Source organism: Fistularia commersonii, chromosome 15 (assembly GCF_037954325.1).
Source record: "Fistularia commersonii isolate RoL2024-O1a breed Wild chromosome 15, RoL_Fcom_v1.0, whole genome shotgun sequence".
Lineage (NCBI taxonomy): Eukaryota > Metazoa > Chordata > Actinopteri > Syngnathiformes > Fistulariidae > Fistularia > Fistularia commersonii.
Window position 1 is genome coordinate 17,890,672 of NC_141298.1, and position 67,400 is coordinate 17,958,071.

At 49.9% G+C, this 67,400-nt stretch overlaps 8 protein-coding genes and 1 long non-coding RNA gene across 14 annotated transcripts in view; all 9 read right to left on the reverse strand.

Annotated features, from left to right (window-relative positions):
• dscama (Down syndrome cell adhesion molecule a) overlaps positions 1–142 on the reverse strand; it is a 70,352-nt gene extending 70,210 nt beyond the window's left edge. For all 3 annotated transcript variants that reach the window (XM_086160747.1, XM_086160748.1, XM_086160746.1), the window contains exon 1: positions 1–142. This exon is cut by the window's left edge and continues 861 nt beyond it. The gene's annotated coding sequence lies outside the window, so the exon portion shown is untranslated.
• Positions 143–13,186: 13,044 nt separating this feature from the next.
• On the reverse strand, positions 13,187–18,063 carry tmprss2 (transmembrane serine protease 2). 2 transcript variants are annotated; one of them, XM_086160184.1, is made up of 15 exons: positions 17,924–18,063; positions 17,776–17,832; positions 17,621–17,668; positions 17,303–17,483; positions 16,693–16,785; positions 16,511–16,627; positions 16,294–16,423; positions 15,967–16,083; positions 15,854–15,894; positions 15,073–15,241; positions 14,804–14,976; positions 14,638–14,733; positions 13,818–13,960; positions 13,595–13,747; positions 13,187–13,452 (listed from the first exon to the last, which is right to left on the reverse strand). In XM_086160184.1, the coding sequence occupies exons 3-15, from the start codon at positions 17,633–17,635 to the stop codon at positions 13,444–13,446; spliced, it is 1,437 nt and encodes a 478-aa protein (XP_086016310.1). In that variant the 5' UTR covers positions 17,636–17,668; positions 17,776–17,832; positions 17,924–18,063; the 3' UTR covers positions 13,187–13,443. The 2 variants fall into 2 exon arrangements, with proteins under 2 accessions (XP_086016310.1, XP_086016311.1); XM_086160185.1 differs by having other exon boundaries at positions 17,776–18,012.
• A 704-nt stretch (positions 18,064–18,767) lies between these two features.
• acat1 (acetyl-CoA acetyltransferase 1) lies at positions 18,768–23,400 on the reverse strand. 2 transcript variants are annotated; one of them, XM_086160187.1, is made up of 13 exons: positions 23,265–23,400; positions 22,768–22,815; positions 22,574–22,691; positions 22,375–22,470; positions 21,665–21,765; positions 21,310–21,453; positions 20,446–20,596; positions 20,266–20,361; positions 20,077–20,190; positions 19,682–19,746; positions 19,429–19,586; positions 18,976–19,143; positions 18,768–18,899 (listed from the first exon to the last, which is right to left on the reverse strand). In XM_086160187.1, the coding sequence occupies exons 1-12, from the start codon at positions 23,313–23,315 to the stop codon at positions 19,023–19,025; spliced, it is 1,263 nt and encodes a 420-aa protein (XP_086016313.1). In that variant the 5' UTR covers positions 23,316–23,400; the 3' UTR covers positions 18,768–18,899; positions 18,976–19,022. The 2 variants fall into 2 exon arrangements, with proteins under 2 accessions (XP_086016313.1, XP_086016312.1); XM_086160186.1 differs by having other exon boundaries at positions 18,768–19,143.
• Positions 23,401–25,823: 2,423 nt separating this feature from the next.
• Positions 25,824–27,620, reverse strand: LOC147226708 (uncharacterized). The gene is made up of 4 exons (XR_015107206.1): positions 27,590–27,620; positions 27,308–27,354; positions 26,540–26,587; positions 25,824–26,366 (listed from the first exon to the last, which is right to left on the reverse strand). It is a non-coding gene; the product is annotated as an uncharacterized LOC147226708 (long non-coding RNA).
• A 1,295-nt stretch (positions 27,621–28,915) lies between these two features.
• Positions 28,916–32,507, reverse strand: LOC147226709 (collagenase 3-like). Its single transcript, XM_086160752.1, has 10 exons — positions 32,393–32,507; positions 32,071–32,315; positions 31,840–31,988; positions 31,610–31,738; positions 30,598–30,759; positions 30,400–30,529; positions 30,192–30,325; positions 29,950–30,109; positions 29,767–29,870; positions 28,916–29,321 (listed from the first exon to the last, which is right to left on the reverse strand). Exons 1-10 carry the CDS (start codon positions 32,489–32,491, stop codon positions 29,212–29,214), a joined length of 1,422 nt encoding a protein of 473 aa, XP_086016878.1. The 5' UTR covers positions 32,492–32,507; the 3' UTR covers positions 28,916–29,211.
• A 3,313-nt stretch (positions 32,508–35,820) lies between these two features.
• Positions 35,821–38,229, reverse strand: mmp13a.1 (matrix metallopeptidase 13a, tandem duplicate 1). Its single transcript, XM_086160751.1, has 10 exons — positions 38,107–38,229; positions 37,782–38,029; positions 37,565–37,713; positions 37,353–37,481; positions 37,088–37,249; positions 36,878–37,007; positions 36,653–36,786; positions 36,411–36,570; positions 36,240–36,343; positions 35,821–36,153 (listed from the first exon to the last, which is right to left on the reverse strand). Exons 1-10 carry the CDS (start codon positions 38,203–38,205, stop codon positions 36,044–36,046), a joined length of 1,425 nt encoding a protein of 474 aa, XP_086016877.1. The 5' UTR covers positions 38,206–38,229; the 3' UTR covers positions 35,821–36,043.
• Positions 38,230–39,836: 1,607 nt separating this feature from the next.
• On the reverse strand, positions 39,837–46,144 carry LOC147226711 (collagenase 3). Its single transcript, XM_086160405.1, has 10 exons — positions 45,993–46,144; positions 45,497–45,645; positions 45,284–45,409; positions 43,145–43,306; positions 42,374–42,503; positions 42,071–42,207; positions 41,804–41,963; positions 41,336–41,436; positions 39,930–40,051; positions 39,837–39,851 (listed from the first exon to the last, which is right to left on the reverse strand). Exons 1-10 carry the CDS (start codon positions 46,139–46,141, stop codon positions 39,837–39,839), a joined length of 1,251 nt encoding a protein of 416 aa, XP_086016531.1. The 5' UTR covers positions 46,142–46,144.
• Positions 46,145–52,813: 6,669 nt separating this feature from the next.
• Positions 52,814–62,560, reverse strand: acer3 (alkaline ceramidase 3). The gene is made up of 11 exons (XM_086160768.1): positions 62,268–62,560; positions 60,054–60,164; positions 59,873–59,925; positions 58,780–58,832; positions 58,462–58,543; positions 58,347–58,382; positions 55,990–56,048; positions 55,798–55,899; positions 54,962–55,066; positions 54,846–54,891; positions 52,814–54,761 (listed from the first exon to the last, which is right to left on the reverse strand). Exons 1-11 carry the CDS (start codon positions 62,368–62,370, stop codon positions 54,708–54,710), a joined length of 804 nt encoding a protein of 267 aa, XP_086016894.1. The 5' UTR covers positions 62,371–62,560; the 3' UTR covers positions 52,814–54,707.
• A 3,106-nt stretch (positions 62,561–65,666) lies between these two features.
• Positions 65,667–67,400, reverse strand: part of serpinh1a (serpin peptidase inhibitor, clade H (heat shock protein 47), member 1a) — a 3,168-nt gene continuing 1,434 nt past the window's right edge. For both annotated transcript variants that reach the window (XM_086160952.1, XM_086160953.1), the window contains exons 2-5: positions 67,183–67,400; positions 67,007–67,105; positions 66,547–66,779; positions 65,667–66,467 (exon numbers count right to left, since the gene is read on the reverse strand). The exon at positions 67,183–67,400 is cut by the window's right edge and continues 381 nt beyond it. In XM_086160952.1, the coding sequence (XP_086017078.1) occupies positions 66,165–66,467; positions 66,547–66,779; positions 67,007–67,105; positions 67,183–67,400 (853 nt within the window). In that variant the 3' untranslated portion in view covers positions 65,667–66,164. The remainder of the gene's footprint in view (positions 66,468–66,546; positions 66,780–67,006; positions 67,106–67,182) is intronic.

Here is a 67,400-nt window from a genome sequence, read left to right on the forward strand (position 1 = left end):
CACACCGGATCCCTGCGCGCTCCGTGGGATCAGCCCCTCGCCGCCTTCTCCGCAGCCGCGTCCTCCCTCTCCATTGCCTTAAAGGTGCAGGGGTGGGGGGGGCGTGGGGCGTGGGGCGTGGGGTTAGTGGGAGGAGGGGCCGAGCCTCTGAAGGAGCTTTAAAAAAAAAAAGAAAGAAAAAAAAGAAAGGCTCGTCTTTTGTTCCAGGCGCATCAAGGTGGAGGACCAGGACCTTCTGTGGAGGAGGAGCGGCATCTTCGTGGACATCTAAGGGCTGCATCGTGGGGGGGGGGGGGGTGGACTGACCTTGACAAATATGCAGTATGCACACACACACACACACACACACATCTGAACACATCTGATGAAGACAGTGACCCCCCCCTTTGCACAGGAATAAAACCCCAGTGAGACTTCAAACCACTTCCTGTTGCTAGCATGTGGCTAACATGCTAAGATCTTCTTTAATATCTAATTGATTGATTTTTTTTTTTTTTTTTTTTTTTTTTTAAACATCCGTCCAATAACAATCAGGAGCACCCGGTCTAAAGCAGGCGTCCAGAAGACGGGACTGAAGGTTATTCATTCATTAAAGAGATGACATCCGTGCACGGGCGCAGGAGTTCCGGGGGTCAGAGGTCAAGGACGCAGATCATCCGTATCAACCCACGCTCAGGTCACCCCGTCTTCACCTTCACGTGTTCACGTGTTCTCTCGGTGTCTTGCTCAAGGACGCTTCGGCACGGAGTCACGGCGCCGCTAGGATGGTTGCCATGGTGACAGACACCGCCGTGACTTTAACCCCGGCACGTTTAACCCCGCAAGCACCACGCGTGAACACGTGCGCACGCTCCAGGTTCTGGGGCTACGCGCAAACCCCCAATTCCAGGCGACGAGGGGTGTTGAACCCGAGCGATGGCCGACCGTCCACTGGGCGCTGCGGCGCCGTGTTGTGCTCGCCGCCGCCGCCTCCTCCTCCTCCCTCCGGCGCCGCTCTGCCGCCCCACGACCTTCTCAAACAAATTATTATTAGAAACTCCACGACATATTTTGCTCCACTTCCTGGCAGCCACCTACTTCTGCAGCCTGGAAATATGAGGCAGCGTTCATTACCGCCTCCCACCTGGACCTGGAGGGGCGCGAGCTGCGACTCTTCCACCCCGACCTCCAGAACGTTGCTTCCTGCCTCTACGTGGACGTCTGGCGAGAGGACTACGTCTGCAGAAGCTGAGAAGCTGGGAAGCTGTGAGGAGGTACCATGTGAGGACACAGCTCTGGTTCCTCCAGAAGGTCACTTCTCGCACACCTATTAGATTCATGTCCTCTTCCCTCCATCCATACATCCATAAACCTCCTCTCAGATCTTCCCCCGGACCTCCTCGCCTGGCACCTCCAACCTCAGCGTCCTTCAACGCAGATCTTCTCCATCCCTCCCTGGCCCGTGCGTCTTCTCCATTGCTTTGGACTGTTGATCCTCAGGACTAAGATTCCTCCACCTTTTTCATCTCCACCTCCTGTAGCTTCACCGTTCCTCTTGGGTTCCTCTCATCCGCACACAGGTATTCTGTCTTCATTCCTCTCCTTTCCAGATCATACGTCCACCTCGCCAGATGTTCCTCCAGCCGCTCCAGCGTCATCCGCAAACACGGAGGTCCGAGTCCAACCTCACCGTCACCCCGTCCATCGGATCTAGTATCTCGCGACCGCCTGGAGAAGGAACATCTGAATATCGGACCTTCGGGATATCAAATCCATGGCGGCAGTGAGTATGAGAAGGTCCGAGGCGGTGGTCCTTCCACCGGTCAGGAAAGCTGCCACGGTTACTCCAAAACCTCTCGGCGAACTCCAAAGTTCCCTCTCAGCCCTTCAGATAGTCTTTCCTTCACCTTGCTCGTCCACCAGGAACCCTGAAGATGCAAAGCATACATGGTTCGTGCCAGAAGGACTTGACAAGCAAACTTCTTGTAAGCGAGTAGGTTTGTGCGGCGCAGAGTCCCGAGCAGAAGGTCAGGCAGACGTCGGGAAACCGGCGCTCGTTACTAAACAGGAGCGAGGCCTATAAATACACCGCCGGCGCTCGTCCGCTCGCCGGGTCGCCGGGACGCCGCCGCTCTTTTCCACCGGCGCTGAGAAAAAGAGGCGAGATGGAAGGGATGCCAATTAATCTCGCCGCCACGTGACCAGGTTTCTCCTCTCAGACTGCCGGTTTAATTAAGCTGTTTACGTGTCGGCGCTGAACTGTTTACTCGACTTCTGCAGGTGTGGAGGAGCTCATTTACCGCGTAATGTATGTACACCAGCTTAACAAGGAGCCGGCGGCGGCGGCGGCGGCGGCGGCGGCGGCGGCAGGGTTGGAATTCCCCCCCCCCGAGGAACGCTTTTACGGCTCTCGGTAACAAAATATTCAGAAGTGCTTTGATTCCATTCAAACAACCCAATAAAATTCACATCTGATGAAGTCTTAAAGACGACCCATTAAGGCGCGTTCCCAATCTGTGGATCATCAGGCGGCTCCGGGTCGGACCCATGAATAATTCAAATCCCGTTATGAGGTAGAAATGAGGAAACAGTAGTTTAGCGTACGTCCCGAGATCCTCGTTTTATTAGATCATCTTCCGGCGTCTTCGCAACCGCACATAAATTCCGAAAGGAACGTGAGGCGTCCTCGCAACTCAGGTTTAACGAGTCGACGTCTTCTCCAGGATGTGGAGAAAAGGGAGGAAGCCCCAAATCACCGATTCACACTCCTTAGAACCACATCTACAGGACAGAAAATATTCCGATAAAGTTCTTTATCTTCTGTAATGCAATTAAAAAAAATGACTTTTTCATGATATTCTAATATTTTCAGATCGGATTTTTGAGTTTTCTTAATATGTGAGCCATAATCAGCAATATTAAAATAATAAAAGGCGTGCAATATTTCAGTTGATTTGTCATGAATCCAGAATGTTTGATGTTTTTCTTCATCACAGAAGATAAAGAACTTTATCGCAATATTCTGATTTTCGAGATCGATCTTCACTCAATCATCTGGCCATCTTCATTTGAAGGAAGTTGGTATTTTGTGAGCTTCCTTTCCAGGGAGTTCCACAGGGTTCTACTCTGGGTCTCCTGACTGTTCCTCACTGACAGGAGCTGGAGACTTTAGCATCAAGAGGAAGCAACAAATATTTGGATCAGAAGCTGTTCTTGTTGGCATCTTCGTGTTTGCTCCGCTTTGTCATTCCTACCAAACATGAAATCCCGCTCGCCAAGTCCTGTGGGGAGTCAGGATGAAGGTACCGGTTTAAGGTTCCCGCTAGAAACGGCCCTTCGTTCTTTTATTCTGCCCGATCTGGGAGGCGGAGGTGGTTCCATCCCACCTTCTGGTAGGTCTGGCTTGCAGGACTCCGCCAGGGAGCAGCTGGAGGAACATCTACATCTACGTATGACCTGGAGAGGAACGGGCTGAAGGTTTGCGAGACAGGAGACGGTTTTGAATGAGAGGAACCTAAAAGGAACGGTGGGGCTTCAGGGGCTGGAGATGAAGAAGGTGCAGGAGTTGAAGTGCTGAGGGCCAACAGTCCAAAGCGATGGAGAAGAAGTGGAGAAGGTGGGTTGAAACGGGTGGAGGAAAGTGATAGGAGAGTATCGGCGGTAATGAAAGGAAAGGTGGAGAAGACGGAGGTGAGAGCAGCCATGGGGTCTGGACAGGAGGTGGAGATGAAGATAGAGAGGTTCCTCTTAGGGAGTGAAGAGGAGACCATCAGGAGTCCGTCAAAGCACCGATGAACATGTCAGATGCCCTGGAGATAAAGATCTGGGTAGAAGGACGCTGAGCTCGGGTTCTTGTCGTTGAATTACGGAGACGGAATCTCCTGCGACGTGTTGTGAGATGTTCTCCTGCTGCAGCAGCAGTTACGGATCCTCCTCCTCTGGTTGACCCTGCAGTAGACCTTCATCAGGACCGTCCAGGAGCGTTGGAGCCGCGGTCCAAGGGCCGGATCAACGGATGGATCTGCTAAGGTGCTCCATCGAGGAACTCCACTCTCTCCACTCGCTATCTGATGAGGCGGCGTGACCGTGGAGACCGGCGAGGAGAAGAGGTTGTTTTTGTTTTCAGCCCGATCACCCAGGAGGCCTCCAGGTTCTCCACCTGCCCCTCGGGCTGCTCCTGCCAGGGGCAACAGCCAATCATCTGGCTCCATCTCACCCTCTCCTCTCACAACACCTCACTTCATTGTCCTCCAGCCATGAACCTCCTCTCTGGACCTCAGACGGACCTCCAACATCAGCATCCGTCTACCCAGATCTTCTCCATCCATGTCCAAACCATTTCAGTGACTAAAACATCTGAAACAACAGAACATCTAACATGTTCTGGACGTCCAGCTCGTCTGATCTCCCCTCCTCCAGTCATCTGAGGGTCTCCATGGGAGGAACCCCGGGCAGACATGGAGAACACGATGGAGAACATGGAGATGTGCCGTCCCTCTGATGGACTCTCTCCATCCTCCTCCCTCCCGAAGAGGAACCTTCACATCTTCACCCCTGCTTCCTCCTGTCTTCAAACCAGACAGCAGATCTTCTCCACCTGCCGTTTCCTTCTGTCTGACATTCTTTCCTTCCATCCTGCTTGTTCCACCTCCTCATCTTCTCCGCCGCTGAGCTGCCGCCTTTCCGTCCTTAAACTCCTGACGTTCCTCCAGGGTTCCTCTCATTCCCGCACCTCCGTCCATCTCCTCCTCTCCAGGTCAAACCACCACCTCCGCAGACGTTCCTCCGCCAGCATCGCGGGAACCCGCCGCCGAGCCGCTCCCATTGGCCGGCGGCGGCGAGCTCCCGCGGCGCCGGGGTTAGCGGGTTTGGCGAGGCGGCCTGTCAATCACAGCCTGCAAACATCTCCTCCGGTCCGTAACTGTCCAACACGGGGCGGCATGGTTGCTTAGCAACCACAGCACATGACTGACCTTATTGGTCATAAAAATGTATGAAGTCCTTTTACACACACACACACACACACACACACACACACACACACCACCCCCACACTGCCTTTCACTCTACCCTCCAACACACACACACTCCCGATGAACACATCGGAAATGCATTATTCTTGTGTGTGTGTGTGTGTGTGTGTGTGTGTGTGTGTGTGTGTGTGTGTGTGTGTGTGTGTGTGAGGGACCAGCAGGGAGGTAATGAATGGCTACACCTGACACATGCCATGGGCTGCATCAAGCAGCATGGCGGGGGCTGGAGGGCGCCATCCGGTCGCCGTGGGAACCGGCGAGGAGGCGGGATCAGCTCCGCCGAGACGTGCACATTATTCTGCGACGACGGGCTCGGACCCGGGTCGCGGCGTGATCCCGGGCCTCGGGTCGCTTCTCGCACATCTTGCTTCGCAGCGTCGTGATACGATACGCAGAATCGTTGTAACCACGACGACGAGGTGAGTAAAAGGGGCGGAGCTTCGGAAGGCTTCTGCAGGGGAATCCCACTTCTGTCCCTCCCATTTCATATATTAATGAGAACAAAAAGAAAATACATAATTGAGATACTAAGGGAAACAAACAGGAAGTAAACACACACATACACACACACACACACACACACACACACTCACACACTCACGCACACGTGTTTTCCCTCCTGGTGAAAGGGAAAAAAAAAAAAAAAAAGACAATTTCCCTGACTGATGTGCGAGCATTACCATTTATATTACAGCAATCAGTTGATTCCTCCGGGCTTATTTAACCTTTGACCCGCCGAACGTGCTCGGCCCGTCAGCAGGTGGAGGGAGCGACGCCCGCCGCTAAACGCCGCCATTATTTCACAGCTCATGTGAGGAGCCGTGGCAACCGAGGCCGATATGTGACGTCCGTCTGAGGGCGAGGCGGCGGCAGCGGCGGCCACCTCGGCGAGGGCAGCCATGTTGGATTGGGGCGTCAGGACGCGTGGGAGGTAACAAGAGATTCAGTGTGACGTGGTTGATCATTTCAGCTATGTGATAAATATAATGCTCCGAAAAATACATTTAAAAAACAACATGTAAGTGGGTGAAATCAAAGTGTTTACTTGGAAAGCAACACGGATTGATTTGGACTCGTTTTAAGGACGTGACGTCAACGTTGGACTTTTATTTGGAGTCCAGACCTCCAGGGGTTCAGTTCCATCCGACACTTTAGTGGGATTTTGTCAGAATATTTCATTCATTCACATCCAGGATGTGTTGTTTTATCGTTCAATTTCTTATGGGAGCGGTGCGTTTAAGTAATGTATATACACTGCTCAAAAACATAAAGGGAACACTTAAAAAAACACATCCTAGATCTAAATGAATGAAATATTCTTATGAAATACTTTGCTCTTTACACAGTTGAATGTGCTGACAACAAAATCACACCAAAATGATCAATGGAAATCAATCGTATCAACCCATGGAGGTCTGGATGAGGAATCACACTCCAAATTAAAGTGTAAAAACAAACTCCAGGCTGATCCAACTTTGATGTAATGTCCTTAAAACAAGTCCAAATGAATGTGTGTTGCTTCCTGAGTGGACACTATGATTTCACACAAGTGGGATTGACTTGGAGTTACATTGTGTTGTTCAAGTGTTCCCTTTATTTTTTTGAGCAGTATATTATTATTCATTCATCCGGTATCTACTCGCTTGTCCCGGGGACGCCGGAGCCTCTCGCAGCCGTGATTGGTGGAGATCAGGGGTTCCCCCTGGTCCGCCCTCTCATGCACACGTCTGTGGGAATCCAACCTTCTGGCCGTGTGCGGGAAAGGCTGAACCCCGACACGGACACGGATGCACGCTGAGGCGCCTCGCCATCCGTTTACTCAGCGGCGCAGGTCCGACGTGACCTTCTCGCCGGATGTCGGCGCTTCCGGTCTTCACCTCCGCCGGTCGGAGACTTGAGGCGCGCAGCGGAGGGGGCGGGGGGGTCGGGCGGCGCCGCTGATCGCGATCTCAGTTGACTGCGTCGCGGGGCGTCGCCCGGCGGGGGCTCCGGCGCCGGCGTCCGGGGGCCGCCGCGCAAGAAAAGCGCTTTACAGACGAGAGCATGTGTTCAGGTGGCCTCGGCTCCTCCGCCCTTCACCCCCCGATAATCCCGGCCCCTTCCTCCCCCCCGCGTCCGGCATATCACCAGGAAATGCCAACAGATGCCCGGTGTCTAAGACAGGCATTATGTGCTTAGAGGATGTCCTGGTAATTCTGTTTTGCTTGTTTTTTTGCCGCCGATTATCGCCACGCCGTCTACAGGAGGTGACAACTTGTAGCCATCTTGGCCCGCCGGGTCACCGGGACGCCAAGGAAAACACGGCGGCGGGTTAATACATGGGTCCACCATCTGGCTCTGCCACAAGAGCCTCGGCGGCCCAAAACGAGGGCGGCGTATTTTGTAACATGTTACTCATCAAGAATTCAAAACCGGAGGAGCGCGACTTCACCGGCGATGAGAAAACGTGTCAATCACGGGGACTCTGGGAGGAAGTGGCTCGTCGGGCCCCGAGGGGGCCACGCTGACCTAAATACAGAATTGTCAACAGCGCGGCGGCGGCGGCGGCGGGGAGATCACCGGGGAGACGGACATTTAACCGTGTAAAGACAACACGGACCAGAGTCCCGCGGCCGGGACAACCTCGGCTGCGCGGCCTCGGCGGAGGAGGCCTCGCGCCTCCCGCGTCACGTTATGAGATGATCTGGATTTTCATAACTAGCCGTCTTCGACGTAAATCTCTGTGTTTACATGTCAGAGGCTGCAGGCAGATGTTCATCCTCGGTGTTATTGAGGTGAGCGTTAAGCGCGGGGGGGCAGATTGACGAGATTAAAGTTGAAGCCTTCCAGTAAAGAGGATTTCTGGACGGTCGGCGAGGAACGGCGCCACCGTGTGGAGGCGGCGAGCGTTGCGGGTGTTCGCGGCGCAGGACGGGAGGCTGAACAATTCTGATCAATAATCCACCATCTGTGAGATCTTTACTTTCTGTTCTTCAATATAAACTGTCTTCCTCTTTGGGATGAACTCTCCAGAGGCCACAGCCAATCAGCTGCCTCCACCCAATCCTCAGCCAATCGGCTGCCTCCATCCAACCCACAGCCAATCAGCTGCCTCCACCCAATCCTCAGCCAATCGGCTGCCTCCATCCAACCCACAGCCAATCAGCTGCCTCCATCCAACCCACAGCCAATCAGCTGCCTCCATCCAATCCTCAGCCAATCGGCTGCCTCCATCCAATCCTCTGCCAATCAGCTGCCTCCATCCAATCCTCTGCCAATCAGCTGCCTCCATCCAAACCTCTTCATCCACACCTTCCCTCCCCCCAGGTCTTCCTCCAGACCTCCTCCAGCCTCAGCATCCTTCTCTCCAGATCTTCTCCGTCCCCCCTGTTCTATCTCCAGAACATCTACCGTGTGCTGGACGTCACTGGAATCTTGTCGTAACTCGAAATGAAGCTCCTGCATGTGTTTGGACCGTGAGGAACCCGGAGAACCCTGAGGAACCCCACGCAGACACGGGGAGAACATGGAGACTCCACACAGGAAGACGCTGTGGAAATCCATCCATGGACCTTCTGGATGTGATGTGGAGGCTCCAAGCTCTTCATGATGCTGCTTCCATGCATCTCAGAGGGCGTTTGAAGGACCTCTCCACCTCCAGGAGAACTCAAAGCGGCTTCATCCAGCAGATATTTCTAAAACATCCAGAAAATAAACAAAATCGCGGCTTTCCCGGTGTGACCTTTCGCTCGGCGGCGTGCGCGCACGGCTCGGCACCGGTTGACCTACAAAAAGCGTGGAGGAACGCTGACGTTCACGACGAGCGCTGGACCTCAACGTGTCGTGAAGACGCGTGACATCGACCTCACCAACACATAACTGCCCGGTAACAAGGGCTGCTTCCTGATTGGCTGCGGGAAAATGTTGCATTGATCATATTCTTTGTGCAAAAATGACACATGGTTTTGTGCACACACACACACTGACAGGATTACAGTAACACACACACACATCAGCTTTGTGTGTGCGCATCCAGTCAGAGGCTTAGAGGCACACACACACACACACACACACACACACACACACACACACGGAGGCACAGTGCTGGTGAGAACTCGGGCAGAATCGCACCGTTAAGCCTCTTCTTCGCTCAAACATCCTTCGGGAATGGAGTTTTTCCTCTTTTTTTTCCTCCCCCTTCCTCGCTCCTCCACCCCAGATTAGCACTTAGCCCCCGGTAACAGCGCTGTCACTTTGTTGTGACACGTCAGCCGCCATGTTTTTGTGCTCAACAGTTTCCTCTGCGCTAATTGGCTGAACGCGGTGCGTCTTTTTTAGCCGTTCAAAATGGAGCGCTTAGGAAGAGACGCACGCCGAGGATCAGGGCTGGATCGGTGTGTGTGTGTCCATGTGTGTGTGTGTGTGTGTGTGTCGGGGGGGGGGGGGGGGGGAGTTGTGTTCTTTTGCCATTACAACCGCTGGAAATAAAATTTAAGATGGACACGTGCACAGCGACCACATTCATTCATTCATTCATTCATTCTCTGGCCTGCTGGCCCTGCAGCTCCTGCTGTGATTGGCCGAGAGGTGGGGTTCTCCCTGGTCCAATCGCAGGGCTTCTTATAGAGACATCCAACCATTGACCCTCTCCTTCACACGTCCGGACCATGGAAGGTCTCCATGAACCTCCTGCATGTGTTTGGACTGCAGGAGGAACTTTGAGCGCCTTGAGGAACCCCATGCAGCCACGGAGTACATGGAGACTCCACCTTCTGTAGCCAATCAGCTGCCTCCATCCAACCCTCGTCTTTCACACCTTCCCGTCCTCCTCCCCTCCATCCATCCATGGATCTCCTCCTCCCTCAGCATCCTTCTACCCAGATCTTCTCCACCACCAGGGGGCGCTCTAACACCTGCTCTCTCCTTCTTCCGGCGACGTAAACATGAACACATCCGTCAGAAGCACGATGGGAACAACCGGGCCGAGACCCTCACCCTCCTCCATGGATGTATATACATATAAACACATATATGTGTATATATATCATACATACATATATATATTTTCAGTTGTAGACTGATACCACCAAGGAGCTCCACTGAACGCCACAGGAGGTCTTTCCTACCTGAGGCTATCAGACTTTTTAATTCCTCTTCCTTCAGCCGAAGGGAATCTTCAAATCTTTGTACTTAAGACCTTAAAACACTTGATAGCCTTAACCTTGACAATTTATATCTTATTGTATTTCTTATTCTCCCTCCTTCCTACTATTATCTATTATTGTTGTGTTTTTGCTTGAAACTCTGGAACAATAATTTCCTTCGGGATAAATAAAGTTGTTCTCATCTCATCTCATATATGTATATGTATATATAAACACATATATGTGTATATATATATATATCATACATACACATATACATATATGTATACACATAAATACGTATATATACACATACATACATACAAACATACATACATTTATATATGGAATTGGAGCTGCCAGGCAGGAGGTCTCCAGGAAGACCAAAGAGAAGATTTAAGGATGTAGTGAGAGAAGATATGAAGTTAGTTGGTGCGATAAGGAAAGGATACAGAGAAAAGTTTGATGGAGAAAGTTGACTCGCTGTGGCGACACCTGAAGGGAAAAGCCTAAAGAAGAAGAAGAATCTGTCACAGGGGTGCAGGACATGTATGACCGAGACAAAGTGATGATTGAGATGTTTTGGACATGAACAAAGGAGTGTTCATGTCCAAACCATGGTGAAGATCTGGGTAGAAGGTTGCTGAAGGTGAAGCTGCCAGGCATGAGGTCTGGAGGAAGACCAGAGAGAAGATTTATGGACGTAGTGAGAGAAGATATGAAGTTAGTTGGTGCGAGAGGAGGATCCAGAGAATAGGGTTAGATGGAGAAAGTTGACTCGCTGTGGCGACACCTGAAGGGAAAAGCCCAAAGGAGAAGTTATACTATATATGTGTGTATATATACACACACACACATTCATTAAAACATGAATCACATTCTTCAATTCACTCGCACACACACACACACACACACACACACACACACACAAACATTTGGTATCCACTTGTACACTTATCCCATGATTTCATTCCTTGCTATTCCGAAGCCTTTTACACTATCAGATTCATCCATTCACCTATTTATTCTCTCTCTTGCTCTCACACACACACACACACACACACACACACACACACACACACACACACACACAAAGCACTGAGCAGACGATCCATAGCATCTAGGGGTTGAGTCTTGCGCAGGGACACATCATCTTGCAGACGGGAGGAGCATCCAACCTTCTCACCGCTGGACCAGATGAAGGACGCTCGCGGCGCCACCAGAGGTTCTGCAAGCGGACGTCCTGATGACCACGCTGAGCTCCAGGGAGCAGCAGGTAGCACCTCCTCTGAGGACCACGCCGGTTTGAGTTGGAAGTTGAAGGAACCTGGCACACACACACACACACACAACCACACACACCAGGGTGGTCGGAACGGGCGGCTAATTGCGGCATCTGCTAGCCGGTGGAGGACGAGGACGGGCCGGCCCTCCGTGACGGGACCATAATTGGAACAAACAGGTAGCAGATGCAGGCGGCGGGAGGAGCATCTGCCAATTAGAGGAGCAGGAGAGGAGCCAGCAGCAGATACTCACTGCCAACATCTGCTGACACAAGATAGATAGTCATTCACTCGATGGTTCTGGGAAGCGGCGAGGCTGCCGGACGCCGTCCCAGCCATTCGCCTTCTCATCCACACGTCTGGACGACGGAGGAGCTCCACTGGACCTCCTGCACGCGAGGAACCCAGAGGAGCCCCACGCAAACATGGAGATGACAAATATCTCCTTGGTCCAGAGCTTTAGAAACGTCCTCTTTGGTTTGAAGGAACCGGAAGCATCCGGAGCTCCGGTCTGGTCTCCAGTCAGACCAGCGACATGTTTTCCTTCTGCTGCTCTGATGATCGTATGAAAACCATTGCGTCCAAAAAGACCTTCTGAAACGTTACCATGGCGAAGATCCAGATGGTCGGTGACCTCTCCGTGACCTCTCACACACGGTGACCCTCCACCCCCCAGAAGCATCCCATGCTTTTTTTAGCCAACTGCACCCCCTAGAGGGCATCTTTATAGTGCTCTGAAAAAAGAGTGTGTGTGTGAGCACAGTGTACAGGTGTGTGTGTGTGTGTGTGACTGCCAGATGACTGAATCTGGAGGTTGCCATGGAAATAAAAGCATTTCTTAGTCTTGAGATCCCTGTTCCTTGAAGGTCTTGCAACGTCCAACCAAGTCTCCAGGCGGTTGTGACGCCTCAGAGGGAACCTTCTCATCGAGGAGGATGAACTTCTAACCAGATGGAGAAGCTTGAAATGATCCAATGATGTTCGGAATTGATCTTGTATTTCAGCGTGTCCTACTCTTCTGTTGTGAACAGCTGTTATGAAACGAAGAACCCTGAGGAACCTCGTGCAGACACTGGGAGAACATGGGAGTCTCCACACAGGAAGACGCTCCTGTGGGAATCCAATCAAGCTCCTCCATCTGGATGGGAAGCTTCATCCACTCCAATCTACATGGCTGGAGGGGAGGAGGCCAGGAGGTGATGGCTGTGTGAGAGGAGGATGCAGAGGGTCAGATGGTGGCAGATGATTGGCTCTGTCCATGCCAGAGAAGCAGAAGAAGGCCAAGAGGATCACGTTTGCCACGTCGATCACAAAGTATTTTGGACCAAAAAAAGGGATTCGCAACAGACGACTCTCGACACACAACTTCTGGAGTTGCAACAGTGCGGGTTCATCACGCGAGCTTTTTTAAAAACGCCCGTCTTCTAGTTTTCCTCGGGGAAGTGACTTGGACGAGGATCTCCATCCACGATGGACGTAACCCTCCAGCTGAAGAAGCGGCGCTGTTCCATGTGGGATTCCTCCAGGAGAGCTCTGCGGCTCTGTGCTTTTCTACGCTGACGATACACCAATGAACGTTTCAGAATCGGAGCCAGCCGGAGCGACCGCCTCCAACCTGACTGACCTTCTCACAGCTCAGATCTTCCTTTCCAGCCCAGGAAAACGGATCACATGACTTCATGATATTTACCTGATATGGCCGAGATGTTCCGTGAACGCCATCGGCCATATTATCATTGTTTAACAGCACTCATTTAAAAATCCTGTGTTTTTTTTTGTGTGCAAAAACATAGAGTAATTTATTTAAACAAAATAAATAAGTGTATTTTGATGAGAGTGTTCCGGGTCAGTTGGTTCATTTTGTTCACCAGGAAAATACAAAAATAGAAATATTCCCCTTGTTGTTTTCAGATTTCAAAGTGCAAAGTGAGTGACAGGAGGGGGTGGATTGGGGGCGGAGCTTCCCTCGGATCGTCCGCTCCCCGACGGGTGTATGCCGGTCTACATTTCGCCAAAAAACCCGCATCAGTTAATCTGTAGAGAAAAAAAAAATGACACTGAAAGAGTCGCCAAAGCCTGACTCGTGGGTCGGACAACGCGATGATAAATCCCTCATAACGGCCGTGTTCTGTTTGAGCTCCCCGTATCCTAGTTTATCAGCGTCCAAGAACCGTACCTGCATCTGCTCCCGTATCCAGTCTCTGAAGTGGGCGACGTTGCCGTAAACTCCCGGCTTGTTCCTCCAGGCGCAGCCGATCCCCCAGCTGGTGTCCCCGATCAGCCACCACACGCCGGCCCTCCTGACCACCAGGGGCCCCCCGCTGTCCCCCTGCGGATCCCCGCCGGGTTAGCATCTCGCGTCGAACTCAGTGTTTAACGCGAGGACTCGGCGGCCTCACCTGGCACGAGTCCACGCCCCCCTGCAGTTTGCCGGCGCAGATCATGGACTCGGTGACCTGCGCGTTGAGCACCTGGGGTCGGTTGCAGGTTTCCCTGCTGTAGACGGTCACCTCGGCCTGGTTCAGCCTGTCGGGGGACGGACCTGAGGACGAGTCCACGGGGATTAATCCGCGCCCCGCGCCGAAAAAACACGCCTGTGTCGGCCAAACGGTAAGAACTCGAAGCGACTCGGGAGCTTTGCTTTGTGATCGGACGCCCGATCTGAGTGAGCGGCGAGCGTGGGACACCGACGCGGCCACCGCGGTCGGTGAAGTGGCGTTTAAAGCCACTAGCTTTCCCAGAGAAAACCATGGAAAAACACAAGCGAGGCGTGTGTGTTTTGGACTCGTCCATGAAGAGACGGCGGGATACGGTGACGGAGAGCGTCGTCTGTGAGGAGCGGACGGCGGGCAAGTGGACGGCTGAGGTGTTCAAAGCCTGTCGTGGACGATTTGATGGTTTCAAAAAGAGAAGCGGCTTCACTGCCTCCATAAATGGACTTTAGACATCAAGTGGAGCAAAGTTCCATTCAGCACAGCGACGTAGCATTCAGCGTATAGCCAGCCAGTTAAGGATAAAGCACTCGCTATTTATTATCTGTGATTTGTCATTTATAAAGTACATCGTCTTCATTTAAAAGCCCAAAACAAACCGGAGGCCGGAACAGATGAACAGCGTTCCAGTTGATGTTCGTGGGGAAATGTAATTCGACATATGAGCTACGAGCTCGGTCACGGAACCGACTCTCGCCGTCGACGCGCGCGACACGGATCGACTCACCGGACGAGCGCAGGGCTCCCCAGCCCGTGATCCAGGCCCGGTTCCCCTCGGAGATCTCCACGCCCACGTTGGGGAGACACACGGGTTTCACGGCGCCTGTGGGATTCAGAGTCAGACCGGGCGGTTTGCAGCCACGACCGCAATCCACCGGATCGGAGACACTTACTGGAGAACCTCAGCGGCCGGTCCAGCTTTAGGAGAGCGACGTCGTTGTCGTTGGTCTCGGGGTCGTACTGACGGTGCACGATGACCTTCAGGACTCCGTGACCGGCGTCGAAACTCATTTTAAGAAGGCTCACGTCCCCGGACCTCACCGTCCACTCTCTGGGATTGGACAATCTGCCGCGGGAGAGAAGAAACAAAAAACCAGGTCAGACTGGAGGAGAACTTCTCCGATACCTTCAGGAGGATGCGGAAGGCGCCGCGGCAGCTCACGTCTGGAAGCAGTGCGCAGCGGACAGGATCCAGAGCCGGTCGATGACGGAGCCGCCGCACACGTGCCGTCCCGTGACCTGGAGACTGACCTGCCACGGCCAAGCTTCGTTCACCGCCTCGTTCCCGCCCACGATGCGAGAGCGAGGCCCTCGGGAGCTTTCTCCGCAACCTGAGGGCGCGGACGGAGACGCCGTCACCACCCGTCACAGGCGGGGAAGATCACGCCGGTCCTCCGGGTGAGAAGATCCTCACCGGCCTCGACCGTCAGCAGCATGAACACGCCTTCAAACACGGACGCGCGGCCGTCAAAGCCGTCGCGCAAATATCGCCGGCCCCTTGGTTTGCGGATTCAAAACGGTTGTTTCCATAGCGACACGGCTAAACCGTCCAGATCCAATGAGATGTCGTGGATCATTTAAAAGAAATAAGAATTCACTCGTTCGGTCATTATCGGCGTCTGGAGGGAGGCGGGTCCGCTCTGGTTGGACGAGACGTGGGCTTCACACACATACAAGCGTTCACCCTCTCCATCGCGTGTTTGGACTGTGTGAGGAACACAGCATCTCCATGCATAAAGTAATCAGTGGGAATCCAAGCAGGGACCTTCTGGCTGCTGGATGGAGGTGCTGAACTCCGGCGCCACCGGCCGCGCCAATAAGGATGTTGAGGATTAGAAAAATAAAAATAACTTCCTGTTCCTGGACCTGTCGTAAGAGGGAGCTTCCTTCCGGCTCCGTCCGGCCGACAAGGATATTTAACCGATGCAACAACATGGACTCACCGATGCAGAGCAGCTGGACGGCTCCTCCTGGACAACTGTGGCTGCGAAGGAGAGAAATCAGATCTGATCAGAAGGGGGTTATTTGTGCAGCGCGGTCGCGGTCGGGTTCTCACCTGTGTGTCGGCTGGTAAAGGCTGGGCCGGACGTGCACGCCCCTGCGTTTCAGCTTCACGTAGCCCTCGGAGGCCAGATGGCCCGCGCTGGTCGCCTTGGAAGTTACGTAATCCTGCCTGGGAAGACGGTAAACCCGGCGCGGCGAGCACAGGTTTGCATGTCAGACAGGGAAATGAGCTTGCGTTCGGATTTCTTTGCAAACGAACAGACACCGAAGCCCCTCGCGTGCTGCGACTCGGGGCCAATATCGGCAGCAGTTTACTCAAAGATAGAAGCAGATGGGTTTAATATTCCCTTCGGATTGCGCGGACGTGTTAAACGAGCACCTTCTAAAGCCGATCTGCTCGCAAGCGTCTCTGCCGTAGTTGTCGTCCCATTCCTCGGCGCACACCGGCATCCAGGCGGCGCCGCTGGAGGAGTACCACTGCAGCACCGGCTCCGGCCCGTGGAGGCGAACTGTGAGGCGGAGGCGACAACAGCGGCTTTAACCGGAGGACGCGGCGGGTCAGCGGGTGCGAGGAGTGCCGGGGTTCCTCGTCTTACAGCATTGAGATTCATCCTGTCCGCCTGGACAGTCTTGGACGCCGTCACACCACTGGGTGGCGCTCAGACACGGCCCTCCGTCGCTGCAGGACCGTCCCAGCGCACACTGGTACGCCACTGGGGAACACAGGGGGGCTTTAGAGGCACAACAGGGTGAGGAGATACCACTTTGAGATACTTACAGAAGTACCAGAGCAGGAGGCTGAGCACCACCAGGACAAGGAGCAGGCAGACGGACGCGCAGAGAATATTTCTCCAGGGACACGACCTCCCCGCTGCACGGCAAAGGAGAACAGTCAAAGGACGACAGGATAATGGCTGCCCCCTCCGCCGGCCGCAGAGGGGGCGAGTCATCCCTCGGTATCGTCTGCAAGGAGGGCTTAACTATTAAAAACAGTAGTCACACTGTCTATGAAGCGCCGCTAGTCTTGCAAAACACTGAAACGACCAACCACCTGTGCACATGCGAGGGAGAAAAAATAAACGGAGACATCCGGGTGAGCCCGCGTTGTTTGAAGTTACTTATTCCTTTTCTTATTATGTTGTTGTTTTTCCTCCCGTTTGTTCTCGTCTCATTAGCGTGACAGGTGAGTCACCGCAAGGGGAATAAAAACAGACAGGTGTAATCGCTTCCCGTTGAAATGGGCGTTGCTCACACCAGATCTGGCTGCTTTCCGTGTTCCTGCTTTGGTGACGTTCCAATCTTCATGGAAGGAAGTTTTTTTTTCAAACTCTTTCTTCTCTGCGCTGTTGGAATTCTTCAGACAAAATGTGACTCAAATATTTACACACCACTCTTTTGTGCACGGCCCCGCTCCGGCCCGGGCGCCGTGGATCGGTGGGTGTCGACGGTTTCTGGCGCGGCGGCGGCGGCGACGACGTAGCTGGGGATTTGTGGCGGGAGGCGGGGGGCGTACGGAGGCGGACGCTCGTCGCGCTGGAAGCCCGGGTTATCGTACGTGGGGCCGGAAACCTGGAAGCCAAGGAGAAGACCGGGAAACCTCGCGGCGAGAGCGCGGGACTCAAGCAGAACCCGATTTACCTCCCAAGTGAGGGCTCGCCGTGAATGCCAGTGAGCACGAGTTCCTCCGAAAGGTCAACGGGACTCACCATAGCGCCGCTCATTCTGGTGCCGGTCAGTCGGGTCGGACTCGGAATCTGCGGGAAAAAAACATGAAATCATAATCCGGCTCAGAATAAGGAGAGATAGAAGAGCGTAGATACTGCTGGGCTTAAATATTTCTTCATACAGTTCTTCCCCCTACCTTTGAGGTCCCTCTTCACCCTCCTGCAGTCCTGATCCTGTGTGTCACTCCGCTGCGCTGTGTGAACAAAACCACCACAACCACGCCCACGCAAGGATTTACAGCACACTTGGAAAGTGACACAAGCAAACAGCCGGGCAGCCTTTACCTCCGACGCCGGCCGAGCGTTCGGGGTGGAAACGACGGGAGAGCCGCGAGTCCGTTCACCAAACACCAACTCTAACGCCGCCTCCACCTGGTATCACCTCCTGGACGAGCATCGGAAATGTGCTGGATTCCGGAAGATGAACGGGAGACAGCGAGACGCCCTGCTCAGACACCCTGCGCCTCCTGAGACGCTGTTTTCCCAGCAATCTGTAATAGCCTTGGTTAGCGAAAGGTTAAGCGGGTGTCAAGTGGTCACTGTTTGCCCACCGCGCCTGAAGCTAACACAGGGTAAAGCCAGCTCCGGTCCGTCCTCCGGCCCCGTTTAATCAGTAACATCTGAAAAAATGGCCTTAAAAGCACTGATTGCTCAAAGGACTTTTGGTCCAGGTTAATATTTAGCTCAGTGTTTGGCTGCGTCCACTCAGAGGGGAAGGAATGAACGACAGGTCCTTTCAGGGACTTCAGAACATCATGTCTTCCTGCCAAACCCGCCACATTTGACCGATGCCAGATTTGTAACTCGGACAACCGCGGTCGACCGTTATCCAAGTGTGTCGTTGTTGGTAAGGACGGGGGAACGAGACCCGCTTGAACGGCACGGAAGACAACGCCACAAAACACATCACTTTATCGGCCTTGAATTTTTATATCTGAAACTAAAAACACAAGGGCAGCGTGCAAAGACCCGGGAAGTCATGAATCACGCGTGATCCGCTTTCGCGCACGTCAGGTTAGCAAACGGTGACATCTAGTGGTGAATTAAATCTGTCAGCAGAGAAGACGGCTGCGGTCAAACTTTGTAGGTCAAAATCCTCGAGAAGCACAAAGGACTATTAACACAATACTGCTTTCATAGAAACTATTTATTCAACCATTTCAATTCGGTTAAATATTATCGGGGACTAAATGAGTCAGGGGAGTGTTTTAGACTGCAGGAGTGGAAGTCGGGCTCCTATATTGCACTCTGAGTAAGGCCTCTGTCAGGGGAGAAGTAACAGATGATGCTTGAAAAGGAAAAACCAAGATAACCGCCGGAGGCCGGCCGGCCCTCACCGCTGACGGCCAGGAGGCGGAGGTGAGAAAGGGTCCTTCAGGGGGCTCTACAGCTTCTGGATGAGGATGGAAGAGGCTCCACCGCCGCCGTTGCAGATCCCCGCCAGGCCGAACTGGCCCGGCTGCAGGTTGTGCACCATGTGACCCACGATCCGAGCGCCGGACATCCTGACGGGAAAAGATTTCACGTCCGGGCGGTGAGACATAAATCGCAAGAAAAAGACGGAAAAAGGCAAAATAAAAGGCCCCCGAGTCCTCAAAAATATTGACTGTTAAACAGCCATGTTTGTCGATTCTTTCTCATATTCAAATGTACACATTTATAAGGGCATATAAGAGAAAGGAAATGATTAGAGCTGTTTAAAACGAGGACTAATCTGCTAATTAAGGGCCTTCCTCTTTCTCTTCTTCTGGAAATGAAAAATAAAATCCGCCTGGATGTCTTCCGCTCACCCGATGGGATGTCCCAGAGACACGGCTCCGCCGTTCACGTTCACTTTTGCAGGGTCGATGTCCAACATCTTGATGTTTGCCAGCGCGACCACGCTGAAGGCTTCGTTGATCTCCCACATGGAAATGTCGTCCTTCTTCAGCCCGGCGGCGTCCAGCACCTGACACCGGCACCAGAGTTCAGACATCCTCGCAAGGGGGACGGCGAGGCGGCGGCAACAAGATCGTCATTTTGGCGGAATTCAGACAAACTGACCTTCGGCACGGCGAACGCAGGGGCGATGGGAAAGTCAATGGGTGCAACCGCAGCATCGGCAAAGGCTGAGGTCAACAAAATAAAATATTTGGACATCAACCCGGGTCCCTTGAAAGCCGGCCGGCTCATGATGTTTCATGTCAAATCTGAATTTAATGGGATGCTGGCAAACTTGAAATAAGCACGGGGTCTTTTCGAGCCCAAAACGCCGAGCAAATGTGCGTAACAGATGAATGTGCAGCGAATTGAAAATAAGACATTTTAGCTTCCAGAAGGCTTTATACGCCAATAAAGTGTGTTGTGAGAAGAGGAAGCATTATTTCCATTGGATTTCTTTCTTTTTCCCATTAGATTAAGATGGCAGAACGGAAGTTCCTCCTTGCTGAGAGACTTACAGACGATCCTGGCCAGCGGGGTGACGTTCAGCCTGGCCGCCGCATCCGCTGTCATGAGGACCAGAGCGGCAGCCCCGTCGTTCAGCGTGCTGGCATTGGCTGCCGTCACCGTGCCTGAGGAGCAAACGTCATTTGTCGACGGGAGGGAGGATGAAAATGGTGGTGGGGCGCCGCCGACGGCGTCTTTACCGTTCTCCTTCTGGAACACAGCCTTCAGTTTAGGGACTTTGCTGAAGTCCACCCGTCTCCATTCCTCGTCCTCGGACACGACCACGTCCGGTTTCCCTGCAGACAAAAAGAAAAAAACGGCTTTAGCCATGAAAAGACAGCTGAGCGAGAGAAAGGAATACGTCCGTCCTCTCCCCGCACCTCTCTGGGGAATGCTAACGGGTACGATCTCCTTGGCCAGCACGCCAGACTCGTACGCCGCCTTGCTGCGGGTGTAGGAGCCGATGGCGTAGGCGTCCTGCTCCTCCCGGCCGATGGCGCTGTTCTTGGCAGTGTTCTCTGCACAGTTGCCCTGTTTGACAGAGGACGGGCGCATCAAATAGCGTGCCTTACAGACACTTGAGCGCATCTGAATGTAAGCCGCACCGGCTAAAACTAAACAAAAACTATATGTGCTCATGTCTATCAGCTCCAGGTATCCACATTATAACATGACTTATTGGCAAAGAAACATTTTTTAACTTTTAATTAAACACATACCAGTTACATATAAACTACAGACTGGAATTTTTTTTCCAAACAGGGAGAAGTCGATCCATTTTCTTTGTCTGATGGCTATCTTAGTCTTCCTCCTGCGCACTAAAACCGATAAAGCCGTTAAATTGAACGGCCTCAGAATTTCACGCTCATTTCATCGGTCCAATGTGATGAGGCTACATGTTTTGGCGGCGTGAAGCTCATTAGGCCAAAAAAAAACAAAAAAATCCATAAATTATCCACATGGTTGTTTAAGCCATGTTGTTCAAAGCGTGTGAAAAAGTAGCGGCTTATGGTCTGCAAATGACCGTATTAAAAATATACACAGGTGTTGGAAAAACTGGTACGGTGGCAACTGGAAAATTCGCCCACCTGTAGGTATATAAGAGATTCGGGACGCTCTGTTTCAGAAGGGCGACACACAGACGAGCTCACACTAGTGAGGCTCACTGAGTCCTTAAGCATTTTATCACTCCTTTGCACGCTTTAAAAAACGCGGGTCTGGACGCGAGCAGAGCCGACAGTTACCATGTGGAACTTGTTATAAACATCGGTGAGCCCGTCCTTGACAATGAGGTCTTCCATCCTCACTCCTCCGTAGGCGGGGGTTTCTCTGGTCATCACATACGGGACGTTGGACATGCTCTCCATGCCTCCTGCGACCATCACGTCCTAAGAGGAGAAGAAGCGCATCCCACAGAGGGAAAACAACAATCTGTGCTGAGCGGGAAGAAGCTTGGGATGTACATTGTTGGTTAAAATAAAGCTTTCACTTTTCAAAAAAGGATCCAACTTGGGGACTTAAATAATACAATCCATCACAAATGATATGAAAGAGAGTGTGTGCATATCTCCACCGCCAGTGTGAAGGAGAGCTCCTGACCTGGTGGCCACACATCAGACTCTGGGCGGCCATCATGATGGACTTCATTCCAGAGGCACAGACTTTGTTGATGGTGGTGGCCGGAGTGCCCAGACTCAAACCTGCAGGAGTGAAGTCACAAGGGACTCTTGTGTTTCTACATTTGGGTTGCATGAACACAGTACTACACAGTACTACACAGTACTACTCAGTACTACACAGTACTACACAGTACTACGTATTAAATCGTGGAAGTATCAACACATGTTCGACGATCAGGTGCAATGAGCGCGTACGGCCACAAACAACGAGCTGCTGCATATTTTCTATCTAGACGAAAAAATATCTATATTAACTCCATATTCTATGTATTTATATTAAAGTAATATATTTTTCCTTCACTTATAATGACCTTTCTTGAGTTTGTCTGCCCAATAGAGGGTCTCAGGCCTGGAAAGTGTTGCAGTGCAGACTCGACACCCGTGTAACTCCTGCTATCGTCAAATGTATAAAGTTTGTGTCTTGTCTGGTTGAGGATGCTTCAAACTCTTATAAAGATTGAGACTTTATGATTGTGATTTAGACATTTAAACGTCCGTGTAAATCCATCATTCCGGTCCTGTCATCAAACCTGCAGTTGCGCATTACTTTCAAACATTTTTCAGTTTATGATATCGTGTGCTTCTCTGCATTGTTTAACCAGTAGTTGACAACCATCTCCATGGACCGACCTGCTCCGAGCAAGGCTTGTCTTGTCGGGGCCTGTCCTTCGCCTGCTTGAAGGACATTCCCCATGTAGACCTCCTTCACCTCTTCGGGGGGAATCCCTAAATAAACAAAACGTCTGAGGATGTAAATCAGCCAACTTCCAGCCAGAAAACAGAGCTGACGGACCTCGCCTGCGTTCCACAGGGTCTGGTCCGGACCCACCTGCCTTGTCGATGGCTCCCTTTATGGCAACGGAGCCCAGTTTGGTGGCCGGGACTGCAGCCAGGCTCCCCCTGAAGGAGCCCATGGGGGTGCGGACCGCGCTGACCACCACCACCTCCTGCAAGCACAGGGCTCAGATGCGGTTATGGTCCAGGCTGAGGGCATCGGGTGGAGCTTGGCGTTATTGCACTTACATTGAGGGAAGGGCGAGATGAGTAGCTTCTGGAGACGTACTTTTGAGCCTGGAACGGCAGGATGGTGGTTTTTAGTATTCATAAAACATGCAAGTTGTGCCAGAAATAATAAAAAGAGGTGACACGTTAGATTCGAGGTCACGATCACAGCTGCTGTTCGGGTCCAGTGCAGAACACTAAACAGGGACTTGATAGTTCCAGTGAATTAATATCCCCGGGATACAGTAACATTGAGTGCCCGTTAGCATCACGCAGTGTGCTTGCACGGCTAAGAGCGTGGGGAGGACCGACCCGGAGCGGTGGGGCGGCTTCACCGCGCAGCCACGGCCACCTGACGGCGTCACCAGGTGAGTTCCACGGCGTCAAGGACGCTGCAGACACGGGGAGGTTAAGCTAGGCTGCCGCCGGACGTTTACTCCGCGGGCGGAGGAAGGACGCACCGCAGCGGGGCGGGCAAAGTCACAAAGTGAAGCCTTTGCACACACGAAATGTCTTACCAGGTGTTTACATATGTGAGAACGCATGGTTAAAAGTCCGCCGGATGACATTTTGGACGCGGAGACAAATCTGGGACTCGATCACTTGGAAACAATTCAACAACAGCCATGCGGCGGAGGGATACGTAAGCCGGCCAATCACAGCGAGAGGCGTGTCCTCACGTGATTGTTTGACATGCATTCTGGGAATTGTAGTTCTAACGGCAACTCGCATACGCGCAATATAGCGATATACCGTATGCGAATTTGTAGATGAGTGGGCGGATAAAAACAAACAAGAAGGACGCCTCCCTTCCTGTTGTCTCGTTGAGTTCAGTGTGCCACATCCTACTACTTTCAATTCCTGAAATCGCATCAATGGCGACATGATTTTCTTCATTAGGGTTTTTGTCGGCTGGCTAACAGGCTTAGAGCCGCACTAGTGCCACCGTGTGGCACTAGTGCGAACTAGTCACACCCTTCTTCATTCAAATTGTTTTAAAACATTCCCGTTTTCTTATTTACCTCCTTTTTATCTTTTCTTGGACATTTTATTATTGTGTGCCTTGAAAATAAATAGTTCCGTTATTGTTACTTTTTTGTCTGTCGGTGTAGTGTCCTTGCGCGGTTTGTCAAAAACACTGACCTGCCACCGGGTCAAACCTTAACCAAAAAACTGAAGACGAATGTTGCCGTAGAATGTACCTTTACTTGAACACTTCTTCACTTGTGCTGTGCATGCAGTGACAAAATGAAAAACAATACATTCAATCATCCATCCATCCATCCATCCATCCATCCATCCATCCTCCCCCGCTGAGTCGGGTGGCGGGTGCAGCAGGCCTCCCTCTCCCCCGCCACATGGTCCAGCTCCTCTGGGGGGACCACAGGATCCCAGCCTGGAGACTCAGTCTCTCCAGCGTGTCCTGGGTCTTCCCTGCGGTCTCCTCCCAGATGAACATGTCTGGAGCGCCTCCCCGTCCAGCAGGCGTCCTGACCAGATGCCCGAGCCACCTGGTGTGGCTCCTCTCTCCTCCGAGCTCCTCCTGGATGACCAAACTTCTCACCTTATCTCTAAGGGAGAGTCCGGCCACCCTGCGGAGGAAACTCATTCCGGCCGCTTGTATCCACAGTCACTACCCGCAGCTCGTGACCATTGGTGAGGGCAGGAATGTAGTTCCACCTTCGCCTTCTGGTTCAGCTCCCTCTTCAGCACGACAGACCAGTAGAGTCCACATGGCTGCAGACGCCGCACCAATCCACCCGTCCATCTTCCCCTCACTCATGAACAAGACCCCGAGATACTTGAACTCCTCCACTCCGGGTCAGGAAAGGGGTCCTGTACTCCACCCGTTTCCTGTTGAGCAGCAGTGATGATCATGGCCTGATGAAGCCACATCAGGCACACCTGCGACACAAAAGTAACACAGCTTTACTTTATTAAATCGCATTTCTCAATGGTGTCTTCCATTAATGAATTTAAAAACAGTGTTGTCTCGATGATGCTTTTAAGTGAATGACAACACATTAATCCAAAGCAGGGAAAGTATCTGGCACTCTTCTCCGCAAGTGACCAAAGAGCTGACCACATCTCCACAAAAATCACACCTTAGCCGTCAATCACGTTAATCACACCATTCATGAAGTCCCGCCGCTTCCTGGGAACGATCATCTCCCAGGACCTCAGATGAAAGCTCACAACAAAACACAACAGTTTAATTAGTTTAACTTGCCAAAGACGATGACGGTGCACTTCTACACCTCAACCATCGAGTCCATCCTCACCTCCTCCATCACCAACCGGTACGCTGCCGCCAACAGAGACAAGGGCGGACAGTAGCGTACCATCCGCTCTGGAGAGAGGGTGACTGGCTGGAATCTATCCTCTCACAGGACCTGGACACCTCCAGACCCGCAGGCAGATCCTGGGTGAGAGGGCTCGCCCAGGACATCAACTTTTCCAGCCTCTTGCCTCTGGCAGGAGCTTGAGGGGATCCAACATCCATCAGGACCCAACATCCCGCCACAAAAACAGCTTCTTCCCATCGACAGCCCACCTCCTAAATAATGCCCCGTCCCCCAGTGACACTGTAGCGACCCCTCTAATGCACTACATTTGCACAACCAAACACGATCGCCCCGATCTCAATTTTATTTTTCACTTATTTGATGCCTGTTACATGTTGTCTGTTGAGCACCATCAACCCAAGCAAATTCCTTGGAGTTTTTAACATTTCATTAGTCATTTGGCAGACGCTTTTATCCAAAATTTCAAAATGACTTGGTGACTAAAGCAATTCTGATTCTTACTTTAAGTTAATCAAACAACTGACAAAGAAGCAGCATGCGAAATACATGCAGAAACACAGTTGGTGTGTCTACAAGTCAGTTAGTACCTTCACAGGAGGTATGGAAGCATGGTTCAGGTGGTCAGGTCATTGTGGAACTTAAAGTTGTTCGTTCGGTTCCCGAGCTTCTCCCAGTCCAAGACACCTAACCGCTAACTGCTCCCCTGGGCGACTCAGGCTTCTGTGCCTCTGGAATGAAGCGGCTCATCACCACCCTCATGGTTCATCTGTGATGGGTAATGTGCAGAGAACAATTCCCTGCCAGATTAACGTCATGATCTTCGGCAGCAGCTAACCCAAATCAAAAACACTGAGGTGGGAAGGCGCTTAAGGGTTTATTGCAAGTGAACGGACGACAGTGTTGGATCCAGGTTGCCTCTGTGTACAACGTAGTCTCAGGAACTTGCAAGGAAAGGCGAGTCATAGACTTTGGGAGCTTGGGAGCGATCAGAGTCTCAGGAGCCAACAAGAAAAGGCGATCTGAGTCGCAAGAGTCTTAGGAACTGAGAACTTGCGAGGGAAAGCGAGACGTTGAATTCTGGGCTCAGGAGCGAAACGGAGTGAACGGATGTTACTCTGGAGCGGAAGCTCCGCCAGGAAGGGATGAATGGAATCCTGGAGAGGGTCTGTGTGGAGGTGCCCGCTCCAGACCAGAATCTGGCCCCGAGGGGCCGGCAGCAGGCTCCTCTGAAGCTCAGCCTGACGGCGGCTGATGAACCGCAGCGCTGCGCACACCTGATGCTTGACGAGGCTCTCCAGTGAAGAACTGCAAAGACTGATCACCCCAGATCCCAACATAATAAAGGTTTAAAAAAAACACTGCAGTACACAAAAGCAACATGACATACATTTTAATATATCAAGGCAAAAACACCTTCACTTCTGCCAATTTGAGGAAACACAACTCCAAAATGCCCTATCCCACATATAACAAAACAGTGACTTTACCAGGAAGAAGTGATGAGCATCTCTTGGGGGCTGATCAGCAAGAGAGCTCTGTTTTTGTAAGAATATTCAAAAGAGAAAACAAAAGCATGAATCTCAAAGTGTCTGAGACCACATCCACTCTTCTCCATATATAAATGATGCCAGACCAATTCAACGGACATCATAGAAAAAGGAACATTTGAAAAGCACCTTTAAACATTAATAATCATAATCTCTCTCTCACACACACACACACACACACACACACACACACACACACACACACACACACACACACACACACACACACACACTAGGACAACCAGGTTCAGGAATACTTTTAATCCCCGAACTATCAGTGCCCCTCCATTACAATGACACTCTGAAGATATACCTATATATGTATAGAATGTATGTATATGCAGCATGTATGTATGTATGTAGTGTGTATATATAAATATCATGAGTAAATATGTAGTTTACATTATATAGGATATTTTGCTTCTCAAAATATCAATCTTGTCGTGTCAAACAAATACACAAGATAAACAAACAGATCAATTTTTTTACGAGTGGTGTTTTTTTCTATTTATTAAGTTTTTAAATCTTCTATTGTTAATATTCTTACTTATATATATATACTTTGAAATTGATGAAATCAAATGTTATCCAGTCTGTGTTCTGTGTCTATGATGACGGTGCAATTTTCAAATCTTGAGTGTACAAACCACGGATAACAGAATTTACATGAACACACGATTATCACTGAAATATAATACGATTACATACCAGCCACTTGTTGATCAAAACAAATCTTCATTTTTTATCTCCTTTCTCTGTGAATAAAAGTCATTATATGGAAAAATACCAACTTTAAACAACAATCTCCACTGAACGCCAACTTCCGGGTTAGCATCCAAGACGCCGCTTGCTAGCTTAGTACAAAAACTCAAACCACTTCAAAAACATATTTTGACAGTTTATTTCACATGCGGATGAACTAGACGATCATTTAGAGGCTACGCCGTATTTAGGCTTTACATTTTACGAATTAATTAGTATTTCACGTACCTGTGAAGGGCTGAGAAACAGTCCGACTCAAGCGCCATACTTACTCTGTTAAGGGGCGCTTTAGCGGGACGCTTCCTGCTGCGAAGCGCAGGACAGCGACACCTAGTGGTCACAGATATTATTGCAACGCTCCTCAGCTGCCTCCTGACAGAGATGGATTTTTCTCATGAAGAGATATGTTTATGAAAATTAAAAGGAGAAATCTTTTTGTAATGTTACTTTTTTAGTGGAGGCTATTTTCAAAACCTCAGCTTGATGTCTAAAATGTCAAGCGGTGCTTGTCTGTTGTCATCTTTTCTGAGATGATCCAGTTGTGTATTGTGATCTTTTAACATTCATTTTTCTCACTACGGGAAATATTTGTGTTGTGAAATTACAAGTGACTGTTCATGAATCCTCTGTGGTGTTACGTGTTATGTCTGACAGGTATGACCTCCAGGCACCGTTTTTACTTCGACCCCACCTACATCATAATACTATAGCAGGGAGAGAGTGAGGAGTTTTTAATACCACAAATCAGCTTTAGGTATTTTCACTCCTGAAAAGACCATGATGCTTGAACATGTCTTGAAATATTGCGCTCAAATGTGTTTTTGAGACACACCCTGTCATTTCTTGACGGGGCGAAAAAGCGCGTAGATCACGTGGAAAGAAGGAAAACATTTTGAATCCTCTCGTCGTTCTCGTTTTTACATTTTCACCGACAGATGAGCGCCGCGGTTCATCCCTGTCTACTTGGGCTTCAAAGAAAGCTCCATTTGCCGGCATGCAGCGTCAGTGCTCTGCTCGACAGCTCGCCATCGTCAACGCCGTCAATATCTTCATCATTGCAAGTCCGCTGCACGCTTCGTGTGTTCTTTGTCCCGCCGGGCCGGGGCGCGGATGTACTTGGTCGCCGTAAAAGTACATTTTCAGAGAGGAGACTGCAGGACCGGGCGACGCGACAGGCCTGCGAGCGCCTGAACAGGTCCGTTTGGAAAAACATGAAGTAGATAAAGAGCACAGAGGGGAGCGGGCGGGCAGCGGAGGTAAGCCGAGGTCAGCCACAGGTTCTGCCTGCAGGAACACGAGCTGAGAAATGGTGCAAAAACAAAGCAGATACGATCAGCGGTGGCGGTGCAGCAGTCCATCGCCTCCACCTCTCAGCTAGAAGGTCCCAGGTTGAATTCCCACAGAGCGTCTTTTCTGTGTGGAGCCTCCACGTCTGAGTGAGGTTCCTCCAAAAGCTCCCTAAATGTGAGAGTGAGTATGTCTCTAACCTGTGATTGACAGCGGTTGTCTTCTCCTGACACAATTCCTTGCTTCCGCGCTGATGAATGCATGAACTCCTGGAGGTGAAGCTTTTATTTTGGCAGATCCGCACACACGGTTACATAACTTGGGCATTTCGAAAGCATATTCACGCCGGCGGTTTAGATCGCGCTCAGGTTCCAGCGGTGGAGCTGAAGACGGCGGCGTCGAACCCACATCTGAAGCCTCCACACCCAGAACGTGGAAATAATCACCACGTACCCGAGAGAACTCTCTGAACGAGGAAGATAAGCGTTGATATACTGGTTAGATACGCAGTCAGTGCAACTAAGATTTGCACTTTGACTGCCAGCAGCAGTTGAGCTGACGGTCTAGTAGTTGGTGCAGCGTAAGAAGTAGCGGTTCCTCAACACGCGGAACAGCCTTCCGGTCCGCAGGCTGTACTCGTACATGTAGGGTCCGCTGTAGATGTAGGTGAACCCTGCAGAGGTGGACGAGAGCATCTCTGTCAATCATCTGCCTCCATCTGACCCTCTCCTCTCACACCATCTAACCACAAAGCTCCTCCCTGGTCTTCCTCCAGACCTCCAAGCTCCGCATCCTTCTACTCATCCCTCCTCTGTCCACGTCCAACCATCTCAGTATGACTTTATCTCCAGAACATCTAAGATGTGCTGTCCCTCTGAAGGCCTCCTTCTTGATCCTCCTCCCTCCCAAAGAGAACATCCGCATCTTCATCTCTGCGGCCTCCAGCTCCACCTCCATCTCCTCCACCTCTCAGGAAGGAGATACTGAAAGCTGTAGTGTATTTATTCTATACCTTCGGCCGGCTGAGGTGAGATGAACGGGTGAATGTGATCCGGTGTGAAGGTGATGAGAAGGTTATGGAAGCGGAGATCAGCTCTGTCGTCGCCGCTGTGACTCACCTCGGTACTGGAAAGCCGCCGTCACCCCGCTGGTCAGCCCGGAGAAGGTCTGATCCACGCGCTTGGGGACCCTGGAGTCCAAAGACCTCCTGGCCTCATCGTAGCTGAAGAGGTGGTGAGAGCGGTTTGGTGAAGAACGTCTCGCGGATGCAGTCATGGACCAGGGCAGACGCACCCACGTACCTGTAGTAGGAGCTGCCGGTGAAGAGCAGAGTCTTTCCGGTCTCGGCGTCATAAAGAGCGGCGTCGATCTTCTTCACGTGTCTCGGCAAACCCAGGCCGGTGAGCTTCTTCGGGTAGCCCGGGACCGGGTTGTAGCCGCTGAACGCCCAGATCCTCCTACCTGCCGACGTCCGGAGAGGAAAGCATCTCAGACACGAGTGTTTGGAAGCTCGGGAACCCGAGGAGGAGGAGATGGACCGCACCTTTGAAGAGATACAGTCTGTCCGAATATCTGCTCTCGTAGGCGGCGTCCACCTTGGATGGGGCGCTGGGCCAGAAGTTGGTGATGTAACTCTGCTGCGGCGTGTTGCTGAGAGGGTAGCTGCGCCAGAAGAAGCTGAGCGCGTACGAGAACATGGGGTCAGCGTGGGGAGTCGGGCTCGGACGGGACGGCGGCGGAACGTCCGGGACCTGTCTTTGAAGAAGAGCATGTCCCCCCGGAGGGTGGCCACGGCGTCCAGGACCATGGTGGAGTCACAGGCGTCGGGGGTCGTCGGGGCTTCGGGTTCGGGCCGCAGAGGGTCCTTGTCGGGGTTCGGACCTGCGGGCGACATCTTGTAAGTACCGTGGAAACTGGCAGCGCGGTGGAGACGCGGGGACGCCGCTCACCGTACAACGCCTGGATCCCGTTGACGTCGTCGCGGGGAAGAACGAAGGTGTCGGGGTTTCTGAAGGTGTACAAGGGGTACATGAGCGCCCCGGGGTCGTCGGAGTGGGCCAGACCCAGAGAGTGGCCGAACTCGTGGGCCGCCACCAAGAAGAGCACGTATCCTGGAGACAGCGTGTCGGTCAGAGAAGACGTTTTCACCACATCGCGACTCCCAGACCACCTCAACCCTCGAGAAGCCGCTCAGCCCATATCACAGCTGCAGGACACCAGAACCAGCTCCTGATCTCACTGGACCCGGGTAAGCAGAACCTCGGTGGACAATCTCAAGAGACAATCTCAGATAAAAAAACGCTACCCTGTTATTTTCTCCTGGACTTCGCTGCTTTCACTCGACTGTTCCTGTGACGCCATGACGGTCTGAGCTTTGCTCGCCAGGTGAGTCCCAGCAGACTGGGAGGGCTGAAGGATCCAGGAGGACAGTTTGGGAACTCCTGCCCGCAAGGCGAGTGAGCAGGGAAAACGACTTTTCCGACTTGTTCCAGCTCTGTCTGCTCCAGGTTCCTCCCGCACTCCAAAAACATGATGGAGGTTCACTGGAGACCCGACATTGTCCGACGTCTGCACCTCCCGCAGACGCCAGCAGCTCCCAGAGCAGACATTTTGCTCTTTTATCCGTCCCGACACACTATTTTCTTTGAATATTTTATTCTATTTATACTATGTTTTCAATCAATCTTAAATTTAGAAACTCCTTACCTTTTCCTTTTGTTTAATTGTGTGTGGATGATTACGTAGAAAATAAAATCGGTACATTTATATCATCATTAATGATTTTAAAGTTGAAATAAAATGCTTAAAAAAAAAATCAATATTTAAATACAATTTTAATTTCATTCGATTGACACGATACCTCGTTGTCACGCGTGTAAAAATTAAATAAGAAATGCGTCCCATCGTCTCACTCCTGCCCTAAAGGCTCCGCTGGATTCTTCTGGCAAGAGGTGAACTCACCGGCGTCGGAGCGCGACGTGAAGTTCTCGTCCTCGTCGAAGTGCGCGTCTCCTCCGATGCCGGCGGCGGGGGCGAAGGCGTGGGCCAGGGTTCCGTGGGCGCCGTCGAACGGGTAATAATCCCCGTGGGCTGTCGCACAAAACCGGCAGATACAAACCCGGTTCCCTGGAACGCCGACCTCCGCTTCTCCACGGAGGACGAGCCGGAGAAAGGATGGACCTTCTACTCACACTGACGCCCGAAGGAGATCATGATGTCGGCCGTGCCGCCGTAGATCCTGGTGAACCTCAGAGGGGTGACCTTGGCCCAGACCCGCAGAGCCTTCTCGATGGAGTCGTCCACCTCCGCTCTGGACATGTCGGGGGTGTAGTTCTCTATCCTGGAGCATCAGGAGAAGGTTAGTCGCCCGCGGGAACGAAAGGCCTCACGTCTGCGGTTCTTCTTCTCACCCGGACCTTCACCTGTAGGTCAGACTGTTCTTCTCCCACTTGAGTTGACTTCCAAAGTGAGAGAAGCGAGCCATCTTGCTGTCCGGGACGCCGCAGCGGGGCTTCTTCATCAGATCCAAGGTGTCCAGGTCCAGCGAGCCGGTGATCTGGAGGCCGAAGAACCTCTGCATCTCGCTCAGGATCTTGCTGAGCGGGTTCCCCCGCCTGGTGAGCGGACCCCTCTCCTTCTCCAGGTTGAAGAAGTTCTCCAGGTAACTCTGCGAAGGAGACGCGGCGAGGAATGGCGTGGAGAGCGGCGAGGAGAAGGTGCGCGCGACGCGACGAGGCCACCCACCTCCGCCAGACGCTCATCTTGGAGGTTGATCTCCGGCTCTGGAACAGCGCGGACAGCGACGACGAGGACGAGTGAAAAGCACAGGCTGAGGAACATCATGTTTCTTCTCCCGCAGATGTTCTCCTCCCGCCGCAGCGGTGGATATATAGGCCCGGGGCCGGTGGGCGTGTTCAGGAACCTCCTCCAGCCTGAGATCCAGGTACAGGCCTCCAAAGCAGATAACATCTGAACACTCCCGGCTGCAACTCATGGGGTTTCCCGCAGCTACTTGCAAACACACACACATAAAACAAGACACACCAACACAACAATGCGACGGCATCACATCTCGTGCAGGACTTTCTTAGCCTGAAGTGACATTTGAATCGCTGCAGGAGCAGCGTTGACGGGCTGCTCGGCGAAACCCTCTTACATTTGAGAAAGATAACGAAAGCGTGACGGATGAATGAGTGAAATCCCACCGACTGAGAGAACACAAGAGATTGTTTTTGTTTTGAAGTGGCTCCAGCCGGTACGTTGTGACACGCCGGAAAGTTGTCATTCCTGATCTGGCATCCCGGCTGTTTTTGATGGGTCGTTATAGAGAAAGTCTTCATGCCTGGACGTGTGCGTGTGTGTGTGTGTGTGTGTGTGTGTGTGTGAGGAGTGACAGCGGCAATGACACCTCTGAGAGGAGGAGGCCTCAGTGAGGCCTCGGTGAAATATGGCGGATAAGCAAGGAGGAGAACAATGATCTACATGGAGAAGCCGTTGTGAAGCAGAAATGACTCACTCATTCATTTTCTGCGTCGCTCATCCTGCAGACCTGAGAGTTTTATCCAAAGCGACTTACAATAGAGGACATAAGGACTGCAAATAACACTTGCAAATACAAGATGCACAGGAAATATACAGAACAGTAAGCTGGGGTTAGTGAGTTTTTTTTTTTTGTTTTGTTTTTTGACAAAGACATACACAAACGTACACACACACACACACACACACACACACACACACACACTGCATAGCCTAACTTGCTGCCTAACTTGATCTGGGGCATCAGCGCAGTAAAAAGTCCTGAAAGAGAACAGTTTTTACCTGTTTCTTGAAGGTTGAGAAAGATGATGCTCGTCTTGTTGCTTCCGGAAGTTTGTTCCACCACTGAGGTAGTAGAACTGAGAACAGTTTTGCCTGAGATCGCTTAGAGCGAGCAGAAGGTACTGCTAGTGGGTTTGTATTAGAGGAACGCAGCTCTCTGCCGGGAACATAAGGTCTTATCACTTCGTTCAGATATTCACATAATGGAAGTGAACTTAACTTAACTGAATTGAATTGAATTTAACTTAACTAAAATTAACCTTACTAAATTGAAGTGAAGTGAACTGCAGCGGCCCGCCGGTGCAATGGTTAGCAATGTGGCCTCATCAGTTTGCATGTTCTTCCCGAGTCGGCGTGGGTTTCCTCCGGATTCCTGCCACATTCCCAAAACATGCAGCAATTAATTGGAAACAATTGGGAAAATTACCTCGAATGAGTGAATATCCGTGGTTATATGCGACCCTGCGATTGACTGGCGACCACACACACACACCTTTCCTCTGGCCCAGCAGAAGATGGATGGATGAACTTTATTGAACTGAAATGAACTTTCAGTCTCAGGATCAGCTTCCCCCTCGGCGCCAGAGCTGCTGTCAGCGCTCAGAACTGTACGTTTCAATGAAAGGATGAAGCGGGCCCATCTCCCTGCACACTGGAAGGGAGAGAAAACATCTCCGCTGGAGTGAGCGACGCCGACCGAAACCCGTCGGGACGTGTCTCCCCCGGCTTCAGCCAGCAAATTATAGTGATTTGCTTGTTGACGTACGCGAAGAAATGTTGTTTGACACGGTGCCTCAGGAATACAACCGTTCCTGCCGGTGCTATTTGACAACTAGCAAGGCAGGCGCGTGCACGGACGAAAGGTGTCCACGCAGATACGTCTTCAAGCTGGAAACCCCTGAGACCTCGAGGAGGAAGAGGTCGACACACACCTCTTGAGGGGAGGGTCAAGCATTAAAGAATACTTGGCAATGCATATACGCTGTACCTTTATGTGAATTTATCTCTACAAAGTAGAAAAGTAGTTTCTAAAAATCATATTAAAAAGATCTGTAATGCCTTGAAGTTTAACATTTTGAACTTTCGACATATCAGGAACACGCTATCACAAGAAGCTGCAAAGTCTTACCTTGATGCCACCATCATATCCCACATTTTATATTGCATATCATCCTGGTCTCAGGCTAACCTGACAACCCTAAAATCTCTGAGATCTTTACATAATCAAGCCCTAAAAATTCTTGATAAAAAGCCAAGGCACTATCATCATTGCCATATCTTGGGAAAATATAAATTATTAAGTTTTGACAACTTGATCAGGTACTCTGATATCCGTCTGGTCCACAAAATCTTCCATAACGCCGCCCCTCCTCCTCTTAAGACCTCCATCGAGCCTCGCTTCAAACTCACAAGTCCAGTGCTGAGGTCGGTGTCTAGAGGAGACTGTGATGTTCCTAAAAGAAACTCTGCCTTTTCTCAATCTGCCTTTTCCTGTAAAGCCATAAAAGAACGGAATGGGCCTCCAGACAATCTGAAGAACATGACTGATTTTCACACCTTTACACGGGCCGTTAAAAATTGGATTCTGGAGATCCAAACATGCTCACGCTAGCAATGCCAGACGGGTATTTTGCCATCAGATGTTTCCCCAGAAGGGAAACATCTGATGGCTCCCGGATGACCAAAGTAACAATATCACAACAATAGCACTTTCAACTTGCAAAATACATATTTTATTGCCTGTTTATATATTGTATAGTTATTTCATTGCCTATCTGTATATTTTATATATATTGTCTATTTTATACAGTTTTATATTTGTATTGTCCAGGACTACAGATGGAAATTAGCTATGAGCTATAATCTGGTACAAACATCTCTGCCTCTGTGCTTAATGTATTTGTACACTGTCCTAATAAACTTCTAAACAAACTAACAAACAAAAGATGTTCTTTCACATTTCGCACACTGCTATACTAAGCAGTTGCAAACTATGTAAAGGTAAGTTAAAAATAAACCGCTTCTTTTCTCTCCCGCCTGTCCAGCAGACGAGGTCACCGGATCCTATCCCAGCTGTGATTGGCCGAGAGGTCGTGTTCACGCCGGACCGGCCAATCACAGGGCGTCATGTAAAGACAACCAATCATTAACCCTTTTATTCACACGTCTGGACAACGTAGGGTCTCAGATGAAATTCCTGGATGTATTTGGACGGCGGGAGGAACCCCAGACAGACACAGAGAACATGGAGACTCCACACAAAAAAGCCCACAGTAGGAATCCAACCGGGTACCTCGAGGCTCTCGCCATTTCACCGTGGAAACGCGTTCGAATAAATCCAAACAAGGTTGTTTCCCATCAGAGAAGCTGTTTTATTGTGATGTCATTGACAGTGATCGTACGCAGTATTCATGTGCAAATCTGGGTGCAAAAAAGCAACAGCTCCAACACATCATTTACCTTACACAGAAAATAGGTTAAGTTTCATGAAAATTTAAGTTAATTTAATATAGTTCCAAAATGCTACAGTTGAAAAAAAAATACAAAGATAGCGGATATTTGAAAACGTGGTCTTCAAAAGTTGGTGCATCTTAAGAAGTAGTTGTTCCCGAGCAGGCGGAGCATCCTGCCGCTGGTCAGGCTGTACTCGAACATCTGAGGCCCGCTGTAGATGTAGGCGAACCCTGGCGAGGAGAGCGGAGGACAGACCGTGAGTCGTCCACCTCGCGGGACGAATGGCCGACGCCGTGCTTCCACCGGCGAAACTCACCTCTGAACTGGAGGGCGGCCGTCACCTTGCCGGTCATGCCGCGGAAGGTCTCTTCGATGCTTTTGGGGCCTCCCTTGTCCATTCTCCGTTTCAACTCATCGTAACTAGAACACGGGAGGAACGATTAGACGGAGTCGGCGCCGGAACCGGCGGATCCCGGGGATTACGCACCTGTAATACTGTCTGCCGACAAAGAACAGAGTCTTTCCTGTGTGCCGGTTGTGGAGAGCCCCGTCGATCTTTGGCACCGACTTGGGGAGCCCCAGGGAGGAGATGGACCTGGGGTATCCTCGGACCGGGGTGTAGCCTTTGAAAGCCCAAACCTGACGACCTGCGGACAGCGGAGGCGTTCTAGCACGTGCGGGTAAAATCTTCGGCGAAGCCGCGTGATGTCGGGGACGCCGGCAAAACACCTTTGAACAGCAGCACGCTGTCGGTCTCCCGGTTCTCGTAGGCAGCGTCGATGCTGTCGGGCGCTTGGGGCCAGAAGTCGGAGATGAGGCCCTGCTGGGGCGTGTTGCTGTAGAGTCGGCTGCGCCACAGGAACCTGAGCGCAGAAGCAGAGCACAGGTGACCTCCTGCCAAGCGTCGGAGGGTTTATCCTCGGTCAGGTTTCCGGCGTTCGGCCCGTCCCGTACCTGTCTTTGAAGAAGAACATCTCCCCGCGGAGGGTGGCCGCGGCGTCCAGCACCATCGTCGGGTCGCAGGAGTCGGGGGTCTTGGGGTTGGTCGGCGAGGGGTCGGAGGGATCCTCGTCTGGGTTTTTACCTGGAGTTGGAACACGTTAAGAGCTCGGGTGAGACCTCCGAGCGGCCACCTGAGATCCGCGCTGTCGGACGTCGACTGACCGTAGAGGGACTGGATGCCGTTGACGTCGTCCTGCGGCAGGACGTAGTTGTCGGTGTCGGCGCTGGAGTAGGTGGGGAACATGAGGGCGCCGCGGTCCCTGGAGTGACCCAGACCCAGAGAGTGTCCGAACTCGTGCGCCGCCACCAGGAACAGGATCCGTCCTGAGGATCGGGGCAGCCGGGAGACCGTCAGATGAGAGGGGGACTCAAAACCCGGAGCTCCGCCGGCCCCGGCGTGCGCCTCAGGCTGCCGGGGGCGACTCACCGTTCTTGGAGCGGTAGGTGAAGTTCTCGTCCTCGTCGAAATGAGCGTCTCCTCCGATGTGGGGCCCGGGGGCGAAGGCGTGGGCCAGGATGCCGTCGGGGCCGTCGAAGGGGTTGTTGTCACCGTGGGCTGCGGACGGGAGCGTCGGCCGTCAGCTCGGGCAGGACAGAGGAACGCACATCTGAACCGAGGTGGAAACCGCCAGAACTTACCTCCCCTGTTGAAGGAGATCATGATGTCGGCCGTGCCGCTGTAGATCCTGGTGAACCTCAGAGGGGTGACTTTGGCCCAGACCTGCACAGCCCTCTCGATGGAGTCGTCCACCTCCGCTCTGGACATGTCGGGGGTGTAGTTCTCTATCCTGCAAGATCGGGCGGTTAGCGGGCGGAATCGAAGCGACGGAGCCTTTCCGATCCGAGGGTCGGTCACCTGTAGGTCAGACTGTTGGTCTTCCACTTCAGGTTAACGCCAGAGGTGGAGTAGGAGCTGATCTGGACGTCCGGGAAGCCGCAGCGAGGCTTTTTCATCACCTTCATGGTTTCGGCGTCCAGAAAGCCATTGACCTGCAGGCCCATGAAGCTCTGCATCTCAGCCAGCTTGCGGGCCAACACGCTGGTCCTGCTTCTGGAGATGACGCTGCCCTCCTCGGTCAGGTTGTAGAAGTTCTTCAGGTAATTCTGAGAGAGGAGGAGGAGATAAAGCACTGTGAATATCGGAGAAAAATTGAAACCCGGCACGGCAAACCGGAACTCACGATTGCAAAGTCCTCTTCGTCGTCGGCCAGCCTGGACACGGGCACGCAGAAGACGGCCGCCGCCAGGCAGAAGAAAACGCTCACTTCCAAAGTTCTCATCGTTCCTTCTTGCTCGCCAGGTTCTCTCCTTCTGCCGGGTGCCGGCGATGCTTTATAGGCCGGTCGACTCGGCCTGTTGAGCAACCGCTGTGAGTCAGCGTGATGTCATCACCTCGCTGAGGAAGAAACAAAAAACAAACCCCAAACCAGACAATTTTTCTGCTGATATCTGAGCGCTCATTCACAAAACACACTCAAGTTTCCCCCTTGTGTTTCTTCCAATCAAATCAGTGTTTATCTTCCTTTTCAATTGATCAGTTCATTTCTTTGGAAGTTCATTCCCGCTTTTCTCCAAGGTTTTCCACTGTCATGAGATTACCTGTGAAAACAACCACTCCAACAGTTGACGACGCGGCAGATGCTTTCTAAAGACCATCCCAAACCTAGCGAAAACAAAACTTTTCTATCCCTATTAAGGTGTGCGTTCACTGCTGACCGAATTAATCCCTCGTCTCGCCTTTCCGGATATGACAAACGTGCGCTTTTGTTTGCTTGCTGCTCGCGTTAGCAATCAATACGTGAAGGAAGCCCTGGTCTCCTTGAGGCTGGGGAGCATCGGGCCAGGTGTGGAGCCAGGCGGACCTCTAAACCTGACACCACAGAGGAAATATACAGCAATGTGACTTTTTGGGCATAAATTGTGATTTATCACTCATATATGGACATGAGACATCTGACAGGCCCGCTCCCATGATTCACACTTCTGCACCAACGTTACGATCTACACCACAGGTCGGACTCGGCCGCTGCCAAAAACACCGGCAAAGTTGGGATGTGATTTCTGCACCTGTTCAAAACAGATACTGATTTATGATTGGCGCATTTGAAAATAAAGCAAATGTCTCCATTTTCAAGTTCTGCGCTTGCTTCCTGCCGACATCAGGTTCGATTGACAGTCAAATATCAATTTTACACTTTTGGTTTATGAACAGGTGAGACCGTAAAGCGTTCCTAGAGCTATATGTCTCTACTGATTACCCTCCGAGTACCTGGCCTTTGGTTTTTTACTCGTACTCCCAGCGGCCGTGAGTCACCCGCTCTTACGCAACCGTCGCTCCCTGCCACCGTCTTCATTACACTGCCGCTTCTGCTCACACGTCCACGGGCCTCGGGAGCAAACGCGCCGGCGTGGAGTTTGTCTGGCCTGATTCCAAATCACAACAATAAAAGTCACCTGAGGGAAGTCTCGCACCGGGAAGGTGTGGACCCGAGTCTTCGGTCATTTCCCGGCGACAACTCCCTGTTACGGTGCGGCGAAACAGGTTTGAGATAGATGAGTCAATTAGCGGTTCTTGTGTTTCTTTAATGCGCTGGCCTGTAAACACCTCCGGCCTTCCAGAGTGGAAATCTACATTGTGCGATCAAACCGTGAACGGCAGGAGGTCCTTCCCTGCAGGTTGGCTGATCCTCAGGGGGAATTAGCTTTGAATCAATGAATAAGAAAGCAAAGTCATGATTGCATATTTTAATTCATGGGAGTCACAATGACGAAGATATAAAATTGTATTTTTCCAAAATAGGGGTGACTCTTGTCTCCGTAGAAAAAGACATGAACAAATCTATTGTTACACATTTAACCACTTCCTAAATGATATTCTCAATTTCCTGCACTGCTGAGTTCTCCACTGTGGTCAGTGACCAAATGACTGTGGGGATGCGCAACAGTTTGTTTACACACTCAAAAAGGATAGCAAGGATGTCACATATCACCGGGGTGTTCCCACTTCCCCCTCCGTGCTCCCTTGCTCGCATTCCAGCAGGTGGTTCACCGGGCCGGTGGAGATCACACGCCTGGAGCCGGAGTGGTAGGTGTAGAGGACGTTCGCCTTGAAGAAGAGCACAAACCCTGCAGAAAAACACCACAGGTGGGGATGAAATCAGGGGAGATAAATGAATGAATTGGTAGCTTCCTCAAACAGATTACTGTTAAAAGGCATGACTAAGCCAAGCCTTCAATAAAAAAAAAGAAAAAAAAGAAAAAAGACTTGCATCAGTGCTGAGAGGAAATGTTTCACACCGTTGATCATCTTGCAAGAACCGCTGGTGTAATTGGGTTATACCTCTTCCCCTTTATAGGCCTTATACAGATATATGAAAGCTAAGGTGTGTAAACGGTTGACACAATCATGCAATATTGACTTACAGTAGCTTTACAAACTCACAGGACGTACACGAGACATCCAGCAGGTGCGTTTCAAGCAGTCTCCTTGGATAATCAGACCCTACCTGACCCAACAGTCGGCACAGCTATTGGTTCAGGCCATGTTCATCTCCCGCCTGGACTACTGCAATTCCCTCCTAGCTGGACGACCTGCTTGAGCAATAAAACCACTGCAGATGGTACAGAATGCTGCAGCACGGTTGGTATTCACTCAACCCAAAAGGGCTCATGTTACAGCTCTGTTCGTCCAGTTGCACTGGCTTCCAGTAGCTGCCAGGATCAAGCACAAGGTCCTGACCCTGGCCTTCAAAACCACCTCAGGAACAGGTCCAGCATATCTGAATGAAGTGATAAGACCTTATGTTCCCGGCAGAGAGCTGCGTTCCTCTGATACAAACCTACTAGCAGTACCTTCTGCTCGCTCTAAGCGATCTCAGGCAAAACTGTTCTCAGTTCTACTACCTCAGTGGTGGAACAAACTTCCAGAAGCAACAAGACTAGCATCATCTCTCTCAACCTTCAAGAAACCGGCAAAAACGTTTCTCTTTTAGGCCTTTTTACTGCGCTGATGCCCCAGATCAGGTTGGCAGCAAGTTAGGCTATGCAGTGTGTGTGTGTGTACGTTTGTGTGTCTCTGTCCAAAAAAAAACCCCAAAAAAAAACCCTCACTAACTCCAGCTTACTGTTCTGTATATTTCCTGTGCATCATGTATTTGCAAGTGTTATTTGCAGTCCTTATGTCCTCTATTATAAGTCGCTTTGGATAAAAGCGTCTGCCAAATGCAATGCAATGTAATGTAATATAATGTAATAATGTAAAATGGAGACAATGGGATTTCACGAACCCTTTCATTTCATTTGACTTCACTGATTTCACTCATCTAAGGTCAAATTAAAGCCAACGGGTTCAACGCTGCACGTGAATGATGGGATCAATAGTAGGACGGGCAGGACAGGGGATGCGACTACCATCATGGAAAACGGCTGCGTCTACAGGAGGCGGGATCCCGGGCCACAGCTCGCCCATGGCCGTCGGTGATCCTTCCATCTTCTGCAGCCGCTCGTTGTACCTGCACATTTTGCAAAAAAGAAAACCAAAGCTCCTCTTCATCACCAAATCATTTATTGAATGTTTTACAGTGAATAAAAATCTTTCATTCACTGTGTGTTCGATTCATGGCAGACGCGAGTTAGAAGGACGTGGAATGGGAGAAGGTGAAACCTCTCTGGAGCTTCATTTTCAAATGGACCATTGCTTGGAACACGTTTGTGCATGACTGTACATCTGATCTGATGTAGGCGCTGTCTGGTGAGTACCGGAATACTGACCGGATTTACCATAAATGCTAAATAGTGAATAGTATGTGTGCTGACGGCAGGAGGATTCAGCTCCCGTAGCTTCAGAAAGCAGAGAGGGAGCACGATGAAAGTCTGTACCTCCAGCACTCAGTTCCAGTGAAGAACACGGTGTAAGAGCCACTCCGGAGGTGGAGAGCGGCATCTACAGAGCGTATCCTGGAGGGGAAACCCAAGGCTGAGATGTTCCTTGGAAACCCTTCCTCCAGCTTCAAACCCTTGAGCATCCAATACTGGTGGCCTGCAGGACAGTGACACAGTCATTACTAAATCCAGACTCTTTTTCCACGGGATTATTGAAGTGTGTTTTTCTTTAAAATCACAAGTCTGCACTTCACGTTACTCTACCTTTGAAGAACACCATGATATTCCTCTCCACAATCTGATAAACAGCATCTAAGTAGGAGGGAACACTGTGGGACCACAGGCTGCTGATAAGAGTAATTCGTGTCTCTTCAAACTGAGAGTGTTTACGCCACAAAAATCTGGAGAAAAAGAAACATTAATAAACAATTTGCGTTTCTTGTCTTCTGACCCCCACGGTTCAAATAGAATATTCCTTCCATCGTCCCTCAGTGGGGACATTTCAACCACTCACAGCAGAAAGGGAACAGTGCAAGAAAAGTTAAGAGTTGGGAGCAGATTATGTACCTGTCTTTGAAAAAAAGGATTTCATCCTGCATTTCTGCGACAGCGTCAAAGGACAAATCCGGGTCACATCGGTCAGGCGTCCTCGGCGGTGGCTTTTCTGAGAATAGCGAGGCGAACTTGGGACTGATTCCTGCAGCCCAAGGGAGAGGAAAACAAATTGTCACGACCTTCTTCTCTGTCACATAAAAACTGCTGCCCAAGTAAAAACAGAGGGGATTTAAGCAGCAATATTAATCTGAATAGTAGGAGGACAAGGCTACTGAATGACAGGCAGTCACAGCTTTGCACACAAACGTGCACCTGCAGGTTGACTACATACTGGGTTCATGTCTTCTAAGTGTTCTTTATTTCTGTGTAAACAATGAAAATAAACACCTATCATGGAGTTAGGTGTGGTATCGAGGAGCAAATAGGGCACATTGCATGTGTTTAAACATGCAGGTGATGTTATTTTGGTTTCAAAATATGTCCAAACATTTTAAGAAGAAGACTTCTGGGTGCTGTTCATAAGAAATGATACCGCTGTGGTGACGATCTGACTAAAAAAGCGGTTCTGTGGTTTTCACATTTCAGTTTCTGGTGTTTGCCCCCCAAACCAAGACTGCCCTGAGCTGGCATTCAGTCTGAACAGGGGTCAGTTTGTGTTGGCAATAGAATAAAAAAAAAGCAATCCGACCTCAGTCCGACAGACAACCGAAAAGGGCCACGACTGACTTCATGCGAGCATCTTTCAACAAAACCATCTGAAAAGACTAACAAGGTAGAACTCACCGTACAGGTGTTGAATGTCCTTGACGTCGCGGAACGCCAGCTGGAGCTGGTCCTGGGGGACAAAGCTGTACACGGGGAACATGACGGCGCCGGGGTCGGGCGAGTGGTTCAGGCCGAGCGCGTGACCAAACTCGTGCACTGCCACGGCAAACAGGTTGTACCCTGGAACGTCAAAAAGGTCGGTGGTGAACTTGAAGCTCCCGGAAATGAGCACCCCGTTGTCAGCCGGGTCTCCCAAGGTGTTCTTTAGACCCAGATATTACCAACATTTGGAGGACGGGAGGGGAATTACATTTGAATTTGCAAGCGGTTTCATAGAAAATACACAATGTGACATTGTTTACTGATATGGATCGCGATCTTCGGTTGACGTGATCAGCTCTATTGCGCTGAGGTAGCATTCATATGGAACTCACAAATCTGTTAGGCCAACAGGAAACACCTACACCATCAAAGATACAACAGTTTTTCCAGTTGATAAAAATCGTAATATGTTCAGCCGGGGCAGCTTGGTGGATTCACCAGTGAATAACAATGACTGAACTCTGTGGGTGTTCCACTTCTTCATTTTGAGTTGAGTTGTCTTGGGCTGGCGTTCTCAGCCCCTGAGTGACACACCATGACAGCTAGTCTGACGGGTGAATCAGCTTCGGTGAATTGGCAGGCGCGGATCGAAAACACCGAGCAAACGTCGCCAAAAGAACCTGTACAATCACGTCGTTACTTTTCAAGTCTGTCGAATCAGATAATTCTTCTAAACCTCTTTGACTTCAGCTCCATATTACAGATCGCTGCCTCCTGCTACTATGAAGAACTTAACCTTTCCATAGAGGGACATTTGGTTAGCGCAAACTGACCAGTGATGCCTCATTCCTGAGCATGAGCAGAATTGTTCTAAACAAAGATATTAAACCCGACACGAGACAGCGGGAAAAAAAACTCCAAAGTTCTAGATAAAATACCATATTTTCCGCACTATAAGCCGCACCTAAAAGCCTTCAATCTTCTCAAAAAAACACAGTGCGCCTTATGATCCGGTGCGCCTCATATAAGGATCAACATCGAGCCGCAAGAGGTCTCGCAACTACGGGAAGCAGCTGCCGACCCCATTTTCTCCCATGGAAGAAGTAGCACGCGGTGCATGCTGGGAAATATGACAGCGTGAAGCATGTGTTTTCATTTCAATTTGTGTGTGTGTGTGCGTGCATGCGCGCGTGTGTGTGTGTAAAGACCCCAAAATGGCATCTTTCAAGAGACAAGCTTACGACGCAGAGTTTAAACTCCAGGCGATCAGTCACGCAGTAGAACACGGGAATAGAGCAGCGGCCAGAGAATTCAACATGAATGAATTAATGGTGCGGAAGTGGAGGAAGCAACAAGATGACCTGCACCAAGTAAAGAAGACCAACAGAGTTTCTGAGGAAACAAAGCGAGATGGCTACAGTTAAGAAGACAAACTTGACCAGTGGGTTGTTGAACAGAGAGCAGCAAGTAGAAGTGTCACTATGGTCACTGTTTTAATGCAGGCAACAGTGCTAGCACGCCAACTTAACATCAATGAATTTAGAGCCGGTCCTTCTCGGTGCTTTCCTTTTATTAAACGCTTTGAACTGTGACAAATGGAGTTGGAAATACATTGTTTTCAACGAAAGCGGTGCAAATACTGGTAAGAGCTACCGTACGGTACCGTGTTGTGAATGCACTAACTTGATTTGGGGGTGAACGGAGTTGTCAGAACGTTGGTTTGTATTCTATTAATAGTTTGACTGACTTATCTGACTGTTTTGTTGACAATCCCTTTAGCGCAGCTCCATTTAGTGGATGCATAACGCAACCCCAGCCACTGCTGTAGCTTCTATTCTATGAGAGATGAGATGAGAACAACTTTATTTATCCTGAAGGAAATTGTTGTGCCAGAGTTTCAAGTAAAAAACATAACAGTAATAGATAATAGTAGAAAGGAGGAAGAAATAGTAGAAAGGAGGAACAAAATGTGCCTTACACTGCGGTGCGCCTTCTACTATTTTTTTTTTTTTTTTAAAATAGGCCATTCATTGAAGGTGTGCCTTATAATCCGGTGCACCATATCGTGCGGAAAATACGGTACTGCAGAAAATGTGTCCGGCGCTCAGTAAATACCAGTAAAATTCAAGGTCCAGTTTTCATCAGCATCAAAGTGGACGTCTCCGCCGATCCCGAGGCCGGGCAGGAAGGCGTGAGCCAGGACCCCTTCTTTGCCGTCAAAGGGTGACCCATCCTTGTGGTCTACAGGACACGTATATATTTGTATCCTGTGGATTTGGATCCAGATACTGTGCGATGCAACTAGGCTAACTTCTTTATAGATCTCACCGCCGCTGTGGAAGGAGATGACGATGTCGGCGTCTCCCCTGCTCCGCTTCCGTAAGCGTAGCTGTGCGACATTGGACCAGAGCTTCCACGCTGATCTGAAGAGTCTGTGAACCTTTGAGGCCGGGATGGTTAGGTTATAGCCTTTAATCCTGAGGAACATACAGACATACATGTCTTCATACACTTTCAATTCATCCCCTAATAATCTCATTATCTGAGTGTCTTTGGAGATCCTCAGTCGTCCATGTCATGGTGAATTCTTGTCGAAATCTTCTCGCCCTAGCAACCGGACTTGAATTTCTTCACTTGAATACGTTTCGACAAGATCTAATTATCTGAGGCTTTTTTCCTCTCTCCTGCTGGGATGTTGCAATCATAGAACAAAATTCCGTCACAGTGAACAATGTCTGCTTAAATTTGGATCTGAAATTTTTTTTTCAATACCGGGTGTGATGGGAAATACTTGACGGTGCTGTAAAAGTCCAAACTGTCAAACCTGTAGCTAAGCAGTCTTTTCCTCCAGCGAATTTTCTCTCCATAATCTTCCACATCTGAAAGTCCACAGCGGGGCTTCCTCATGACTGCCAGGGTCTCCTCGGTCAGCCTCCCGCTGGGCGCCAAACCGAAGAAGCGCTGCATCTCCATGAGCTTGTCGCATAGTCCGTCCACCAAGTCAGCGTCATCCGTTTCCACGGTCCTTTTCTGTCGTTGTGAATTTGGCCGATAGTTGTAGAAGTGCCTTAGATATTCCTGACAGGAATCCGACAAAGTTAATTGAGCAAAATGGACAGAAACATCACGCAGTGTTTTCTTCCTTATTTGACCAGAGAAATCAAGTCTAGTCCAGTCTATCACTGCCACAGTGGTGCAGGGTTTTTATTTCAATCTTCCAGGGGCTGAAATTCCTGTTTTGTTTTCTGTTACAAGACCACTGAAGAGGAAATGGATTTTAATTTGACCCATTATGAGGATACATTAAGCTAGTTAGTTAGCTTCTACTGTGGCTAATACACTTCCCTCTGTAAATAAGTGACATTGCTGGGTCCCACAGGATGACTCAGCTTTAATCTGACACAATATTTACACCGGATATCACTCTATTAGCTTTAACTCAATGGGAATTTGATTTAACTGCTAACATTTATGTCTCCTGACAAGCCGATGGCGGGATCACACACAGCTTCACTTCCGCTAGCCTTGTTAGCACTGGACATGACGCAAGCTAGCTTCACAAATAAAGTGGATAAAACTACAAAACCCCTCGGTTTGTCCAGTATATGACATGCTCCGAGTGGCTTGGGAAAATAAATTTTAAAAATTTAATTTAAGTGTATTTTAATTGTGTTAGTTCCTTTTAATAATGTTAGTTCCAAGTTGGAAGATTATGGTGGTCTTGAAATATTCAAATAAAATTAAATTTACCCAAAATAACCCAAAATAAACATCACACTCCTGGAAGCCGGTAGAAGTCCCATTAACCAGGTAAAATAAATATTTATGAAGAAATTTTCCAAATATTTATTGTTTTTTTATTGTTTACTGACACAGTGACTTTTTCCCAATTTATTTTTATAATTCAGGTCAAGGCTACGCTACACGCTCTAAAAGGCCAAAGCTCAAAATGTTCAAAATTTGTTCATTCCATAAATAAAATGTAATTTTCTCTGTAGCACTTTGTGAATTTCTTAAGCAACACACTACACACTTGTTTATACAAAGTGTAAAGGTAATAAAAGGCAATATATACAGTGGTACCTTTTAGACGTCAAAAATTATTTTGCGGCTCCCATCGTTTTCTTTTCCATGGAAACCGGGTCCAAATGGCACTTTGGGTGTTAAAGTTTTCCGACCCCATATTTAGGGGAAAGATGGTATTTCAGCTTCATATTTATTGTTTTAAATCGTGTTTAATGCACCTGTGACGCAGTAAAAAAAAAAAAAAAAAAGCTAACTTTTTCAAGCTCGTCCGGATCGGCGCCATTTTTATTCTGTGGTATAAACCGGAAGCTCCCTGCCGGTCCCGACGCTACAGCGCCCCCTAGTGGTGGCGGGTGTAACAACAGGCCAGCCCGCACCTGACTGGAGGTCAAACGGAGGCGGGAAGGTTTAGCAGAAAGAAAGAAATAAAAACTCCTCCGCAATCAAACATCGTCTCTGAAAGTTACACCGAACGCACAGTCCTTGGAGTGTTTAGACTGTGGCTCAAAAAACAGACAACGCTCGAGCGCTTGTTGTTTACAGACGGTCCATGATGTCATTTCATAAAAGCAGTGGTGGGCCGCCAGGGCCTGCAAGGCCTTCTCTGCTGGCCTAAAAAAAAATCAGAATCAGACTGATTTTAATTACAATTGAATCTTAATTCTCTTTTGAATCTCGGATCGGATTAAATAATTCCAAATGGTCTGTCCACTTCCTTTCATAGCTTTTTCCCTGACTGTGCTGCTTCCAGACATGTACTTTCATTGAAAAAAGAGCATTTAACCAATCAAATTTCAGCTGTTATTTGTTGCCAGACAGGGTCAAAGCCAAAGAAATCTGCCCGGGGGCCTGCAGAATCCAATTAACAGGTGATCTGGCGAAAAATAAATGTCGATGGAACTGTTACTTCAACCAATTCGATTTTGAGTTGCGACACCAAGGCCTTCGCTAATGTCAGTGTGTCACACGCCTTTTGACTGGATCGCCAGAGAGCGTACTAGCCAGAGGGAGCAGGCAGTAACAAGTGGCATGAACACAATAGTTTGTGCAAAACTTTCCTGGGGGGAAACCAGAGTGGATCAAGAACTTAGTGTGCAAGTGCGCAGGGAAACACAGCTCCACGACGAAAAGGTGAAGAAAAATAGGAAAATCTTAAAAAGACTGACAGTTTTATAGCCATTAAACAGTTATTAAGGGGATGAATGGCGCTCGACTGAAGGCCTGGGGGTGAAATGTACGACCCGCCACTGCATAAAAGAAGGAGAATTAAAACTGACTGCGTAAGCGATCGTATTAGGATGAAGACTGATCTCCTCCTCCTTCAAGTGCGAGGAGGTAACCCTCCCTACTGAGTCACAGCTCCATATCGAATTCTGGAATTTTGCCTTCAAACCAGTGTTTGTTTTCATATCCTGAATTTTCCACTACGGTGAGCAATTGTCCCGCATTGAAACAACTTCCCTGAAGGTATGTACAGTCAGACACACCGGCTCCGGCCACGCCTCTCGCCACACGGGAGGCCAAAACAAAATCCAGATTGTTGTGAGCGGAGCGTGACGAATTTGTCCAAAGCCAAGATGGTCTTTGACAGTCGTCCAGGATGCGACGCAAGGGCTTGAGCTCCGCACCGTTCACCTGCTCCTCCAGCGGGTTCAGTCTTTCTACCCAGATCTTCAACATCTCAGTGAGACTTTATTTCCAGAACATCTAACATGTGCTGTCCCTCTGATGGACTCCTTCCTGATCCTCTCCATTCTCCTCTCTCCCTGAAGAGGAACCTCCACATCTTCACCTCTGCTGCCTCCAGCTCTGACCTGACTGCTCTCACCACCGTCTTCTCTGCCATTCCTTTTGTTCTGACTGGCATTTCTCCTCCCATTCCAATCTGCTCCACCCCTTCTCCACGCTCTCCATTGCTCTGGACTGTTGACCTTTGGTACTCCTCCACCTCCTTCATCTCCGCTCCCTGTCACCTCGGCGTTCCTCTCGGGTTCCTCTCATCCATACACGTATTTTGTCTTGCTGCAGCAAAAAACCTTCATCCCACGCCTCCCCCTCTCTCCATGCTCCTCCACCTGCTCCCTGCTCTCTTCATAGATCATAATGTTATCTGCAAACATCATGGTCCATGGAGGTTCCTCTCCGACCTCATCTGTCAGCCTGTCCGTCACCACTGCAAACAAGAAAGGGCTCACCGCAGATCCCTGATGCACTCCTATCTCCACCCACCTCTGTCTGTCATACATGTCCTGCACCACTCTGACGTTCTTCTCTGCCCCTCCAGACTTCGTCACAAAAGCATAACCGAAGTAATCACTGGCATTAACATGGACCTTGACCTCCATGGGTGCCGCCATATCTAAAAAAAATCTCCTCGGCAGCTCCAGAGTCAGGAAGCTTTTCGGGAAATGGTGCACTTAGCTGAGCCAACAAATCACAGCCGTCCCGGCGCACTTGGACTGAACTGGTTGGACTATGAATCTGTTCCGCGCAAGGACCCGGCTCACCCCCTCGTATGGACCGGTAAATACCTCCGCAAGCTCCCGATCTGCCTCGGACGGTCCAGCGCGGAGAGGCCGGGCCGTGGTGGAAGCGTGGCCGGCCACCAGCAGTGCCAGGAGACTCAGCCAGACCATCGTCCCGTCCCGTTCCGTGTCAGTGCGTCTGCGGAAGAGCGGCGTCGCATGCAACGCAGGCCAGACGTTTATTAGGGGCCAGGACTCCTGCCCCGACAGGAGCAAAAAGGTGGCTCTTCAAGGAAATGCCAAGGTGCTTATTTATAACCTGTTTTAGGAGCCATCTGCCTTGAAAGTCCAGGACATATTTTACAACAATTTTCTTGCACGGCAGGGCCTCTAATCTGTCCGTTTGGGCACGATTTAATCATCCAGGCATCACGGTGGAGCAGCGAGAAGGTCCGTGGTTGGATTCCGGCGGGAAGGCTTCCTTTGTGGAGGCCCCATGTTCTACCGGTGTCTGCGTGGGATTCCTCAGGGTTCTCCCGACGTTCCTCCCACAGTCCAAACCCATGCCAGAGGTCCTTTGGAGACCCTACATTGTCCAGATATGTAGGTGAGAGGATGCATGTCACGGTAATGTGTCAATGAGAGGGTGAATGGTTTGATGTCTGCACATTAGGTTCCAAAGTCCACCCATCACCTTTATTCCCCTCGGTACCACCGAACCCCCCTGTGAGTGAACCAGTCAATCAGATGTGACCCCTCATCCAAAAATAGCCGGAAGGACTATGAGATGAGAGATGAGAACAACTTTATCAATCCCGAAGGAAATTGTTGTGCCAGAGTTTCAAGTAAAAACATAACAGTAATAGATAATAGTGGAAAGGAGGAAGAATAAGAAATATAATGAAATATAAATTTCGCGAAATATAAATTTTTCACTAAGCGGTGACCTCAGAGCTCGCTGCCGCCCCCGAGCCTTCCGGCCTCCGCAGGGGATTTTCACGTATGAGTCAGCAGGTGTAAAACCCCGGTCCGCCCGTGTTGCAGGCGGAGCGTCCGTGAAAATGACGCCAATTAGGACGCCGTTACATTCCCTGACTCACGATGTCACGCTGAGAGGCTGCAGGCTGAAACCTGGACGCGAGGGAGGGAGCGGCCTCGGGTACCGTCAGCGCGATAAGCAGCGCTGAGACAAAGAGGTGGAACGCTGTGAATGATTGACAACGCCGGCGTGGTTCACCTCCGCCGCCTGGCGGGCGAGTCGCCCCCGCTTTCCAGTACTGCCATAAACGTCCGATGGTTGCGACGCTATCCAGTCGCAGATGAATGCAAGCGTTATCTCATCTTTGGCCCGGAGATGCTAATCAGAACGTAAACAATGACCCGCCAGCCGTCCCACGTAACCCATGGCGACATCCACAACCCGGAGGCTCTCCTAGTCTGATTACATCTGAGATTACAGGAGATCTACCGGGAGCTGGACTTTTCCACCCCAGGCGGTGCAGGAGTGAGGAGGGGTTGAGGGGTTTTCCACCTTCTCTCCATCTCCAGCCCACCTGCGAGGCCTTGACGGAGGTCTCCTCCGGCGGCTTCGGGTTTTCTGTGACAGTGATTGACAGTCGGCCTTTCGTAGGAATCCCATAATCCCGCCAAAAGGGAACGCCGCTGCAGAACCGTGTTATTTACATTAGTCCGATATCTGGCGTGGAATGCTGGAGGTTGTCATTACTCTCTGTCCTTACTTGTTCTTCTCGTCGCCACCGTAAAATGTCAAGGGATACATTATAGAAGGGTGGATGTGGCAACGTCTTAGAGGATTCCTGCCGTCGGGACGACGTGAGCAAACACGAAGGGCACGTTTTGCAATCGAGGGGGAAATGTCTTTCATTTTCTTCTTAATGTACATCGGGCAATCCTGCAGCGACGTTGAGGAGCGCCGGGATCGGCAGGAGCTGCTCCTGCTGCAGCAACGTTAGCCAATGTAGGCAAATGAGATGAGATGAGATGAGATGAGATGAGATGAGATGAGAACAACTTTATTAATCCCGAAGGAAATTGTTGTGCCAGAGTTTCAAGTAAAAAACATAACACTAATAGATAATAGTAGAAAGGAGGAAGAATAAGAAATATAATGAAATATGAATTGTCTTAACTGTTAGCAGTAACTACAAAGATTGATTGAAATGCAGAGGGCGCCACGACAAAAATTCAATACAGTGACAACTAGTACTACTAGTACTTACTACTATTGCTAGTTATTACTGCTAACTCTTAAAATGGAAAAGCTCACATCGATTCAAATGTAAATACTGGCCAATTATTACTACTACCAATGATACGATTGATCGATACCTGGATACCGATTGTTGCATCCTAACAATAGCGTTGTTTGCACTGTTGTCGTTACTTTCTAAGACGACGCAGAGGGCGCCGCGCTGGGTCGGGACGCCTCCCGACGCCCCGGCGAGCCCAGATTACAGACTGGAGAAAATCTCTCTCTCCAGGAAATTGGAAACTGGATTAAGACTTGGATTGGATTAAGACGGCGTCCAAAAGTCTTCAAATGTCACAAAGGGAACTCACACCTGCAATGCCATGATACATTGACTCTCCTAAACTAGACACGAGGGAGTTCGTAACTGATGATACGCAGCTGTTACCACTTTGCAATGTTTCCCTTTAAATACTTGAGAGGAAGTGATGTGAGACGATTCACGCCGTCTCGAGTAGGTTTTGAGAAACCAGAAGAAGGTCCTGGGACTTTACAGACTGTTGCAATGCTTTCGTCACTTTTGTTTATCTCACGTGGAGTTACAAATTAGGACCATGCCATGTGTCTCACCTTCAGTTCTTGTAAATAAATGATTTGCCGAACGCTGCGTTGAGAAAGCCTTAACTCTTGTCGAAATCTTCTTGTCGTGGCGACTGGAGTTGAATTTCTTCACCTGAAGATGTTCCATCCCAGAGGCTTCTTTATATTTGCAAACTCCCCACAGATCATTACAACTGAAGAATCCTCTTGAATGACGGCTGAAACATCTCCAAGTCCAGTTGCCACCACAAGAATTCCCCATGACCTTCATGACTGACATCTGAGTCTTCTTCTACGCATCACATTTGTAAAAACCTGCCTTAATAAAAGTAAAACTACAGCAGCTTGATTTACGTTCCGTTTATTTGACAATACAGGACATCGACGGAGGCTAGCAGAAGACCAGAGGACGTTCCGGCCTCGATGACCGCCTTCAGATTCTGACGGCGGTTTACAGTAACGACACGAGACGAAGCGGTGGGAGGCCAGAGGTCGAGGCACAAACTTTGCATTTTCCTCCTGCTAGTCATGGAGCGGGCGCTGCAAAGACACACACAGTGGCAGAACATCAAGGCAACTTGGATTACACCGCAAGGAGAACGATAAGGCACCCTCTTCCACGGCTGCTCGCCCCGAGGTAACGACGTACACCGAATATCACGCGGACGTCCGGACAATAATACTTGTGTCAGAAATTGTGCTTACATGAACTGCGGGGGTTCGATGCTCCGGGAAGCATCTGAGATAATGCCACGGCCGGCCGCCACATGTGCGTTTTCCAGTGTAAAAGTGACTTCGAGCTCAAGGCTGTCGGGGTACTTTCTACGGCGGCGGCGTAAAATGAGGAACCCTTTGGCTCCGCAACGAGTCCAGCGCAGGATCAGGGAGGCAGATAGTCCGACGGTCGGTAGGTAGTGTGTCCAAGTACCGCGGCGCGCCCCCAGATGTCTGGGATGAGCTGGAGATGCGGGCCACCTGCTGGCTGCACCGCCAACTGCACCCTTCAGGGAACGTGAAGAGCGACCAACACGGAGCGGCGGCTGACGTCTGACTCCGAAGCACCTCTGGAGGTTTTCCTCCCGTTTTCCGCATCTTATCCAAGTGCAACGATGAAGAGAAGCTGGCAAGTCCCTTTTTTATCTCCGACTAATTCATTATTAATAAGTAAACGTCTCCTCCGGTGAGTTTGTCAGGATCGTAAACCCCCGTCCCTGACCTCAGCCGTCCACCTGGTTCTGGAAGCACTGGCGCTAAAGTTTCATCGTTCCGCCTGCGTCCTCACTAAACAGATATGGATCTCGTATGACCGAAGGTGCTCTTGCATCCGTTTGTAGTGTTATTGAACAGAGGAGGAGCGACGGCGTCTTCCGCCAGAAGCTGGACCACCGAGGTTCCTTCAGCTTCCAACCGAACCGACGTCCCCACTTCAGACATAAACTAAAACTCGCAGTCATGTGTGATTAAACAAATGCCAAAGAATTAAAAAAAAAAAAAAAAGAAGATTCAAAAATAAGGATAATTACAGGCTTGGCATAATTTCAAGTAAAGAGGAATCGTGTGGAGTGATTTTCTAGTGACGACGTTTGGGCCGGTTCTTCTGTCCGGCGCCTCAAACGGCTGAGATCCTCCTTGGAGAGGGATTTGACGACACTGAAGTGACACTGATGGAGACACACCGGATCCAAGCAGAGCCCGATCCCGGGGCGGCAGGTGGAGGAGTTCTGCCTTCTGTATGGAGCCTCTTCGGCTTCACTCGTTCTCCTTTTCAGCTGGACGCCAAAGTGTAACGGAGCCCCTCCGCCCACGGGGTCACAGCCCGTCGGAGTGTGTCTCCGGCTCCTCCACTTCTTTTTTGTTTTAAACACGACAAGCCTCATTAAAAGAAAATTACAAAAAGTGAAACTCACGCTGAATTAATGGCACTATTTTTCCCCGTTCCCAGGACACCAGCACAAAAAAAGAGCATGCCGGGGGGCCGCTCGTCACATTTGCTTCCGGACCGGACCGACAAATAAAAAGCATTGACACGTCAATAAAATTAAAGAACGGCTAATCTAATAAATTACGAGTGTTGAAAAAAATCTTCATTAAAACTGGACTCAGTGCTACGCTGTAGGTATTCACGGCGTCTCCGGGGGGCCACGCCGTCTCCTGCCCGCGGGGCACCTGGGGGTCCTCGCGTTGCCGCCGCCGCCGCCACTGCCCGGGGTTCCTCAGGCGGCGTCCGTGGGTCGGCCCCTCAGCTGGTCTTCTGCGGCTCCACGTGCAGGGTGGGCCACACGCCACACACAAACTGAGGCGGCAGGGGTTCACGGTTAGTTCATTCCACGGGGACATAAATGGGAGCGATCGACGGGCGAGGCGTGGCGGGACGCACCTTCACATTTGGTCTGTACTTGAGGTAGGTGGATCTGATCTGCAGGCTGGAGGGAGATGCACGGGTCAGTGTGTGGACGGGGTGAAATCCGCCGGCCGTGAGGAAGAGGAGCGTACCTGAGCAGTATGTGCAGGTACGAGCCCAGGCCCGTGAAGATGTGCCACCAGGCGTGGAACTGCGTCACCACTCCGACACCGGGGGGCAGCCTTTGCCTGCTGGCTCTGAAAACGGGATCAAATCACTGAACACAAAGAACGACAATCCAGTTGCACGGATAAATTCTCAGTGTCTGTCCTCCCTGCGCCCGCCGCTGCGAGGATCTACTCTAAGATGGAGGAGGCGGCGCCTCGGGTGTTTCGACAGATCTATAGGCGTCATTTGGGCGATGGCGCCGGGACGTTTGTTCCCGGAGGCGTGAAGGTGACTGAGCGCTCCCAGACTCAATGACCCGCCTGAGGAGAAGGATCTGGCCTCCTTCCATGTCTCTCCAGGCCCCCCTTTGAAAACAGGGTTTTCATCATTTTAAGCGTTCAAACCTTTGCGCTTCCGATAATTCTGTACAAATGCAGCGGATTAACATGTTTGTTTCTTCCACCTTTAAAACACACATGTGCATTTTAGCTGATATTGGCGAAGTTGATTGAAGTGTCAACGAAATGTAATTGATTGTGAGTCCCACGAGATGTTGATATGACTGAACGCCGCCCGGCTCTGGAAAGATCTTTCATACGTAGGATATGGTGGCTGCCGAGCACCAATGACAAACCCAAACATAGAGACGATGTGTAGCAAAATCAAAGTGCAGTAAATTAAAAAAACAAAAACAAAACAAAAGATCATTAGTTTAATCTTAATGAATGGGAGATTTAAAACAGGACCACCTGGTGTAATGACACCTTTTAAAATATCGTTATATCTTGGTAAACCCTGTTTTTGTGTCCACAAGTCTCACCTTAATGACTGGCAGAAAATGTTGTCAATGTTCCAGAGTAGGAATCCTAACAAGAAGACACCAAGGGAGGTGTAACACAAAGGCCTGAGCCACGGGTAAACCCTGAAACACAACGGATACAAAGGGGGGGAATAGTTACCACAGGACAGGATACTAGTGACCAGAGATTAGTAGAAAAAGAGATGAAGTTACCATGTAACAATGAAGATGGATCTCATGACGAGGCAGGCGACCAGAGCTCCGTACATCACCTGGAAGAAGGACTCTGTGAGCCATCAAGCATCGGCGTGACAGAAGTGTGAAGAACGGTTTACAGAGACACAAACACAAACTGTCCTTCCGGATGGTTTGCAAAGATGATTCCGGGCTTCTGCAGAACGGGTTACGGGTCGTTTATAACGCTTCGGTTCCGCATTGTCAATAAACACAGTCCAGGGGAGAATTACCCGGGCAGGTTCTTATTTCCCTGCCGTCACGGATGTCCATCGGGCTAATCATCTTCCAGATTGTTTCCGCCCGCTCCTCCCGGGTCGGAGTGTTTGAATCCCTTTACCCCCGATTTGTAAAACAAATCAATCAACAAAGTGACGCCGCTCCTCTTTCTGGCAGAGCCAGGGCTCGGATCTCGGAAACTCCCGAGTCGCTGCACTTGGAAGTCAAGCTTCTACTGTCTTATGATGTTTTTCCTTTTGCTCTTGTATGAAATCGTGCAACATTTCACGCCGGCCCAGTGCTTCTCAATTACCTCCTGTTACGCCCCCCAGGAAGAAGAAAACATTTCGCACAACACGTTATCCTTATTGACATTAAAGAAAAGAAAAAAGAAAGAAATATATATAAACTTGCAAAAAAGAACAATGTTATAATCATTTATTAGCATTACAGAGCTCGCTGGTTTGCTGAAGTAGCTTTCACAAAGCGGGATAATTGTTGGCAATATTATGCAAATAACTCGAGCGATTTATCAGCCTAATAGGAGCGTAATGTCTTAAAGTGACGCCTTCATTTATTTGGCTGCCAACATTTTTAGACACAGTAAACACACTTTCCTTTCCTCGTCTCCCGCCATGGTGAAGTGAAGCAGAGCGCTACATACGCGTCGTCATACTTCCTCGTCTTAGCGTCTAAAGTGACTTTCGTGTGTCTCGGCATCTCCGTCTCTCGCCGCCTTTCTTATCTTCCCTGTTAAATATTTTTCCATGGTGTCTTTTGAGGGTTTGTTCACTGCACTGCGCTGTGCTGTGCTGTGTGTCCGCATGCCCGGTGCCAAAAAGCCTAGCCTATAGAGCTAATACTACAACATAAGCATGTTCCCTGGGGGCCCCCGCTATTTGAGCAGCGACGCCCCGACCACAAAGACATATATTTGGGTTCTATCCCTCCTGTGCAGCCGCCCTTCGCCTCGTCCCGACATCCACATCTGGTTATAACAACAACACAAACGTGAAGCGCAGCGCCAGCATTATCCGTGACACCGTGAGCCTCCGCCCAGCTGTGCCATTGACAAAACAACGTCCGCACAGAACGGTCAACAAAGGCAGCTTTGTCGCTGCGCCTTCACAGCAAACAAAGGTCTTTACGGCACAAAAGCTACGCGCCCGCATGAAACGTGAGCCCTGCGGAGGGAAGAGTAAACACAGCGGCGCGCTTATCTCAGGTTTGTGTAGTCACTATAAATGTTTGGGCAATTAAGGGGTCTTTAGAACAGTGTTTCCCAACCTTTTTTGAGCCGCGGCACATATTTTACATTAGAAAAATCACACGGCACACCACCAAATAAATCTGTCAAAAACATTTTTTAACAAATTAGAATGAAACCGTAGTCTCAATTCACTTAGTGTGAAATCTAATATATCTAATATCTGTAGATTCATCAAGTTGCAATGCAAATTTCCAACTGATGTGCAACTTTTGCACAACACACAAGACATGTCATCAATATGTCTGGAAATGGTATTATTTGAGAGAACTGGCTATTTCTTTATCAACGCCAGAGCCGAGCATTTCTTCTCCAATCATTTTGCCGGCAGGTAGTATTAATGTTCTGCTGTTTGGATTTAGAGACGAGTTCAGCAACTTTATAGCAGCTTTCACTGCTTTCTCACTCGTCTCGGTAGTTTTCAACAACGCTGCCTGTTTGTTTGCGCAGATACAAGTACTTTTTATTTTAAAAATGTATCACGCAAAGCGTCACTAATCACTCTGACACACAGATGCACAGGTTAATTCACTTCCCGTTGCCATGGAATGAACACGCTGCCCACATAGACATAGGAAGACACATTATTTGAGTTGGATAAATAATTTTCGGACCAATCGGGTGAAAGTGGGCCTTTTTCCACGGCACACCTGATGATCTCTCAGGCACAGTGGTTGGGAAACACTGCTTTCGACACCGTGACCCCGTAGGTTAAGCATTTGGCTGACTTTAATGCAACATTCAATCAGTGTCAAATGGGATTTCATATTTCAGGGCGGAAAACTTAAGCGCGCTGAGCCCGAATGGCAAACAATGAGCCGTACGTGAAGAGTCGGGGGCAAACGCTCACCTGGTGGAACACCGGCTCCTTCCACTGCAAGTACACCTAGGAAGAGAACGGAGAAGGTTATAACCGGGACACCGGCTGGAGGAACACACTGCACGGGTGAAAAGGGAACACTCACCACGGTGACGGACACGCTGAAGAGCAACAATAACGCAATTGGAAACAAACTAATGGTGTTCTCTTGTTTGAAGCACTCATATCTGAAAGAGAGAAATGGATATTTTCCACACATGCTCAGGTTGTGTGTTTCTGGGACGCTTGAATCCTGGATAGACCGATCACACACACACTGTACGGCACTTTGTTGGACGGGAACAGAGTCGGAGTCACTTCACAAACAGTCACACTTCATTTGGCCATCGCAGCGGAGAGAGAGAGTCGCTCTCCAGGGCTCCAACCGTAATACATCCAAAACTAAAAGCCGGGAGCTACTTACAGACAGTAGACGAAGACACAGGTGCTGTAAATCATGGGCAGCTCGTCCAGTAGCTGCGAGTGACAGAAAGAGGAGACAAGCATTAGCACGTCACCGGCGGTGATGGATCGCTGCGGTGACAGCGACCGGCAGAGATCCACCACGGATTCTGTTAAGCAGAGTAAAACTAGGGTTTACTGGAATGAGCGGCGACTTTCCAGATGAATGGAGAGCCTCCGTTATCGCCGCTGTGCCACGTATTTATCCTGTTTTGTCAGATTTTAGCGTTTAACAACGATAGCTATTTGCCCCGTTGTGAAATCCAAGGTTTTCTGTGTGACGCCCCCTTTTATCTTTTACTATTTAGCCGTTATCAAGCCTTATAAATGTGACTTTATTGGTTTGAGAGGTGCTTTATATAAAGAGGATGTGATTTATGAACAGCTTTGCACTCCTAAGTGGACTCCGGGAACCACATGAAGTGAAAACATTAAGCAGATTAATGAACTCTGCGCCGCGCTATGTGAACGTCATAAAGGCTTTGAGAAGAAAAAGCCGATACGTGTAATTTATGAAACCACCTGTGAACGGGCGGGAAAAGAGGCGACCAATAATGTGGAGTGGTTTGCGGTAAATATGCAGCGATCCATATTGCACTCTGGCACTGACCTACAATCTCCTGACGGCTGCACAACCCCGCGGCAAATAAATGTGTGCACTGAAACACGTTGTTATTTGATTTATCTGTGTATATTCCGGTCATACACCCTTAGAATCTTGAATACATCCTGAGTGAGAAGATTTATGTCATTTAGGAAAATAGTGCCGGGCTGATGAGGGACCTCTGAGGCTGACGCCGACTGGCATTTCCTTTTTTTTTGTCTTTAAAACAACTAGTAGGAACGGAGCGAAATTGAAATGAACACTGAGAGCCAATCTGTTGGACCGACTGTGACGGAACGGCAACCCCGGTACGGAGCTTCGTTCTGCTTTGAGGCCTGGGCGCATAAGCAGGCGCAAACTGCTGGAGCTCCGCTACGAGGATATGTAATCAAACTAAAAGGATGTTTTGCGGGTTGATCGTTTACACCGCCTTCATTTCCACTCAACCCACCTGCATCTCATACAGCAGCGTCATATGGAAACACCACGAGCCAACGCCGACAGCTGGGAGACAGACAAAGCAAAAGGCAGAAGAGATCATCTCAGAGTAACTTCTGGTTTTGAGAGCCACGTCACGGAAGCGCGAGGCACGTCTCCGGGCTCCATAACTGAACCACCACATCCGGACTGACCTGCAAGTCCGAGGAAGGAGAAGATGTAACGAAACTCGAGACCGTCGCGGAATGTCTGGATGGCCCCGCAGATAGGAGGAAGGATCATAATCAGGTTGCTGACGGTGTTCCCTGTTCACAAAGATAACACACACACACACACACACACATTATTGTGAGATATTTGAGCAGCTCCGAATGCCTGTCTCGAGTGAGAGTTCAGCGATCGTATCTTGTTCATGAAACCCGATCGCTGCACCGGTGCTTCTTTCCAGTAATCCAACACAAATCACTAGATGTTCCACCGGCCAATTTGATTCCACATTACTGTCACTTCCAGTAAGATACATCCTCCAATAGCACTTGCAGGTTTTTTTTTTGGTGTACATACAACTTAGAAGACGATACAAGGTGTCAGGAGCAGTTAAATCACAATGAACAATGAAAACACAACGACAAATGAGTCATCGTGGAAATCATTCATTGTAATTTTAGGTTTAAACTAAAGGGCAGCGGCCAATGCAAAAGTGTATTTTCTGTTTGGAAGCGGACCGGTGACGGGTCAGTCTGGTAATAGTGAGAAATTAGCCGTCTTTAGTAGGCATTTTCTCATTCTTCTAATGTTTCCTATCAGCTGCCATCGTTCCTTGTTACACTTCTATAAACTTACATGAATGAAACTGCTGAGTAAATACATTGAATTTCATGACGGTGTGAGCAAATGGGAGGATGTAGGTAACTTTGGTCAACCAAGCTTTGTCACGAGACTGCCTCAGGTAGGAATTAAACAAATGAAATTCAGGTGTCAGTGTTTGTGTGTGCGCTTCGCTCCCCGAGGCCACGTCCGAGGCCCTCGGAGCGAGGGAGCGGCAGGGGGCCCTCGGGGAGGCCCCCAGGAAACGCTTTCTTCCTTGGGTGTGGTGATGTGCAAACACAGGCAACTGTACCAGGACGTCAACTCGCTTGAGTTGCTGCTTTTTTCCCAAACACAGTTCCTTTCTGTGCAGGTATCTGATAAAAGCGGCAGATAAAGGCTGGACTTTAGTTCCTGATAATCAGGGCGTTCAAACCAAAGACACTAAGGCACGTTGGCGTTGTTTGTTTCGGCGACCTCTGAGTTGCTCAGCGCGCTCTGACCTCCTCTGCCGTGGTTGTGTGCTGACACAGACAAAGCACAAGCCGAATGAGGACCGCAATCACGCTGGTGTCTCTTTCTGCCCAAACAAAGCTGCATTCCAGCCTTTGTAACCTAAGTGACGGCTAAACTGCCAAAACCGTTCCTCTGCAGCAGAAAACTGCCATCTCACTGGGCGACTTTGTGTCATTTGTGTAAACAAAAGCGGGACTGTTAGCCACCGATCGCAACAACTTCATGAACACAGCTGCGTTACGCATGACAAACACACGGACGTGCAAGACACCAAATTAAGAAAACAGCCCCCGTGAGCAGCATTACGGAAACATTCGCCCAAATAAACTCTGACCGCTTGCACTTGAGCTAACCTTGGACTGCGTGCAGTATCGCTGTCATTCTCAGCGGCGTGGGAGATAACATGGGATAACAACATCTGGGCTTTGCAAAACATGACCTTCTACAATAAGCCTCTCTGTTGAGCACGAACTGGAATAAATCTGGATTTGTCAGATGTCAATGACGAGAAAGAAGCCTGTCAGACACTTATTATCCGTATCTACAGCTCATCTCTGCGGCTTTGTCCGTTGAAGAAGTTGTGAAGGAGAACATGTGCTGCAAGGTGAAGCCTCCCAGATGTCTCCTGACCTGCTGTCCATCCGAGGTACCACATGAGGAGCCGCGGATGAGGGAATGTCTTGCTGACTCTCAAGTAACGATAATGGACGACTCTCGTAAAAAAAACCCGCAAAGTCTAAATTTAATTCATGAAATCAAAATAATAACACATTTGGGGCGGGGTGAGTCAAACACCGCGTGTGCGGTGGTAATAACATAACCGTGTTTTGCTAGTTACACATCCACAGCTTAGCTAGCGGTAGCCAATGCTAGCATCGAAACTAAATGTGTTGAAAAAGCGCAAACATTACGAAATAATAATAATGATAATAATCGTAATAATCATAACGACAGTCCAAAGAATAATTCATGTTGCTATTAACATCGCCGCTCCGACTTCGGTGTCGCCCGTCGCTACATCTGGTAGCGCTACAACGGGAGGACGGCTATTCTTGCTAACCGTCCGTCTTCTTCACAACACTTACAGAATTCCGCGATGTAGAAAGACACCACATAGTTCTCCTCGCACCAGTCCAGCGTCGAGGTCGGCGGCCCCCAGTGTCCCTGCCTGTCCAGCGCCGGAGCCATGATGGAAGAGGAGGGCAGGGCGCCGCCGCTAACGGATTTGTAGTCCCATCACAGCCGGCTCCCATCACAGCGAGCCTCCCACTCCCCCCGCCCGCAGCACCACAAGAAGGACAACAAGAAGAAGAGCAAGAAGAACAAGAAGAAGAAGAAGAAGAAGAAGAAGAGAAGAAGAAGAAGAAGAAGAAGAAGAAGAAGAGTGGAGGTGGAGGTGGACCGGGAGCGAAACGCTCCTGGCAGAGGAACTCGGTCCGAAGGTGGACCCGCCCCCCCCCCTCCTCAGTGAGCGGAACCGGACCGGAACCGTGGAGGAAGCGGACCGGAAGTAGAGAGAAAAATGATAAAAAATAAGAAAATAAACAAGCAAATGAATACTACTACGAACACTTCTTCTTCTTCTTCTTCTTTCGGCTTTTCCCTTCAGGTGTCGCCACAGGGAATCGACTTTCTCCATCTAACCCTATTCTCTGGATCCTCCTCTCTCACCAACTACCTTCATATCTTCTCTCACTGCGTCCATAAATCTTCTCTTTGGTCTTCCTCCAGACCTCATGCCTGGCAGCTTCACCTTTAGCAACCTTTTACCCAGATCTTCACCATGGTTTGGACATGAACACTCCTTTGTTCATGTCCAAAACATCTCAATCATCACTTTGTCTCGGTCATACATGTCCTGCACCCCTGTGACAGATTCTTCTTCTTCTTTCGGCTTTTCCCTTCAGGTGTCGCCACAGCGAGTCAACTTTCTCCGTCTAACCCTATTCTCTGGATCCTCCTCTCTCACACCAACTACCTTCATATCTTCTCTCACTACATCCATAAATCTTCTCTTTGGTCTTCCTCCAGACCTCTTGCCTGGCAGCTCCAATTCCAGCATCTCTACCAATATATTCTCTATCCCTCCTCTGTCCATGACCCAACCATCTCAGTCTGGCTTCTCTGACCTTCTCTCCAAAACATCTAACATGTGCTGTTCCTCTGATAGACTCATTCCTGATCCTCTCCATCCTGGTCACTCCCAAAGAGAACCTCAACATCTTCATCTCTGCAACCTCTAGTTCTGCCTGCTGTCTTTTGGTCATTGGAACAGTGCAACTTTCTCCATCTAAACCTTTTTTTTTTACTCTGCGTTCTATTCTTATCCTTGTTCACTCTACTGTCTATTTATTTGTGGATTTAATTGTCTCTTATTCATATTTATACTCAAATGTATTGCTATTGTCATTGTTGCTGTCATTACTACCATTACTGCCAGAGTTTCAAGCAAAAACACAACAATAATAGATAATAGTAGGAAGGAGGGAGAATAAGAAATACAATAAAATATAAATTGTCAAGGTTAAGGCTATCAAGTGTTTTAAGGTCTTAAGTACAAAGACTTGAAGATTCCCTGCGGCTGAAGGAAGAGGAATTAAAAAGTCTGATAGCCTTAAAAAGTCTGATAGCCTTACCCTATACGGTAGGGTACCCTATACGGATTAATAAAGTATATGTTATGTTATGTTATGTTATGTTATGTTATGTTATGTTATGTTATCTTATCTTATCTTATCTTATCTTATCTTATCTTATCTTATCTTATCTTATCTTATCTTATCTTATCTTATCTTATCTTATTTTCTGGTTCCTCCTCTCTCACTCCAACTACCTTCATATCCTCTCTTACTACGTCCATGAGTCTTCTCTATGCTTCTCTATGGACCTCCTGCCTGCAGCTCCAAGTCCAGCCATCTAGCAATATATCACAGCAAGCCACGAATGTTGGGGTTTTTGTCGATGCTTGTTTTCTGTGTGATTTTGGGGTGCAATGAATTCTGTTTTTTTTTTCAACCTGGAATCGTGTGGGAACAGTGAGTTATATTGCCGGCTCGTGTGGACAACAGCGGCTATCGCTCATTAAACAGATATTTTACCGTCACCAGGGTGTTTCCCTGATTAAAACGCCTAATCAGGGAAATATTTACTATCCTCCTTTGCACATGACCAATCCATCTCAGTCTGGCTTCTCTGACCTTCTCTCCAAAACATCTAACATGTGCAATAATAATAAATAAAGTTTATGAAATCCAAATGGATTGGGACCAAATTCAAATGAAGGCCAGACAGAGCTGGATGGACTTGAGGACCAGAAATGGTTGAACCAAGTGGACAAGTGAAAGCGAAGGCTCCACGCGAGGGGAGGCGTCAGGGTGGCTTTGCTGCAGCCAGGATGCTGTGAGTGTGTGAGTGTGTTAAAATGGCCCTGAACCAGGATGAACACTGTGAAACTGGAAAGGCCGACACACCCTAAACCTACACCTTGGACATGTTTTCCTCCACGAGCTTCCTGAGAGTAACTCCAAGGAAAAGTCGCTCCTATGACGTGATCGGGGAGCTTAGTTTTATTTCAACATCTCTTATAGCTAAACTGTCTATGATGGCCATTGTTGGCCTGATAAACACAGGAACGCTGAGCCGCCACAAAGACCCAAAGCGGCCTCTCGGATGAAATTCAAGTCCAGTTGCTACGACAAGAAGGTTTCGAGGAGGATTCACCATCTCACCGTGACCTGGACGACTGAGATCCTCCGCAGACGGGCCGTGGCTGTGGTTGATGATGTTTCTCCACCCGGGGGCGCAACATGCAAACCTCTCCGTCCAAGAGCCGCTGCACCGACGGCACCTTCTGGACAGGAGGATTCCTTTGTTTGCTGATCGCCACGGTAACCAGCGCCTCCGCCCCCAACACTGCCATTGTCTTCTCGGCAATAAATATTTCACTGTCCGACGACCCCTACTTATGCACAAAATAACTACACGTCATCATACACATGCACTTGTAAATACACATGGATTTACTCTATATTTTTACATACCTTTAACTTTATTTTGATTATTGAATTCAATCTTGACTGTTCTCTAAGTTATTCTTTGATTTATACAGAGTTCTACTTTGATTCTTCCCCACATGACTGTAGCAGGAGACGCTTTCCACGAAAAGCAATTTCCCCCTGGAGATCAATACGGCATTCTGATTCCCATGTTCTCCACATGTCTGGTGGGTTCAGCAGAGACCCTCCATTGTCCAGGGACTGAGAGGGCGAATGGTTAAACAGCGTCATATTCTTGAGTAGGTTTTACATTCGGCCGTTAAAGAGATTCTGATCGTCTTTCTGAAGTGATTGAGAGGTTGAACGTCGACATGAGGCCTCGCGGTCGATCCGGGGTGAACCCGCCTCTGGCCCGACCACAGCTGGGATATGAATGAATGAATGTTTCTGTTTTGCTTTTTAAAAATAACAACGCTGGGACACGCACGTGGTTGAAATGGGTCATGTTTTGATTTGGGTTCCTTTGCCAGTGTCGACGACATCATCGAACGCGAGAATAGACGATGTAGCCTCTCCACGGGGGACGGGAGGTGTCGTCACGGCGACAACAGCTGAGTTTTACAAAAACAAAAGGCGTCCACGCTCGACAGAGTTTGACAGCAGAGAAAACCCCGCGGCGAGGACAGAGACGGCAAACATCGAGCGTCTTCAGTCGTTTCAAGTCAATCTGGGTTTGGCGTTTTCAGGAAAATCACACTTAATATAAGTCTTCAATTCGTCAATAGTGGTTTGGTAAAAATGTCGGACGCCTGGAATGCAGACGGCATGTGATCGTACAGGAATGTGTTTGTGCCATATCAGACGTTCATCTCTTAGCCCAGCTCTCAGAGCGTACAGTAAAAAAACAATTCACACACACACACACACACACACACACACACACACGCAGTCAGAGCTTTATCTTTAGACACCCGTTTCAACGCGCCGTTACAACTCGTCTCTCATCTTCTCGCCCTTGGGCCTGACCATCCTGCCGATGAACAGGACGGAGTTGGTCTTCTGGTCCTTCACGAGGAACACGTAGGGGTGGTCCGCGTAGAACAGCTTCGGGTTCTTCAGCTTGTCCGACGCGTAGACGCTGGCGTCGACTTCGTTCCCGTCCGTGTCCCACTCCATGGCGGCGGCGTGGAACAAACTGGCGAGGTAGAGGTCTTTCTTGCCGGAGATGTTGGAGAAGTCGGCCTTGGCTTTGTCCACGGCCTCGGTGAGGCCCAGCTCCCCGAGGTGTTTCTGAGGAGAAGCGGGAAGACGTGGCAGATGAACGGGAGGGCCGTCGGGCGCCCGGGCGTCTCTCGGCGGCATCGCTCACCCGCAGGTTGTGACTGACTTCCACGCTGACTTTGGGCAGCGACACGGCCACCGCTTTCTCCTGCAGCTTCCCCATCCACGCGTCCACCTGCTTCTTGGTCAGCATCTTCTCCAGCCTCTCCAGGGGCTCCACGCCGTAGGGCATGATGAACACCACGCTGGACTTCTTGTGAGCCAGCGGCACGTTGAGGACGTACAACTTGTTGGCCGCGTCGTCGTAGAAACCGTAGAGACCTGAGGACACAAATCCGACGCGGCGCAAACATCAGCCGCTAATGCTAACTAGTTAGCGGCGCTGAGCTGCTGGGAAGAAGGAGCTTCTGACTTTCCTCTAAGGTCACTCACGGGTTTGCTCGGAGGACAGTGCTATGACTATGAGGGAAACATCTGACAATCTTCTATCTTTCTCCTGTCTCCTTTGCGCTCGGTCCCGCTCCCGACGCCGGGCCTCGGCCGCCTACCTGTGCGATGCATCATCTGCACTGACACGGTGAAGCTGCGGGAAACCATGAACCCTCTGTTGTCCACCATCTTGTGATGGAACTGCTCATTCCAGTGGGCTGAGGAACACAAGAACACGGAGATGCCGAGGTGGTTGCCGAAAGAACTTTGGGAGAAAGGGCGCAGGGAGGCTCACGTTTGAAAAACATGGCGTTGACGATCACGGCGCCGTCGGTCTTCTCGACGTCCTTGGTGACCTCGGGCAGCTTGCCGTCGGTGGACTTCGCCGCCCACTCGTTGATGGAGTTGAGCGCGCTCTTCTTGTCCCTGAAGTTGATCTTGGAGTGGTCACAGTTGTAGTGCTTCTTGCTGCTCTTCACAAAGTCCTCCACGAAGCTGACGGTGCTGGGTCCG

Bases quoted from the DNA above. Each gene is read 5' to 3' on its own strand.
- tmprss2 (XM_086160184.1), bottom strand. The intron at 15,242-15,853 runs GTGAGTCCATGT...CCGCGCCCTCAG, and splicing joins CGTCCAGCTGCTCTGCATCG to GTTGCGGAGAAAGCTCCCGA. The intron at 13,748-13,817 runs GTGAGGCCGCCG...GGGGATCCGCAG, and splicing joins GGGGCGTGGACTCGTGCCAG to GGGGACAGCGGGGGGCCCCT.
- acer3 (XM_086160768.1), bottom strand. From the start codon at position 62,370: ATGGCTCCGGCGCTGGACAGGCAGGGACACTGGGGGCCGCCGACCTCG. The intron at 58,833-59,872 runs GTGGGTTGAGTG...TGTCACTCGCAG, and splicing joins CGCTGCTGTATGAGATGCAG to CTACTGGACGAGCTGCCCAT. The intron at 55,900-55,989 runs GTAACTTCATCT...GTTGTGTTTCAG, and splicing joins TCCATCTTCATTGTTACATG to GGTTTACCCGTGGCTCAGGC.
- LOC147226709 (XM_086160752.1), bottom strand. From the start codon at position 32,491: ATGATGTTCCTCAGCCTGTGCTTTTCACTCGTCCTCGTCGTCGCTGTC. The intron at 30,760-31,609 runs GTGAGTTCACCT...CGCTGTCTCCAG, and splicing joins CACGTCGCGCTCCGACGCCG to GATACGTGCTCTTCTTGGTG. The intron at 30,326-30,399 runs GTCCCGGACGTT...GTACGCGCTCAG, and splicing joins ATGCTCTTCTTCAAAGACAG to CTTCTTCTGGCGCAGCTACC.
- mmp13a.1 (XM_086160751.1), bottom strand. From the start codon at position 38,205: ATGAGAACTTTGGAAGTGAGCGTTTTCTTCTGCCTGGCGGCGGCCGTC. The intron at 37,250-37,352 runs GTGAGTCGCCCC...CCCGATCCTCAG, and splicing joins CACCTACCGCTCCAAGAACG to GACGGATCCTGTTCCTGGTG. The intron at 37,008-37,087 runs GTCAGTCGACGT...TTCCAACTCCAG, and splicing joins CGGCATCCAGTCCCTCTACG to GTAAAAACCCAGACGAGGAT.
- LOC147226711 (XM_086160405.1), bottom strand. From the start codon at position 46,141: ATGGAGATGCAGCGCTTCTTCGGTTTGGCGCCCAGCGGGAGGCTGACC. The intron at 43,307-45,283 runs GTATTTACTGAG...TTGACGTTCCAG, and splicing joins CTGGACCTTGAATTTTACTG to GGTACAACCTGTTTGCCGTG. The intron at 42,504-43,144 runs GTGAGTTCTACC...CTTGGGCTGCAG, and splicing joins GGACATTCAACACCTGTACG to GAATCAGTCCCAAGTTCGCC.
- acat1 (XM_086160187.1), bottom strand. From the start codon at position 23,315: ATGTCATCCGGCGGACTTTTAACCATGCGTTCTCACATATGTAAACAC. The intron at 22,816-23,264 runs GTAAGACATTTC...CTGCCGTTCCAG, and splicing joins CTCACATATGTAAACACCTG to GCTCAAAAGTACGTCTCCAG. The intron at 20,597-21,309 runs GTAACTGTCGGC...TCTGTCAAACAG, and splicing joins TTTATAACAAGTTCCACATG to GGCAACTGTGCAGAGAACAC.